Raw genomic sequence first — 72,089 nt, 5'->3', positions numbered from 1 at the left:
AGTTTCATGTCTCATTGAGTTTTCAGGCCTTGGGATCACACTACAAGGATTCATTTCTTAACCACCTCAATCACTTCCTGCTTATATGATCCTCCCCTGACCCTTTTTGAGATACAGTCTCACTCTGTAGCTCTGGTTGGCCTGGAACTCACAGAAAGCCTCCTGCTTCAGCCCCTTGCCTGCTGGGATTACATGAGCTACCAAACCCACTTTTGGTACAACTATAAGTCTCTGTGATTCATACTTCTTATTCATAAAACAGTGATGACAGTAAAATCCCTACCTCACAGAATTGTTGTGAAGACAAAAGTGAGATATCCAAAGACTCAACATACAGTCCACCACATAATAACCCTTAAGAAGACGTTAGCTGTATTGTTTTCTCAGTGTTTGCTTATATGGTTTCCCTGTATGCTATCATACCATATGCCATGGTTTGAGTCTGAAATGTTCTCCATAGGCTCATACTTTTAGTATTTAGGCCTTTGATGCTATTTTGAAGACTATGGGGTCTTTGGGGGAAGGCTCTGGCTGGCCCCATTGGCCTGAGGCATTGGTCCTTGACTTGGCCATACCTATGTGTCAACAATACACAGTAAGGGCTTTCTAAACACACCACACACACACACACACACACACACACACACACACACACACACACACACACACACAGACTCGTGCAAGCACACCAAGGCTTCCATGGGAACAAACTCATCAGTCACCACTGGTTTCCACTCCAAATCCATCCTACTGGACTGTCTTCAGGATACCTTCATGCAGTTAGCGTCTATACCATCTATGGCACCAAGGCTTTCTTCTGGAATTTTTTATTAAGGCTTGCCCAAGGCTGTTTCTGGATCCTTCTTTTCTTCACTCTTCTAAATTATGTCTGTGGTTGTTTATTTAGCTTCTTTTCTTCATTATAAGATCTGCTTGCAAGCTGACTGTCTTAGTCGGTGTTCTATTGCTGTGAAGAGACACCATGACTATGGCAACTCTTATAAAGGAAACCATTTAATTAACTAGGTTTATTTACAGATCAGAGGTTTAGTCAGAGTCAGGGAGCATGGCAACATGCAGGCCAACGTGGTGCTGGAGAAGTAGCTGAGAGTTCTGCATCCAGATCCATAGGTAGCTGGAAGAGAGAGTCATTGGGCCTTGCTTGGGCTTCTGAAACATCAAAGGCCATCCCAAGTGACACACTTTCCCTAACAAGGCCACATCTATCCCAACAAGGTCACACCTCCTAATCGCTGCTGAGTAATGCCACTCTCTAATGACTAAGCATTCAAACTGTGAGTTCATAGGGGCTGTTCTTATCCAAACCACCACCCAGACTATCAGCATGTCTCTCAATGCATGAAAACATTTCACAGCCATGTTTTCGTCTCTCTAAGAAGCCTGTTGTGGCTGCAAAAGTTCAACCCTTCATTGTGAATTTTCACAGAGGTTCTTTTCCTTCTCTAGTGCTTTTCCTTCTTATGCCTCTTCAGTTCCCTGTTTAGCAGGCAATAGGATAGTTGCAGTTCTGTTGCAGTCTGATGGGACCGCCATCGTATGTGTAGTCCATCACTAACTGAGATGGTGTCTGATTATATCTACACCTGTGCCCCTACTGCAATAGAATATCACTATCAACAACACTCCCTGGGGCCAGGTTCTTCTCATCAATGTCACTCCATAACTCTCTATTACTCCCATGTTTTGTCACTACAGATTGGTTTTACTTAATCTAAATTTCCTGTGAAGTGGAATGGCAGTGCTTGCGCTCCTGTGCTGGGGTTCATTCAGAAGTCATTTCTGTTGGTGCATGCCCAGTAGCCCATTCTTTTATATTGCTGAATAGCATTTCAGTTTTCTGTTTGTGATACTTCTTGTGGTGGTTTGAGTGAGAATGGCCCCCATAGGCTCATAGGGAACAACACATAGATGGTCTGGTCTTGTTGGAGTGGGTGTGGCCTTATTGTTAGAAGTGTGTCACTTGAGGTAGGCTTTGGGGTTTCAGAAGCTCAAGCCAGGTCCAGCTGGCTCACTCTCTCTTCTTGCTACCTGCCTATCCAGATGCAGAATGCTCAACTCCTTCTCCAGAACCATGTCAGCCATGCTTCCCACCATGAAGTAATGGACTGAACCCAATTAAATGTTTTCCTTTATAAGGATTGCTGTGGTCATGGTGTCTCTTCACAGCAGTAGAACTAAGACACCATCTCTTCAGCACCTCCCATTTCTTTATTAGCTAATAAGATATCTAGTGAGTTTGTATTGTTTTCTTTCTGAATTTTCCATTTTGTTCTATTATAGTACTAACATTTTCTGCTAATTGTGCTTTTTTTAAAATGAGCATATTTTCCTTTATCTTCATGACTGTGAGAATGCTGATAAAATCTTTAAAGTCTTTACTAACCCCATATGAGTCATCAAACTGTTGTCAGTTTCCATTTCCGAAGACTCGTCTCTTGACCATAGAACCCCATTTTTCAATGTGGACATTTTGCCTGAACATTTGGATTATGTGATAGTCAGATGTACTGAGACAAAATACCCAACATGAATACATCACATTAAAAAGAGAAATGGTTTACTTGGGCCCAGTCTCAGAGGTTCCAGTCCATCACAGCATAGAAGACATGGCAGCTGGGAAGCCAAGAGGAGACAGCATCTTCTCTTCCTATCGGAATTTCTGAGTCGCCAGACTACAGGTCTGACCCTGACCACATTCAGGGTGTGTTTTCCCTTCTGGAGACACCCTCACTGAAGCCCAGAGGTGTGCTTTACTACTCTCCCAGGCACTTCTCAATCCAATGAACAATCAAGAGTAACCATCCCATATTCTCTGTGGGCACTATGAAAGATGCACTATGGTGACGGTTGCCATGTTCCTCTAAAGAGTGCTATTTTTTTCCTTTTTGTTTCATTGTGTAACAATACTTCAGCTGAGCTCAGAGTCTAAACTATCTTGCAGTAGGTGACAAGTTTTTGTTAAGCCCTCAGACTCATCTGGGCAGCTTGCAGTCTGCCTCAAATAAAGATGGTAACCAGTTAGTTTGCTGGATACATGGGTTTGAAGCTCAGAAGAGCTATTTGAGCCCAGCAGTGGTGATGCATGCCTTTAATCCCAGCACTTGGGAGGCAGAGGCAGGCAGATTTCTGAGTTCGAGGCCAGCCTGGTCTACAGAGTGAGTTCCAGGACAGCCAGGGCTACACAGAGAAACCCTGTCTCAAAACAAAACAAAACAAAACAACAACAAAGAGTTATTTGAACTAGACATGCAAGGTTGTAAAGAGCTGGCATAAAGATGGCAGATGAAGCCATCGGCATAGGTAAGACCGCTTAAGGACACAGTAAGAAGAAAGGAGACTAAGAGACAATGCTTGTTTTCTATGGTTCTACAAATAAAGATTAGATGGTTCAAAGAACAGAAACTTATTTCCTCAGGATTTTGGAGGCTAGAAATCTAAGATCAAGATGTCAGTAAAGCTGTTTTCTTCTAAGGACTTTGCTTGGCTCGTAGAAGGTGGTCTTCTGCATCTGTACATGGTCTTCCTTCTGCATGCAGCTGTGTCTGCATTTTCTCATCTCATAAGAACATCAGTCATTTTAGACTAAGACTCCCACCCCCACCCCCAGCCCCAGTCTTCTCATTTAAACCTAGTTTACATTTTAAAGGTCCTAGCCTCAAACCCAGTCAGGTTCTGAGATTCTGGAGTTCAGGATTCTAATGTATTATAGGGCAGAGGCAGGGGTGTGGGGTGGGTGTGGCACAGCACAGCTCAGCTCACAACTGGTAAGTGAGATGCTTCAGTGAATAAAAGTGTTTGGCGTTAGGCTGACAACCTGAGTTGTCATGTCATGAAAACCCATGTTAGAGGAAAAGAAAGAAATGACCTCCAAAAGTTGTCCTCTAACTTCTACATGTAAGCTGTGGCCTCTGCATGAACATACACACACACACACACACACACACACACACACACTCAATCAATCAATCAATCAATCAATCAATAAAAGAACTCTATCATTTGTGATCTAGAATTAAAAGCCACTTAAAGAGACTTGAAAATGTGTCATAAAAGAATGAAAACAACCAGGAAATTATTCCTGGTCCCCAAAGGAAGAAGGTTCCCAAGGCATCATAGTCAACTGACCGAACGATACTTGGGGACAAATGTGGCAAGGCTGAAAGCTCTTCAGTGGACCTAGTGCAAGGAAAAGCATTGTGATCTTGATGAGAATTGCTATGGTGCCATGGTGGGAATAAAAGTCCGACTGAGCAGCAAGAGAGAAGGCATTCCTGACGTTAAACACTGTGGTTGGAAACCAAGAACACAGAATAGGAACAATGTCAAGCATTGTTGTGGCGTTCATTGTAGCTCATCTCGTTAAATCCTCACTTAAACTGCCTTTGGCTTCCCTCACTGGGTTGTATTCATTAACTGTATTTAATATTTGTTGAGAGGCTGTGCGTCAGATACTGTCTCAAGAGCTGGGGCTTTATCTGTGAAGAAAGCAAATAGCTGTGCTCTCTGGGAATTTAAATTACTGTGGAAACAAACAGACCACAAGCATTAATCCTAACAGTCAAATTTTGATTCTAAATAATAAGCTGCAAAATTATATTGGATATCGGAGGTGCTGTGTAAAAGGGAAAGAAAGCAAACGAGACTCTAAAAAAAAATGGGTAAAGAAGGAAATTGAAGCACAATGCATCCAGTTATGCAAAATTATAGAAATATACATTAGGATGACAAAAGTAACAGAAAGCTTTAGAATCCCAAATGTGTAGGAAGACGTAACATGTTCACAGAAGACTCAAAAGATGGAACACGTTCACGGAAGACTTGGAAGATGTACCAAGTTGATGGAAGACTCAAGATGTTTAATATTGTTGATTCCCTTAAAATTGAACAGTAGAGTCATTCTAACCAAATAAAAGTTGTGGCAATCCAGTTTTTGCAAAAGTTGGCGATTCAATTTTAAAATTTATATCCAAGTGGAAAATTTCTGGAAAAACTGACAAATTATGTAGAGAACAACAACAACAAAAAGGGTTGGAGGACTTTAATTATTGAATGCTAAGACTTAGTATACAACACATGAATAGGTTCGCTTATTACTTTCCCAGTGGGAAACTGAGATCTACTTACCTGATCCTCGTTTGCCAAAATACCCTTCATATACTAAAAGAATTATGAGAATAACCTGGTTAAGTCAAATACCTTACAAAAGATGCAAATTGACTAAACATACATTAATGTAAACGGTCAGTTGATGTTCTCCATAGCAGAGGGCAAATAAGAAAATTCTTGATCTCAGAAGAAAACAACCTGCCTGCTGGAAGTTGGTGCTCCTTTCTGCTCACCTGTATCTCAGCATTCTCTACAATTTATTACTTGGGAGTGGTGTTATATGAACAGGAAAGAAGGGAGGAAGAGAACGGGATTGTAAGCATCCAAAGATGGTAGCTTTGCATTTCAAACCCTTTGTAAAGTAACTAGTATTTAATGAAACAACGTACTTTCAAAAATATTATCTCAGGACAATGATGGGATACATATATACATACATATGTATACATATATAATTTTTTTCTGATTCAAGAGGAAAAAATTAGTCCTTATGCTTATAAAGGAAAATCTTATTTTTTCAGTGACAAAAAAAAAAAGCATCATTTTACTCAAAAGAACATGGGGGAAAAAGCCAGGGATATTCTCACTCCTCGTTGTCTATTGTGGCCTTGGATAAGGACCACTTTAATCTTTTAAATTTGCTTTCCTTCTTCCAGCTGCAATAGCAGAAACCCCCTGGTCAGAGCTCCCTGTAGTGTGTCTTAATAACACAGAGCTAAAGGGAATTTCAAATATCAAATGGAAATCCCCACACTGTCCAGTTAGAAATTCCCTTCAATTGTCCCACTTCTTGCTTTTTACAGTATTGACCACAGTTTGGTTTAAGTGTCCCTAAAGAGAGAATGCTAAAGGCACACACTTGTTTAGGGCAAGGAGTCTGGGAGAGGAAGGGGGCAAAGTCAGCAGAGATGGAGCAAGTCTCCAAGTCAGTGAGGAAGGGTTTGGTATATTCCATAGGCTTGCTTGTGGCTATGCCCACTCAAATGCTCCCTCTTTAATCAGACCTGTGGGAACAGCTGTGAGGAAAAAGCAATAAAAATATAGATGATTAGTTCTGGAGGCTTGGGGGGCAGGGGGAGAACAAATAACAAAGGATAGCAGTTCAGATTTTGGTGAGGTATTCCTGCCTCAAAATACCTTTCCTCATATTTTGACATTTTCATTCTACCTTGTATGAGTTAGTAAATTCTAATTAAAAATTATCTTAGACCAATCTGACTTTAAAAAAAAAGATGGAGATATCTCTAGGTAGGTTCAAGAAGTATTAAATATCTATCTGTAGTCACAGCTCACTCAGTCAGATCCTTTTCTTCTTGGATTGAAACCATCTCTAGCCAGCCTCGAAGCTGTGACGGGCAGACTAAATGAGGAGCCTGGAGTCAAGGTTGCCCCTGTGGAAAGTGGTGCCAGGGATAGTGGTACTTGGTCCGTAAAAAAGACTTCTAGTCTACACCATCAATTTTCAGCTCAGGAAGGGAGGGGCCCAACGAGCATATGAGAAGTCTAAGGGTTTAGAGCAGTGGTTCTCAGCCTTCCTAATGCTGCAACCCTTTAATGCAGTTCCTCATGTCGTAGTGACCCACAAGCATACTTTTTTTTTCATTGCCACTTCATAATTGTAATTTGCTCCCATTGTGAATCGTAATGTAAATCTTGGTGTTTTCCCATAATCTTTGGTGACCTCTGTAAAAGGAACCTTTGATTCCCCCCCAAAGGGGTTATGTGACACACAGGTGGAGAACCACTGGTCTATGGTGTCACTGTTGAATTGTTATCAGAGGCAATTCATGCAAAGATACTACACAGTCATTAAATGGTGTTTAGAAGGAAATAGAATGTTTTGTTTACTAGATCACCAGAGCAAACAAAGGCCAGGAAATATAGATAGACAAATATGGGAACATAACAAGCCCACATGTTTTAAGAAAACACATTCTCGAATCCTTGAGATGCAAAAATCTGTTGTACAGATCATTGTTTTCTGCCCTTAATGGGCCAAAGGCCAAACACTCTTAGATGCAGTGTGCGTTTTCTTTCTCAGACAAGGCTGTTAGCAACACTTTTCCCTTTTTGTTTCTGTAACAAAGTGAATGTGACTGATTTGGGAACCAAACCATTCTGTGTAGTTAGCCATTTCAGTCCTGCTTGACACACTGCTCAGAAGGAAATCATAAAAGCAACGATCAGAGTCAACCAAGTTAAACATGTGAGTTTTAAAAGGTTTAGAGGGACTGACAGATGCCGTTCCTTCAGCTAATCTTTCCCACGGTTGTTCAGTTTCCAACAGAGGAGCCTTAGCTTCTGCCATAGCCAAGATCTGGGGGTTGTAATGTTCGTATGTCCAATGATGCATTATGAAATGAATCCAATTCTAACAGATGATTTTTAACCCCAACCATTTGTGTTCTGACTTATATGAAACCCGGGGAACATAATATTGGGTTACATTAAAATAGCATCTTAGATGCTATGACCAACACAAAACCTGCACTAATTTCTCCCCAACCCTAACCAAATAACAGAGTCCTTCAGTAGCTGGGTTTCACTGAGAATCTCTTGATTGATATGAATTAACTTGCATTTTCCAGAATTCAGTAGAGTTCTTTTAACATTCTTAGACAAAAGAAACTGTTTTCAACTCCTGGTTCAAGACCACAGCCATAGTGGTTGATGTCACAATAAATACCAGCTAAGATCACAATTCCAACAGTTAGCCACCATATAAGCCTTTTGGTACATCTCTGTAGGTGACATCATTTCATGCATGAAGTTGGAGTCTCTTGCCAAGGATCTTCAAGATGGACCAGAACCTAGGCAACTTCTGCTCTTTTACTGATTATAAACACATTCCCTAGGAACCCACAGGCCACTCCAGCCAAGGGAAGCAGGTAGCCTAACTGGGTTGTCACTGCTTCCTACTCTCCTCCAAATCTAATCCCCTAGTTTCAACCCCTATCTCTGCTCTGTAGCAGACCACCTGCTGTGCTCCCACCTCCATCCTGATCTCCAGCAGGTCATTCAGATCTTTTCCTCCAAACTTCATCCTTATTCACCTTATTCATCGTATTGTCCCAACCCCCATCTTTCTCTGAGAACCTGACAGGGAAGCAAGTAAGCCAGCAAAGCAGGACAACAGTTTACCCAGAATGCTCAGTGGCCACACCCATCAAGATGGCAGAAGAATTCCCCACCAGGCAACACACAACCACTACACTCTCCTAAGAACCAGAGAGGGCAACAGAAAATAAGGAACAAAACACCCACCCAAAAAAGAGCAGATATCAGCACCTAGAATTACAGTCTTCCCAGACTCAAATACCTAGACACCAGTCTAAAAATACAATCAATAACAGCAAGGACAATATGTAATATGTCTCCACTAGAGCCCCAAAACCCTACCACAGCAGGCCCTGAGTATTTATTGCAGCACAGCTGAAGTACAAGACAAAGACCTCAATGTAGCCTTTATGAATATAATAAAAGTCCTTAAAGAGGATGTGTGACTTACAGTTTCCATTGATGAAACACCAAAAGCAATATGGGGAGGAAGAGATTTATTTTGCTCACAGTTCCATATAACAGTTCTTCATGAAAAGCAGTGAGGACATAACTCATCAGAGCAGGAAACTAAGGCAGAAGCTAAGACAGAAGACATGAAGGCATGCTGCTTCCTGTCTTGCTCCCCATGGCTTGCTTAGCCTGCTGTCTTATAGCAGCCAGGACTATAACCAACAATGATCTGGACCCTCCCACATTGAGCACTAATTAAGAAAATGCCTTACATCTAGATCTTATGAAGGCATTCTTTCAATTAAGGCTCCCTCCTTTCTGATGACTCTAGTTTGTGTCAAGTTGACATAAAACTAGGAAATACAGATGAAATAAATTCCTTAAAGAAATTTATGAAAACACAAACAGGAAATGAATAAAACAGTTCAAGACCTAAAAGTACAAAGAGAATTAATAAATAAAATACAAACTATTGTGAATCAGAAATAAAAAATTTCAGAACCAGAAAAGGAGCTACAGAGTCAAGGCACACCAGCAGAATATAGGAGATGAAAGAAAGAAGAAATGAATATCTCAGTCAAAGAAAATGTTAAATATTTTAAAATCCTGACACAAAACATCTAGGAAATCTGGGCCACAATAAGGGGACCAAATCTAAAAATAATAGGGATAGAAGAAGAAACAATAATCAATGGCACAGGAAATATTTCCAACAAAACCATTAAAGAAATTGTTCCTAAAGAGAAGCTTATAAAGGTACAACAAGCATACAGAATATTAAATAGACTGAACCAGAAAAGAAAGTCCTCTAGATACATAATAATCAAAACACAAAATGTACAGAACAAAGAAAGAATTTAATACTGCAAGGGAAAAAGACCAAGTCACATGTATTGGCAGACTATTAGAAAAACATATGACTTCTCAATAGAGACTCTAAAAGCTGGAAAGGGATGGACAGATATTCTACAGACTCTAAGAAACCACAGATGTCAGCCCAGACTAGTATACCCAGCAAAACTTTCAGTCACTATAGATGGAGAAAATGAGACATTCATATAAAACCAAATTTAAGCAATATCTATCTACAAATCCAGCTCAACAGAAGAATCACTAGAAGTTAAGTCCAAACGAAAAGCATTAAGCACACATAAGTAAACATTACAAATAATCTCAGACCAGCAAATTAAAAGAGGAAAAACACAGACATACACATACTCCACAAAATAATAGGAATCAACAAACACTGCTCATTGATATCTCTCAACATCAATGGTTTCAATTCCCCAGTAAAAAGACACAGACTAACTTAATGGTTGTAAACATAGGGTCAATCTTTCTGCTGTATCAAAAAAACCCCACATCTTAATGTCAAAGATGGACATCACCTCAGAGTAAAAGGATAGAAAAGATATTTGAAGCAACTGGTCTTAAGAAGTAAGCTAATGCTGCCATTTTAACATCTGACAAAGTAGACTTCACATCAAAAGTAATCAGAAGAGATAGAGAAGGACATTACATATACTCCTCAAAGGAAAAATCCATCAAGAGGACCATGCAATTCTTAACATCTATGCCCTAAATACAAGCTCCCAAGTATATAAAAGAAACACTATTACAGCTTAAATTGCACATTAACCTTCACACATTGATAGTGGGAGACTTCAATACACCACCCCACTCTGGTCAATAGATGGGTCATCCAGACAAATACTAAACAGAGAAATGTTAAAGCTAACAGATGGTATAAACCAAAAAGAATTAAACATTTCACCCAAACACAAAAGAATATACCTTCTTCTCAGAATCTTGTGGCACTTTCTCCAAAGTTGACCATATACTCAAACACAAACCAAGCCTTAACAGACACAAGAAAAATTAAATATCTCCCTGTATCCAATCTGATACTGTGATATAACAATTCACCTACAGATGTCAGCTGGAAGACTTTAATGCCTACAAAAGGCACTAGGTTTGCTTGCCAGGACTAACTCCCTGTATCAGTTCTTTTATCCTCACTGAAACTTCTGACGTTTGCTTACTTAGACATCTATTGCCTTGGGCAGGTATACTACTCTTCTAGAGAGGGAGACTGGGAACATCTGGAACCAAAGGGAGAGTGGAAAGCTCTAGGGATGCAGCATGTCTTCAGTACTGAGTTTTTTTTTTTTCTCCTACTAGCACTCATGCTTCCAGTTGGGGGGGGGGGCTCTATTCTCTTTAAGGATGTCATCATTCTAGGCTTTACTGTTAATTCCTCAGTGTGTTGCCGATAGATAGATAATCGGCTTTGTGAGGATATGCCAGGTGTGGTGGCGCACTTCTTTAATCCCAGCGCTCTGGAAGCTTAGGCAGGCAGATCTCTGTGAGTTCAAATCCAGCTTGATTTAGAATGATACCCTGAGCTTTCTGAGGATGGAGATGGTTTTGGGGCACCTATTAGGTACTCAGTAAATATGTGCCAATGGCATATTGAGGAGGACTCCCAGCTCATGAGCAGGTTCTAGCCCCAAACTTCTTGTGTGAGGAAGTGTCTGGAGATGATGGTTTTGGCCATCATAGTGACAGACAGTTTTGTTGCTGCTGCTGCTGCTGCTGCTGTTGATGCTGATTTTGTTTGTTTTTCCCGACACAGGATTTTTTCATCGAAACCCTGACTATCTTGGAACTTACTCTGTAGACCAGGTTGGCCTTGAACTCAGAGATCTGCCTGGCTCTGCCTCCCAAGTGCTAGGATTAAAGGCACATGCTTCTACCGTCTGGCATGGTAGACAGTTTTTAACTTGTTGGTCTAATTATACAAATTAAGTTCACTCATAATAGGGTCTGGCCCCAGTTTCAGCCTCTGGGGATCATCTAACAGCAAACTGGGTTCATGAGTGAGGGAGACAACTAAGCTGCAAGAGCTGTGGAAGTGGATAGTGTGCTGTCAGCATCCTTTTTGGTCCTTTCCACGTTGTGTTCTCTGTTAATACCTGAGAGCCTCCCCATACGCCCCCACTTCATCAGACGCAGCCTTGTCTGAGAAAGAAACACATGCTACCCCTGAGAATGTTCTGACCTTTGGCACACTAAGACGTCTGTACCTCAAGGGTGCAGGGATGTGTTATTTCTTAAGACATGTGGGCTTGTTAGGTTCCCATGTCTTTGCCTATCCATACTTCCTAGCCTTTGTTCTCCATGATGACTTGGTAAACAAAACATTCTGTCTCCTTCTAAACATGGTATAATCTGTGAAACAAAGATACAACAGAAAACATTACCACATGCTTGTTCCACAAACTATGTGTCCACCCTTCCAGCCAGCATTTGTTGACTGTTAGATATTATGTAATACACCATATGCACTTGTGTTTTCCAGAACATAGACCCCCAGAGCCATGTGGAATACTCAGCAGAGCTACGGAGAACACTTATGGAGATGGTTAGAGATGGCTTACAAAGAGGTCCGGTGGGCGGGCTGGAGACAATAAAGCGTTTTTACTTCTGTCATCTTCCTGTTCTCCAGAGGGATGCAGATGTTGATGGAGATCACAGATACGGTCAGTATCCTAGCTGTATCTTGCTTTATTACATCATTACAGTGCAGGGCATCCACCAGTTCCTAGTACCTGAGCATTCTGGTGAGGGACTTTTACTAGCCATCCTCACCCAGAGAGTTAGCCTCAACCAATGACTGCAGTCACTGGTATAGAATGTTAAAACTACCAGTTTCACGTTATAAAGCTAGAAGAGAGTGCCCATTTTCCCACTAGTTAGCATTGTTCTGCTGACAGGTATTAACAGACTACAGTTTTGCTGAGTGTCTTCTACTCAGAATTGTCCTGCAAATGAGGACTGAGTCCCTTCCTATGTTTCTGTTTGCAGCTGACTGCTAGCCTCAACTTGGTTTCCTTCTAACCTGTGTACTTGTGTCTGAGTGACATTTAAGATGCACATACTTCAAGACCCTTTTCCTAGTTGCCTGAAAGTGAGTATTCTTCTAGCAGCCTTCAGATGTAGCTCCCCTTGCACTATGCCTGCCTGGATGCTGCCATGTCCCTGCTTTGATAACGGACTGAACCTCTGAACATGTAAGCTAGCCCCAAATAATGTTGGGAGTTGCCTTATAGGAGTTGCCTTGGTCATGGTGTCTGTTCACAGCAGTAAAACCCTAAGACAGGGTCCATTCTGAAAGTGGGAAGCATGTGGGCTGTTTAGTCCCCCTTCTGATATTAAAGACTTCTTGGTTGTGGAACAGCAGTGCTCTCTTCAAATTCTTTTTGCTTGGAATATTATTTGAATCTTTCTACTTTTCCTTTTTTAGGAAGGTGTGTGCGTCTTTTAGGGAGGTAAGTTTCTTGCAGACAGAAAACAGTTCAACCCTTTGTGTTAGTTAGGGTTTCTATTGTTATGGAGAGACACCATGACCATAGCAATTCTTAAAAAGGAAAACATTTCATTGGGTCTGGCTTACAGTTTAGAGGTTTGGTCCACCATCATCATAATAGGAAGTATGACAGCATCCGGGCAGACATGGTGCTGGAGAAGGAGCTGAGAGTTTTACACCTGGATCTGTGGACATCAGAGTCTGTGAGACACCAGGCCTAACATGTAAAACCTCAAAGCCCTCCCCCAGTAACCCAGTTTCTCCAACAAGGCTACACCCACTCCAAGAAGGCCACACCTCCTAATAGGCCCATCCTGATAGACCTGATCCTATTTTCTTTCAAACCACCACAACCATGTTCCTTAATCTATTTGGCTAGTTTGCATTTTTAAATAGAAAATTAAAACCATTCACATTTAGGATAATTATTAGAAGATATTTCTAACTTTTTCCTCCTCTGTCCTAGAAATTTGCTGGTTTACTGCGTTAGTAATGTTTCAGTTTCCCATTTTAAAACCCATTTTTCTGCTAAAATTTGTTCTTTCTCAAGCTCTCACACTGACAGATGTATTTATTCCTCTTCTCTCTGTGGTGTTATCTAAAGGATCTTCTGCAACACTGGTTCGTTGGGCATGGATTGCTTTAACTTATGCTTATCACGGGAGTTCTGTTTTTCTTCCATTTTATTTTATTGTTGTTGAAGGAAGGGTTTTTATTCTATAGCCCTGGCTGACCTGGAACTCATCACACAGACTGGTCTCAAACTCAAAGAGACCCATCAGCCTCTCCCTCCTGAGTGCTGGGATTCAAGCCCTTGCTATCCACCTAGCTAGCTCCCTTTAAAGGCCTTTGCTGGATGTAGTTGTCCTTGTTGGAATTTGTTTGCTCTAGGGCTTGGAATACTTCAGGTCGGGCCTGGTTCCTCTGGTCTCTAGAGTTTATCTGGAGAAGTCTGCTGTTGCTCTAATAGGCTTCCTTTTACATGTAAATCGGAATTTCTTGCATCCCAATTTAGGTATTTGTTCTTTACCTACAGTAAGACTAGGAGAGGTTCTTTCTGGTCAAATAGGCTAGGTTACAAATGCCTCCAGTACTTGAATGTACACGTTTTCCTTTTATTTGGGAAATTTTCTGCCTTAATTTAATCAAAACTCTCTATTCCATTTGTTTGGACTCCTCTCCAACACCACAAATTCATAGGGCTGGCTCCTAGGTTTGTTTCTCAGAGGTCTTAGATGTTGTAGCTATGGTTGCTTAAATTTTATTTTTAGTTGCTTTCTGAATATAGTAATTTCTCAACTTTGTTTTCAATCTGTAATATTCTTTCTTTAACTTGGTCTATTGTCGGTGCCACCCATTGAGTTTTTATTTTATTTGTTGGGCTTTTTATTTACACGAGTTACATTTGTTTTCTTTCTTTCTGTCTTTCTTTTTCTTTTTTTCTTTTTTCAATTCACTTTCGGCTGAATTTCTCATTGGAGCTGTTAAATTTCTCCCCCAAGTGGCTGAGTTACTCAACTCACCAAAATCTTGAACCAACTCTTTTATTTTATTTATCTTATTATTTGAATTCTCTTTGAGGTCACTGACTATTTTTAAAACCAGTCTTCTAAGTTATTTGGCATCTCAACCATTTTAATATCTTTGGATTCGGTTATAAAAAAGGAACTTTGGGAGGAGTCAGGCTTCCTGTTTCATGCTTCTTGGGCTTCTGTGTTGCTATTTTCACGTTTATTCTGACAGCCAGCTCTTCTTTATTTTATGTGGGAGGCCGTCTTAGACAGCATTCTTCTCTGGTGGGAACTCTTTCAGTATTGCTCACAGAGTAGACACAAACAACTGTGTCACCACCACCAGATCACCCAGATTCAGAAATAAAATTAAAACTCAGCCAATTATCCCACCAGTGGGAGGAGAGCGCCTGAAGTAATTTAAAGTAAATTATGATGTGGGAAATTAACGGAGGTGAAAGTAATAGAAAAGCAGTGGAGTGAAGGTGAGGTGGGTCCGAGAGAGAAGCTGTGCTGTTAAGAGGAATAGAGGGGGACTGTGAGGAAGGAAACCGCAACACATTTTAAAAATCAAATTATGAAATAAAGAATATGAAAATAAATAAGTAATAATAAAAAGAATAAAAAGTAATAATACTAAACCTTACATTCGTTAAACTTTAGGGGCTAGAAGAATGGCTCAGTGGTTAAAAACAAGTGCTACTTCTACAGAGGATCCAGGTTTGATTCCCAGCCTCTCATAATAGTTCATAACCACCTATAATTCCAGGTCCAGGGGATCCGATGCCCCCTTCTGGCCTAGGATGGCTCCTGCCTGCATGTGGCACACATAAACTCATGAAGGCATATACATACACATTAAAAAAAAATAAATATTTTAAAAGTTCTTTTTAAGACATAAAAGCATCTTTCAGGTCTGCTAACATTCTAACCTACCATACCTGCTATGTAACCAGTCATGGCTGGAGTCTACTGTAGCTCCTCTGGGTTTCCACTGTACAGACTAGTCCTATATATTATAGCTGAGAACTGGTCTGGGTTATGTTGTTGGGGGCTACATTCACTGTAGAACTTTCTCTTCCTTGCAAACCAAGAGCTACTGCTGACCTTAAGGAGCTTTATAGCCTGCAGGTCAGGAGGTTGTCCATTCTCTACTCATTGAGGAGTCCTCCCCACCCCCATCTATGCACCCAGGAGTGGCAAGCATCCAAGCCAAAGGCTATCTCCTAAGTAGATCAGAACAGGAAAACGAACAGAGCACAGAGTACTGCAGTGGAAGGGAAGGACCACAGGCACTCGGCCTGCGGCTCTCATATTCTTAGACCATGCCAAGGCTGTTTGCAGGAGATATGAAGCTGTACAAGTGGAGTGATCCACTGGACCTGGGTTCCAAGCTCTCAAGTCCATCCAGAAGTAAGCCAGATTTGAAAAGGGGGTACCTCCAGAGGCCACAGACTCAGAACTTCTACTCTCTGTAGCAATCCACAGGTTTTTAATGCTGACAGAGGTGGGTCCACAAACCCATTTGCCCTCTCTCTCGCCTGAATCCTCCACTGCCTGCATTTCTTGGTGGGCCTGCCTCTGACCCTCCCCATCTCCACACTGCCTTTCAGCTGCTTACTACACAGACACTATGGCAGCATGCCACCAGGCTCCTTGACTCACTACCAACCTTTGCTTCTCAGACCTCAGAATATCTAAGTCTCAAGACGGTATTTGGTTAAAGAACTCTGAGATATCAAGAACTGGCCTGCCACCAGGGCATCATAGCCACCCCAAATCCTCCCATTGGATTTAAGACCTCCAAGAACTGTGAATTTCTTCTGGAGCCAGCCTGGCAGCCGGTTGTCACCAAGGCTCACCTGGTATTAAGCCTTCAGCTTCCTTTCCCTAACAGGAGACTCTGTTTGGAATTGAGGCCAGCTGGTCTTTTGTTCTTTCTCTTATCAAAATATAGTGTGCATTTGTCACCCGGGCTCATTTCATTCCTCAAATCACACAGAGGAAGTTTCTAATCTGCCATCTTACCCCGGAAGTTAGATTTGAGCCTTTAGACCATGTTGCAACTATTAAGACTGAACCCTTAAAGATAGACTAACTGTATTTTGCATAAAGGGATGGCATGAGGCTGGGGATGGTGGCACATGGCTGTCATTCCAACACTTAGGAGACAGAGGTAGAAAAACAGGAGTTCAAGGCCATCCTCAACTACATGGCAAGTTTAGAGGCCAGTCTAGGCTACATAAGACCCTGTCACACAAAACAGAAGAAATGTTCACAGGCCTTTGGGGGCCAGGGGTAGAATATTCCATAGGCTTATGTGTTGGATACTGGGTCCCTAGCTGAGACTATTCTAGGAGCTTAGGTAAAACCTAAGTGGAAGAAGTGGGTCACTGGGAGGGAAGGGGGTAGGTTCCTTTGAACATTATACTGGAGATCCCTGAGGCAGGAAGCCATCATCTCGTCACTTCCTGTTCACAGTGAGATGAATGGCTTCCATCCATCACACTTCTATACTGGAGATCTCTGAGGCAGGGACCCATCACCTCATCACTTCCTGTTCATAGTGAGATGAAGGGCCTCCGCCATCACACTTCTGCCACTGTTGTGTTTTGTGCAAGAGATCATGGCCTGAGCTCCAGAATTATGAACCCAAGCCAGCACTTCCTCCTAGAACCTGTCCTCTCGGGTTTTTGAACACAGCCATGCAGAGGAAACCTGATTTCTAAAATCACTTCAGTCTCTGAAGCTTTTGTCTTCATCTCTTAGAGTTAGCAAGATTTTAAAAACCACTTCTCTCTTGAAGAGAAAAGCTCTTTTTCTCGTTGTTCCCTAATGATTCAATCCTTTTGATTTTCCAAGGACACATAGGGTCAAGAACTTACCATGTACAAAAGGCCACGGTAAACACGCTCCAAGGACTCACCACCTGCAAAAGGCCACGGTAAACATGGGAAGAACATGTAGTCTTGGCCCTTCCATTTATTATAACCCAGCTATTATAACACAAATTTTTGTACTTAAAAATGTGAAGAGGAAAAACAGATGGATTACAAAAACACAAGAGAGCACAATGCCTGCCCTGGTTTGCGGGACCAAGAGAGCTTCCTTGAGCAATTTCAGAGCTGAGAAAACTGTTCAAAAAGGAATAGGGGTTGTCTTAGCTAGGGTTTCTATTGCTGCAATGAAACACCATGACCAATAAGCAAGGTGGGGAGAGAAGAGTTTATTCAGCTGACACTTCTGGATCACAGTCTAACACTGGGGTAGGTCAGGTCAGGAGCTCAAGCAGGGATGAAACCTGGAGGCAGGATCTGATGCAGAAGCCGTGGAGGGGTGCTACTTACTGGCTGGATTCTCATGGCCTGTTCAGCCTGCTTTCTTATAGAACTCAGGACACCAGCCCCAGGGATAGCACCACCATCCACCATGAGTTGAACCTCTCTCATTGATCACTAAAAGAGAAAAATGCCTTACAGCTGGATCTTATGGAGACGTTTTCCCAACTGAGGCTCCTTCCTCTCTGATGACTCTAACTTGTGTCAAGTTGACACACAAAACCAGCCAGTACAGGGATCAGGTAAACCATGACTTGGATAAAGAGGTAGGAGGACCATTCCAGGTAGAGGGGACAAGGACTATCGGAAGCAAGGACTATGAAAGAAGATTCTAGGTTTTGTGTTTTTCAGTGTGTGTGTGTGTGTAGGTATGTGTGTGTCTATGTGTGTTCTATACATGCATATGTGTATATAGTTATATTTGTGGTTTTTTTTTTTTACTTTTCTTTATAGATTAAACCATAGGAATTATTAGTCCTAAGTATTGGATTGTAGGGACTATAACGAATGCCCTGAAGCTTGACATTTGGTTGTATCGTATCCTTACCTGGCCTCCATGCACATATGATTTGTTTGTTTGTTTTGAATTATTTTGTTTGAGATTATAATATATCATTTCTCCACTTCTTTTTCCTCCCTGCAAACCCTTCTCCTAGCTCCCTTTCAATTTCAGGGCTTTTTTTTTTTTTTTTTTTTTTTTTTTTGTAATTTCATACACACAAATATATTCCTAAATACGCACATAAGTAAATACAACGTTCTCAGATTGTATATTATCTTCATGTGTATGTTTTCAGGGCTCTCCATTTGGTATTGGATAAACAATAGTTTGCTCTTCCCAGGGGCAGACTATTTTGGCTCACAGCATTCCTTAGTCGCTTGTAGGTTGTGTGTGTGTGTGTGTGTAGGGCTGAGACCTCGTGAATGCTTTCCCTCATCCATGTTAGCATACCTATTATTATCTTTGTTCAGCTCATATTTAGGCAGTCATGCTGGGGAAACTTTACGGGTGTAGCTTCTGACATTCGAGTAACCTAAAGGCCTCCTCCCTGGGGACTAGCTTTCATGGTACCAGAAGGTAGCACACAGAGGTACACACTCTGAAGGAGGGAAATAAACAGCAGTCCTACCCAGCCATGATGCCTGTGACCCACAACAAGAAGCATGGCACAGTAACTCTCAGGATGCAGTGGCAGTGTGCATAGAACAAACAGTTCTCTGATTGGACTTAACACCTGCTCAACAAGAAGGAAGCCATGCCTGGAACTGGAAACCTAGACTAATGAAGTCATGGATCTTGGAGGATAACCTACAACCATCACTTTATTAAACCAACACAATCCCTAACTACATTCTAAATATTTGTCCTTATACCACAGATAACTGTGGTCCTTACTCTGCATCAAGGAAACTTCTCTTTACAACAAGCAAAGACAATTACAGAAAAATCACAATTAACCAAAATACAGAGTTGTGGAGTTTCGCCTTACTAGGTAGACACACCCACAATACAATGTAAGACTCAGGGGATCAGTGTGGAATTTGGAGTGAAAAGATTGCAAGAACCAGAGGCTCAGGGAGTTTGCTGTAAGATGATGTTTCGTAGGATGTAGCAGTGATGTCTTACTACGTAGCTCTTGCTGGCCTGGAATTCACTAGTTTAGGCTGACCTCAAACTCAAAGTCAACATCATTGAGATGCACCTGCCTCTGCTTCCCAAGTGCTGGAATCAAAGCTGTGTCCCACCACGCTGGCCTATGTATGAGAGCTTAAATAGGTTTTAACTTGAATGGCTTCTAATTCTTCATCTGTAAAATCAGGATAAAGTACCTTTGGGGTGACCTTAAGGATCTCCTAAACTCTTATGAGCTATGTGGGACGTTTGCAGGATTCTTCTGGTTGCCGTGCCCCTTTTAGAGTGTTTTCCAATCCCAACACAACGGACTGACCTGTGGGTGGGGATCTCATTGAAACTGAGAAAATCAGCATCTTGGATGTGGGAGGTTACAAGCTGCTTCCGTGTGACCCAGTGAAAGACAAGAGTTAGAATATATATAATATATGTTACAGATATTGTGTAACGTGCTCAGCATTGTTTGATGCTAAGACACAGGAACAAAACAGATTTCTCATTGAACTTTCAACTTAAACTGGAAAGCAATAAACTTCTGTAGTTTTAAGCCACCAATGTGGAGTGTTTTGTTAATAAACCAAGACATCCCCACTACATGAAGGCCTGCTTGGCACAGTAGATTTATATGTGGTCTTAACTAGGGTTTCCATTGCTCTGAGGAGACACCACGACCAAGGCAACTGTTACAAAGGACAACATTTAATTGGAGCTAGCTTACAGGTTCAGAGGTTGAGTCCATTATCATCAAGGCAGGAAGCATGGGGGCATCCAGGCAGGCATGGCGCTGGAAAAGGAGCTGAGAGTTCTCCATTTTGTTCTGAAGGGAACCAGAAGACTGACTTCCAGGCAGCTAGGAGGAGGGTCTCAAACCCCACCCCCACAGCGACACACTTCCTCCAACAAGGCCACACCCACTCCAACAAGGCCACACCCACCTCAAGGCCACACCTCCTAATAGTGCCACTCTGGGTCAACCATATGCAAACCACTATCCATACCATCAGTGTTGCAATTTTATTTGTGTCAGAACAGTTATCTTTAGACTACCTTCCACTCCACTCCTACCCTCTCACAATTTGTTTTTATTTTGCTCTAAAGGAAACTGGAGGCCTGGATGGAAACTCTGATAAAGTAGGCCATAGTCAACACCTGTGGAATTGAGTGCAGAGCCCAGTTTCCAAAGGACTCAGACATTTGAAAGAGATGGCATGACACAATCACAACCAAATGCTTTGTCAGGGCCAGCAGCAAGGCACACTTCCAACATTTTCACCGCGTGTTTGTGCAGTGTGTGACAGCCATGCTGAGAACACAGGGATCATCTTTCTTTCTATGTGTACTATGTCTATGATGGATTGCCACCCATCAACAGGACCTGGAAGGACAGCCCAGACCATGAGAGGGAGGAGAGTGGGGGATACACAGGAATTAAAACAACCAAGCATACACTTCCCTCCCCCCCTTTTTGTCCTCTAGAGAGATGCACACAAGACAAGCCCCAGCATGGCTATCTGGCCTTGTCAGCAAGCTAATAGAAGACAGAGAAAACTTGGCACACTCCCCACACAGGATAAAAGGCACCCATGCTGAGACCTAAGCTAATCAGATAGAAAGAGTCTCAGTGAGCTGCAGGAGACATCTGATGATTGTTACTGGAGCTTTCCTCCAGAGTTTCCCTTTCTTAAGGCCATCTACTGCCTCACTCACTAATTCCTCCAGCCTCCTAGCAAGAGCATCCCATCTGCTGACCCAGCCAGGACAGGCCTCTCAGTGAGAGCAGCTGCTGATTGTACTTGAAAGCCTCCTCAATGGGTGAGTGTGCAGAGGGGAGGGAAGGGGAGCCACTTTCCTACAGAGAATAGCCTGGAGAGCATCTTAGAAAAACCACAGTCTCCTTGCAGTTATAGGGTACTTGACACACCCTGGTGTCCCAGCATTAAAGTGGGGCTTGAGGTACTGTTCAAGTGAGGTCAGCACCAAGGAGAACATCAAAATGTGTTCACCTTTAGGAGACGTGTTTTCATGATTGAGGTTGCACAGGCAGTGAGGAGTGATCAGGGTCAGGCTCCTCTGGACTCTGCCAGCCTTGCTTAGGTAATCTGGGATCCGCAGCCACCATTTTCCTGCTGCCTCAGCCCTAGTCATACCTCGGGGGTCCAACCCACCCCCCACTTTTCTTCTTCATTCATCCCATAGTCTAAGCTATTGACTTAAAAACTGGGTGTGGGAAAGCATCCATGACAAGAGCTTGTTTTACACAGAAGAGCATCTTTCCAGAAACCCACTCAAGGCCCAAGCCCTCTTCCCATCCCCAGAAACCAGATTCTCTGTCCCTCAAAGCCATAGCTTTGCCAGTCTTAGTGTGGACCTATCATCCTGGTTACTTGGGACACGCCCAGGTTGCTAAGTTTCAATCCCCAGTACCAGTGAAAAACAGCACAGCTTTGTATCTCAGAGGAAGCTGCTAACATTGAACACCCGAGTTAGATTTTTCTAAGATGTGAGCATTTGAAGGCTCAGACTTGACCTAGATATTCAGGGTGCCTCCCGTTTCTCCACGGTCCCCTTCTCCAAGTATTTCTCCCTAAGTTAACCTGACCCCATCTTGCCAAGGACTCTTAAGTGTGCTCCAGAGGCACACTGAACTATTAGGATGAGAATAGTCTATTCAACTCTCAGAAAAACTGGGGCCTTTGTAATAATCACACACGTGAAAAAAGAAAGTCCCATCCTACCCACACATCTGAAGTTTTTAATTTCTGGAAGCCCAGACAATGGCTTGGGGCCTGATGGGGTGGGCAGCTGTTGATTTGAAACTCAGATGTATGGATTCTCCATGTTATGGGGAGAGTGGGAGTAAAAGCTGGGTTTTCTACCTCAAGTCCCTCACATTACTCAGCTTCTCAAGAATATTTTGGTCAAGAATGTGAGAGTTAAATGCATACCTGTAATTCTAGCACTAGGGAGTCTGAAGCATGAAGATCGTAAGTTCAAGGCCAGCCTGGGCTGTGTAAGACTCTGTCTCAAAAACAAAAGAATGTAAGATTATATGTTTTCCTAAAAAATACTGCTATGCCAGGAATTCCTAAATTTCTACCTTCAGAATAAACCATTGTGTGACATTTTTTTTTTTTTTTTTTTTAAATTGTGGTTTCTATTGCTGTGATGATAGACTATGCCCAAAACCAAATTGTGGAGGAAAGGGTTTATTCCATCACTGGAGGAAATCAGGACTGGAACTCAAATAAGGTTTGACCTGGAGGCAGGAGCTGATGCAGATGCCAGGGAGGGGTGCTACTTACTGGTTACCTCCCCATGGCTTGCACAGCCTGCTTTCTTATGGAACCCAGGATCATCAGCCCAAGAATAGCACCACCTACAATGGGCGGGGCCCTCCCCATCAGCCACTAGTTGATAAAATACCTTACAGCCCTATCTTATGAAGGCATCTTCTCCATTGAGGCTCCCTCCTCTCAGATGTCTCTAGTGTAGCAAGTTAACATAAAACTAGCCAGCACAAATCTTCAGCCTTCTGGCCCAGGATCATCTGACAGACCTTAGTGATGCAGAATTATTAAGGGCTGATTACTCTGTCTAGGCAGATATAATCAGTCAACTATTCTGCAATCATGTCCTTTTCTGGACAGTAATTTGTCTGTAAATGGAAAGAGGCAATTCTTGCCTAGTGGCTGTCACCGCACAACTGGAGTAACTCCAAGGATGCTCAATTTCTTCTTAGAATCCACGACAAGAAGCTGTCAGGAGCAGACAGGTCTCTAATCAAAATGAACATTAATATAGAAATATTTGTAACGCCAATTCTATGGACTTCTGATGTTTTGAAAACCAACTATCCATGTAAGGTAACCTGGACTGTTGTATGTTAACTCCTCTCAGCTATTTCTAAGTAAAATATGGAAAACACCCTAACAATAAACTCAAAGCCATGAATTTGCTATAGTCCCTTAACTCACAGGCTAACCATCCCAAATTAGTTAAAAAAGTTAAAGAAGGACTGGGTCTAAGCCTTATATTCCTAAATGTGTTATACAGGCACAATGCCCATGAGAGTAACAATATTCATCTCACTTTTATATCAATAAGAAGCTCGTACCAATGAAAACCTTAAATTTGAAATCAAAGTAAATTTTGTACCATTTAAGAAATTATAACTTCATCTTGATATTAATTATACAGATTTCTACCAATAGGTTATGGCTATGCAATAAGTCCTAGCTAATCCCCCCCTGTTCCAACAAAACCACTACTTTTCCCTAGAAAGACAGACCAATATTAACCACCTAAGTCCCCAAGCCCAGGGAATAGGGGCGCTGACTCTTCTTTAACTTCTTCAAGCTGATTAAGGGCGTTGAGATATTAGAAGAGGGGTGGGGGGGAAGAGTAAATCGATAAGCCTCTGACGATGTGTCTTCACTGCATCCAGATGTAATTCCAGGACATCGGAGGTTTGGGCAGGTCTGCTCAGTATGCTTGATGAGTAGATACATCAAGGCTGTGTATTCTGCAATATACAATTCTCAGAACAAGTTTTAGTATCAAGAAAAAAAAATTTTTTTCCTGGAGGGTTGACATTTTTTTTAAAAGATGTTGGTTCTAGCAACTTTTCCTTTTTTTCCCCCCTTTTAAAATTGGTTGTAATATTTACATTGCAATGTTCGGTAGTATAGGGGCTTTCCAGGTGTTCAGCGGTCTCTATAAATTGGCTAAGTTTTAGAAGCTATGCTTAGTGCTTCCCATAATTTCAGTTAACTCAGTCATTCTGGATTTCTGATGGGGTTGAAGACCTATAGTCTCATAGCCAATCCTGGCTATTTACTTTGAGAGAAAAGATCTGAGTGGATGGTTTTCAGCTGACATTCATTCTAAAGCCAAGAAAAAAAAGCCAGGTTCAAAACTAAGTGCTTTAGTTAGGACAGATGACAGAGGTTCTGGTTAGTCAACAAAATGATGGACTGGGTATTAGGACTATCTTGTACCTCACTGGTACAATTAGGAATAACTATGCTATAATTGCATTTTGAGAGAAAAGTTTTATTTTAACAGGAAAGGTGAAGCTAGGTGATGAGAGAGAGAAAGAGAGAGAAAGGAGGGGCCATGGAGGCAGATGTTCACATGTCTCCACCAGTCAAATATAGTTTATATATCTAGGTTGGGTATTGGGTTACACTTCTGATTGAGCATTACAAAACTTATAAAGCCTTTGATTAACATTTAAAAAAATGTATAAAAGCAAAAAGGAAAAGGGTGCATGAGATAGGGGGTTTTCTAGGGAGGGGAAATGGGATGGCATCTGAAATGTAAATAAAATATAAAAAAATAAATAAAAAAGAAAAAGAAAAACTAGCCAGCACAGACATCAACAGTTTTCTTAGTTTGAAGTGCCATGCTACACAGAGCATTCACTTACATGACTCCTATCTCTTACTTATTATCTCTTACCACTCACAGAAATGTGTGACTCCTCTCTAGAGCAGAGGCTGCAAAGTGTTTCAGGCCTCTGTCTAAAACCCCTTTCCAGGGAAAGTCCAGCATGTTTCCATAGGACCCCACCACCACCACCACAGGAAGTGCTACACTGTGTCTAGAAACCCTAACTCAAGCCCAGTGTTCCAGTCTAGAATGCTGCAGCCAGTAAGAGAGAGCAAACCAGCAGGGCCATGACCCTACGCCACCATCACAATGGACTCCATGGAGCCTCCTTCCCAGGCAGCAGCTACTTTTACAAGGTGCTTGGCACTCTTTTGTTTTGTTTGAGGATGGGGCAGAAACAACATTTAATTCTTAACTGCTGGCTAGTTTTTCAGCTTGACACAAGAGTCATCTAAGAGGGAGCCTCAAGTGAGAAAATGTCTCCATAAATAGAGCTGCAGTAGACCATTTTAACTAGTGATTGATGGGGGAGGGCCCAGCCCGTTGTGGGTGGTGCTATCCCTAGGCTGGTGATCCAGGATGCTAAAAGAATGTAGGCTGAGCAAGCCTCCTTGGCCTCTGCATCGGCTCCTGCCTCCAAGTTCCTGCCATGCTTGAGTTCCTATGTACTTACTGCCTTTGTTGATAGACTGATGTGGGAACAAACATAAAATAAATCCTTTCCTTCTCAAGCTGCTTTCGAATATGGTATTTCATTATAGCAACAGCAATCCTGACTAAGACACTTGCTGAGAAAAAAGTTATGAGAGGTGTACTTTAGGTTCTAAGTTAATGTGTGTAACAACCAACTATAAAGCAAAATTGGGCTTCCACTGTAAGTGTAACACTCCTCATGCTCCCGTCCAATGCCCCACTTGATGTCTTCATTGCTTTTTACTGTAACCATCAACATTGTTATATTCCCAGATATCTCCCTCCACCACCCCTCCCATTCTTGAATTGATTTCCTGAGGTTGAGAGATGCAGAGCCACTGGGGAGCATGAATGACATCTGTATGTGGATGCTCCTTCCTCCAACCAGGTCCTAACTTCTCCTAGTCCACAGTCCACACACTGCTCCACATCTTGAACCGGTCACAGCCACTTCTCCACACTTGCTCCTCCTCCTGACGTCTAAGATTACCACTGGCTAAAATGGTCATGAAATTTATTCAGTACCTGTCTGGGCATTAGCCTTCTGGATATAATCTTTTTGCGGGTTATAAATTGTTAAACTGATTTTATTTTCTGGATGGGAGAAATGGTGGTCAGTAGGAAGTGTTGCAGAGTATCTTTCTGAGCGTATTAAGGGGGTCTGACCATGCGGTTTACAACCACCAACTTGCTTCTGTCTCCCCAGGATCTATTGTCTTTTTGTAAGAAGCACTTGAGTCTTCCCTTGGGACTCGTCTCTTCCTTTCTCATTGGTCCACACAAATTGGGTAACAATAACATTACCATCCAGATAGGAGAACAGGACCCAGAAAGTCCTAAGAATGCTCTATTCAGCAATGAGAGATGCAATTCTAAGGGAATTGAAACCAAACCAACCTTAGCTAGAGAGCAGAATTGAGACAGTGTTCAACCCAGGAGAAGGGAGACAAGAGTGGAAAAACCAGAGCAGAGATGTGAGTGAACTCTGAGGACATTTGAGTCCTGGACTCAGCTATCCCCGAAGCCTGGGGAGTGTCCTGCTGAACTTCTCAGGTAGAAGTTCCAAGTTTGTTCGATCTCTCATTTGCTTCTGCATCCTGTCTTACTTCAAAACCTGACAATTCAAACTAATGTTCATACTCCTGTCAAGGTACTTCTGGATTCAAGACCCTGAATCTCCTATTCTACCATCCAGCTTCTCAGGCCTAGCTATATGCCAGGGCTCATGACATACTCGTGTTTAAACTTCATTACCTTTTACAGTAGGTTTTGTTCATATCCTAACGAGCAAAGTGAGGCTCAAAAAGACTTGTAACTTGCTTAAATGTAGGCCTCTATTAGAGTCAGCCTGACTCTTGGGCTTGTCTGACTTTTTGTATTACATGATGTTCTACATGGCACCAGACTAATTACAGAAAAAAAAATATTGACATACACAATCTCAAAACTGGCACTGCTATTTTCTCTATTGGTGGGAATAGCTGCTCCTTAGAGCTCCATCTGGTTGAGCGAATACAGAGCTTTAGGCCTGGCAGTATCGAGTCAGCCAGGGCTTTCATCCACCCTCACTGGCTGGAACACAGAGAACCTCACTGGGACGCCTGTGGGCCTCCTTTTTAACTCTGTCGCTTTGTTGTGGGAGTAGTTTGACCTCAAGCTGTGTGCAGGTGCCATAGCTTGTATCTGGTCTGTTAGCTGAGCACATCCAGGGACTAGATGTAAAGATATGGCCTGTGACTTGTGTTGACATTAACCTGTGAGATGAAAAACTGTGTTGCATCGGCACCAAGAACTGAACAGCCAAAACTATTTATCCTCATCTCAGGATATTTAATACATGCTCTTAATACTGGTATGTAGTGAGGTAGATGCTTTGGAATTTCAAAAGAAACTAAGGGTTCTAAGGATGGAGAGCCAGATCAGGAGTACTGACAAAGCTGGGATTTGGCCATAGGTCTAACTCTGAACCCTGTTGTTTTAACAAGACTCTATTGAAATTCAGGAACCAAAGGCTTCCCTTAAAAAAAAGAGTGCACAGAATATTACAAGACATATCCAGTGCTTAATACTGTGAGTTAAACAAGGTAAGACAATTAACTGCGTGCTGAATACTAAGAAAAGAGTTGAGGGGATGGACGCCTGGAAACAGGAAGAAGGTGTTTGGGAGTCAGGGCCTCCCCCAGGAACTAGAACTGAGGAGGCTCGGATTAAAAAGCAAAGGGGTCAGTTTAATTTTCTAGGCCTTCTAAGAGTTATCAAACCACACATCAGAATATCTAAGACGACATAGTTTTCCCTTTTAAATTGTTTAGTGTAGAGAGGTTTAATTTCCTGGCAGCCAGTGCCCTTACAGAGCCTGTGAACACTCTCCCTCACTCGGCTTTCAAGGTTTCTAACAATGAAGCTTGCGAAAGCACTGGTCTTGCTTTCTAGGTATTTCAGTATTCTTGTTCTAGCAGGTTGCAGCCCCCCCCCCCCCCCCCCCCCCCGCCATTTCCTGCAAACATTTTCATAGCTTATGAATCTTAGACACAATGCCTTTAATTGCATACTGGGTAAGACAGCAGTGACCCACAGAGCTCAAGACAGAAGGAAGCATGTGTCTTAGAGGGAGTTCCAGGAACTAAACAGCCTGAAGTTGCTTGGTTGTCAGTCCCGTTCACATAGCAAGACAGGCCACCACTGAAAGCACTGCGTAGGCTAGTGTCTTTGAAGACTAGCAAGAGTTTAGAAATGTCAGGCACGTCTGGACACAGCAGTGGGAAACAGCCCTTACTCACAGACGGGGACCAGCAGCCATCCTGCTACTCTGTCCCAAGCATTGGTGATCCAGACACATAAGCCAGAGAACAGACAAATAAGATCACCATGTGCCATCACTACGCTGGACACCTTCATTTTTAACATGGCGTCTACCTTCATCAGAGTATATATCATTGCCCCAAATCATAGCCGAGAAAACCTAACAAGTCAACCAATCCTAACGGTTTCTTTAAAGGGCTGGGAATTGTGGGGAGAAAAAACAAAGCATATCCTGGGCTGTCTATGAAAGCCAATGTCAGAAATCACCTAGATGTTTTCAAACCAGTATGATCAGGATCTGTCCTTGAGGTTGGGTCAGAGTGTCCAGGTAGGTATGAGCCAGATGACAAGCAGTCCTACACCCAGCACCCTGACAAAATGACTTCTGTTTGAGTAAAGGCATGGTGTGTTGGATCTGTTAGATGTCACTGATAACTCATTCCTGTCAACTTCTCAGATGTGGCCAACAGCAGCACATAAAGGCCTGGGCTGCCTACTCACATTCCCACTGTTAGTCACTTCTGAAAGACAAGGCTAGGGCCGCTTGAATGTGGAATTCTAAGTCCTGCTTACTTGTCATTACTAATTGGATGGGTGAAAAACAAGGGGGACCAAGGCTGGGCATATAGACCATAGAGCTATATCCCCATTTCTCAGACTGTAACTACACGTTAAATCCACACTAAATCCGTAAGTCTCCAACACAGAGGCAGTTCCGAATCTTCTGACATCCTAAGGCCCAGTAAATCCATTTATTCACCCACCTCATTCCCTTCTCAGCCAGTTAAATCCATTCCTATTGCACACATTGACAAAACTTCCAACCAATTTCCACCTACCTTCCATACCTAAGAGTGGTCTGTAATCTGAAAAGAGAAGCATGTTGGTTAGTTTTGTGTCAACATGACACAGGCCAGGGTCATCTGGGAAGGGGAAACTTTAATTGAAAAAAGTCTACCAGACTAGCCTGTAGGAAAGTCTGTGGGGCATTTTCTAGACTAATAAATGCTGTGGAATAATTGCTGTAGAAGGGCCCAGTTCACTGAGTGATACCCCCTGGACAGGTGGTTGTGAGTCCTGTAAGAAAGCAGGCTGAGCAAGCCAGTAAGCCACACCCCTCCATGGTCTGTTCTTCAGATTCTGCCTCCTGGTCATTGCTTATATTCTGGCCTCGACTTTCTTCTTTCATGATGCACTGTGATTGGGACATGTAAGTCAAAACAACCATTTTCTCCCCGAGCTGCTTTTGGTCATGGTGTCTTATCACAGCAAGAGAAACCAAACCAGAACAGGCCAAGACAGCAAGCCAAATTCCCAAATCAGATCTTTTTAAACAGAACTCAAACATAGAACTTATGAAATGACCCCTGGTGAGTAGCAAAGCCAAGAACAGAACAGAGAGCAAGCTGGCAGATGACTCCTACCTAGTGGTATTGCTTCTTTTGGGAAACTGAAAAGGGCTCAAGAATAGGCTGTTTAAACAAACAGTATGTTTGTGGGGATGCATTCCTGTGATCGGAGTATTCAGGAAGCTGACACATCGCAAATTTGGACTATTTGCTAACATCTTGTCCAAATGGGAAGAAGATAACTCGTCCCTTCTTCTCAGTATAATCTTCACCACTGCTCACAAATGTTCCACCTCCAGAAGCAGCTGTAGCGAGGGCTGGAACCTACAGCACACTTGTGTATCTACAGTGTCCCCTCTGCTACTCGGAACAATCTGCTCAGGCTTCTACCTGCTCCCTGATGCTGACCAACAGCACCATTTCCAAAAGCTTGTTGATACCCCTCTATCAGAGAAAATCTGGCTGGTTTAAGACAATGTGGCCACTTAGGTCGGTTTAGGCAGGTCTGATTTAAAACAGCAGTGACCTCAACTATGAAAGGCAGAATTCTAAGATGACCAATCAAACACTAATTTAGATAGTGGTGTAGCAGAATTATTCTGAAAAAGAGGAAGGGGAGGAGAAGAAGGAGACTATCCACCATGGAGAACCACAGATGGGTTGAAAGCTGTCCTGGGAGCAACTTCTATCAAAAGGTTAGATATTGGGTAACAACTCTAATTGTGTGAGCATCTTGTTGATTGAGCAGTTCTAAATATATAAATCCTTTAGATAATCATTAAGCTTTAAGAGTCTCATTTACCGGGTACTCCAAGGATGGCAGATATTGTCTGGGGTTCAGCCGAGCTTTGTGGATGCAGCATGGTGGACTGGCAGAGCCATCCCCCACACTGGTATCTCGTGGGGGCCAGGGCCTGTGCATCTAGCTAGCTGGAGCCCCAGTCAGAGCCAAGAAGCAGAGGGAACATGGTGGCTGCTGGGACCAAGCTGGACTGGGTGCCGTTTTTTTAAAATATTGTCTCCGACCTAGTGCTTTGTCTGGCTAACCCTTAACCGGGTGAGAGTACTGTACCACAAATTACTTCTAGGTAATGTGTTCCCTAGTGGGCACCCCAAGAGAAAGTCAGATTCAGTTTAGATGTCAAGGATTTGATACAGCCTTGTTGGCTTGAGGACGGAGGAAATGAAAAGGAAGGCTGGCAGAGTCCACCAGTCAAAGTTGTTGACAGCAGCCAGCAAAAACATGGGCCTCAGTCCTACACACTGAAACCTGCACCTTCTTTTTCCTAGAGCCTCAGAGCTTGAGGGACTAAGAGCTTGATAGCAACCTTATGAGATGCCAGGTAGAGATGCTAACCACACCCGCCATGCTGCATACCTACTGACTCTGGGATGGTGACTGAGCATCGTCTTCAACCATCCGCTATGTAGACAGAACACTGACATGGAAAGCTCTGGGCCCAAGGCCTCACCCAGAATGCCCAGGTGTTTGTTCCTCAAGGTCAGATCTCTGGCTTCTGCATCCTCAGTCAGCAGCAAACAGCACTGCTCTTTCAGTGAAAAAGAAAAGGTTCTGAGGAAGACAGTGAGGCAATGGCCATCCTGACTTCCAAATCCCATCCAGTAGGGAGAACAACAGTGGTTCCTTATCCTGTACACCCATCACACACAGAATCTACCGAGTGGCAGGGGAATCTGCGTCGATCCTGGGTACCCCTGCACATTCCTGTTGGTCTCTGCCTAAGTCCTTTCTCAGAAGGGTGTTTGCAATAAGCAGTCTTCAGTGGAGACAGAGTATCTCTAGTGAACAAAGAACAGACCTGCTATGAAAAGGAAGAGTCCTCAGCACCTGTGTTCCTCTCCTATGATACAAATCTCCCTGTATGTGCACCAATCTGAGCCCCTCCCTGCCACAGCAGGACTTGGCAGTAGAGACATCGGTTTAAATATGTCTATACCACCTGCCATGCTACAAAGTTCTACATCTCTGAACTAGGACTTTGATGTTTTCTACTAGCATTCATGAAACAGGAATATTAGCTTATAAGTATATAAAAATCCTAGACTCTGGCTGTTATATCTTTAACTCAGATCTAATGTTTTTCATTATAAACATCAAATGAACAAAATACTCTGAATTTTCTTATAATAATTTACACTACAGTGCAATTAGAAGAATAAAAACAAAATTTTATGCCATACCTGGGATACAGAAAACATTTACGACATGTCTGCCCTCCCCATTCCAACCACCAGACCCACACAAACACAATTCTCCAGATTAAGTATAACATGTGCCCATGCAAGCAACTCAGTCACAAGACAAGAGATAAAACAAATGCCCCAGCCTCTGGCACTCTCCTAGCTTGTCATGACTAGAGGGCTTCTACACACACTGTCACATGAACCCCTACACAAAACCACAGTCCAAAGACGAAGAAGTGTTGCCAGGACACTGTCTAGCAGCATGGCCACTTACTGAGGGCCCCTCCTTCAGGTGAGTCAGGAAGCCCACGCCTAGGCCTCTGAGGCATGTCACTGGAGAAACAGCTGGAAGCCACATGGTAGAGACAGCTTTTATTTGCACATCAGTATTTTCCGTGGAAAAGAAATCCAGTCTGTAATGTTAAGAGGCTGTCCTGTCCTCGATGGGCATGTGTGGACTTGGTCCCTTTGGAACTCGGCAGCTTTCTGCTTCCCCCACACACAGCGGAGCCTGTTGCTGCACAGGATCACTTGAGGGTCTTGCTGAGGTTAGAGAAGCCAATACCAACGCAGGTCATTAGCACTTTGTCCCCACCCTTGAGTTCTTCACCACATGGCTTGGTTTCAACTTTAAACATAACCTGGAAAAAGCTCTTCAAATGCCGCAAAAATTCTATCCTAAAAGAAGATAATAAAAACATTCATTTTAAAAGAAACTCTGTCCTCTTAAAACCCCAAATTTTAATTCCTGACAGTAAGAACAATGTAATTAAAACTGTCTAATCAAAACTACTTTAATATTTATAGCTTCCAAAAAGAGGACTAGAGCAGAGATACACACACAACCCAGTAAGTGAGTTTGGCTGGAGACAGGCTAGAGTTTAGTGTAAGACACACAGCCTTCTCGTCCCACATACTTACTACAGTTGCAAATATGGAGAAAATTTTGAGTGGTGCATACAGCATTTCTCTCCATAGTCACAGCACCATGGGGTAAAAAAGATGAAGAAAAACTATTTCTTATCCTGCCTACTGCTTACTCAACATGCTTCCTGGAGCTCTATTAGACTCAGGCACTGTTACTGGTGTTAGGGACACTGTAGTCAAAGCAAAGATGAAACCAGAAACACTTCCCCATGCAGAGCTCCATCTGCCGCTACAGCCTACAGAAATGACTTCAGGATTCTTAAGAACAGTTGTAAAATTTTAAATAAAGCCACAGAGAAGGGGAAGGGCAGCAAAGCTGGAGATGTGGTTTGGTGGTAGAGCTCGCCCTGGCCTAGCAAAGGGGGAAGAAGTGTGCTTGTGTGCTTCCGTGTGCATATTTAACAGGAGACAAAGTGTTAACTAAGGTACCAGAGAAGAGCTCACAGTGAACACTGTGAAAGTCTCATGAGGCTGTTTCTTACCATTTCCTGTAACAGAAAGCATGGCATTCCCCCTTCCTGAGACAGCAATTTTTCAGGTGGACTGCAAAGTTTCAGGCCCTTCAAACTGCTGCCCTAGTACACTTGGTGTGACCCCAGTTTAACCAGAGGGCTCACCTGGAACATTCACTAAACATATAGGGTCCTAAGGGTTAGAGGAAGTATTCTCATGTAAATGCCTAGAATCACGGAGCACATGTAAACACAGTCTCCTCTTTCCTGTATTCTGTGCTGTCAGGGAATAGGGACCAGAAATCTACTATTAGCAAGCATCCTGGGTGGCTCTTACAGAGCAAGCTGAAGTGAAGAACCCTGTTCTGTTGTTCTGTTCATCCGCAATAAAGTATCACACAGACACCTGTGATACACTGCTTCCTGAGCCAGCCAGCCTCCCTACCCCAGCCACATAGTTCTAAGCTTAAAATACACACAGATCACCTGAGGAACTTATCATACTGATTCTAGACATGTACATCAATGGAACAGAACTGCGGGTCAAGAAAAAAACCCACATTAAAGTCAAGATAATAGCTTTATTGGGAATAAATTAGACATATGATATCATATAGCAATGACTGATTATTCACAGGCAAAGAATGGAAGTTTTGACTTCTTCCCATCACATACAAATCAACTCAAGCTCTTCAAAGGCCTCTGTAAACTATAGGGTGAACGCCATTTCATTTGGACAATGAACAGTTTAATAGTTGCTAAAACAAACACCAAAATCAGAGCAATAAGAGAACAAGGCATTTTTACAGTAATTTAGGAAAACAACTAAAAAGACAGGCAAAAGATCCAAGTAGAATCCCCTTAAAGACACACGAGTAACCAGCAAGCACATGGAAAGAGGCTCTGTCTCACTCGCCATCAGGGAAACAAAAGCAAGTCTGCTGGAAGAAACTACTTCATGCTCAACCGGTGCCACTAAGAAAGGCACAGTGACAAGTGTGGTGGGAGGCAGCAGGTGAGCTACCTCACACGCCATGACAGGAATGTAAAGCACCGCTGCCTAGAAAACAACCAGCCCCTTAAACTCCAGGGTGTGACACGTCACTCCTAGATGCATGCCCGAGGGAAGTGAAAGCACACACGCCCTACAAAAATACCTACAGACATACATATTCGAAGCGGTGCTGTTCATGAGAGTGAACAACCCATAAGAACCCATAATGAGAACAGCCCGATGTCCACCGACTGACTGAAAGAATAAGCGTGTTCTATTCATGGGATATTACCCCACGCTTTAAAGCACTGGTATACAGGATGAGCTCTGGAAACTGTACTAAGTGAGAGAAGTGGTCACTGAGGACCTATATCATTCCAGGACTTGTTTTCTAGAAAATGAGTTCTCTCTTTCTGAGGCAGAGAGCTGGGAGGGAGGGACAAATGGGCAGCGACCACAAATGGACACAAAGTTTCTTTCCGGGGTGATAAAAATGTCCTAAAATTAGACTGCGGTTATTCAACTCTGAGTATACTAAAAACTGTTAAACTGTACACTAAGTGGGCAAACTGTATGGCCACATAAATTATATTTCTACACATCTATGAGTTTTATAAAATGTACTGATCCTGGGTCCCAAGCCTAGTCAGTCATGTATGAAATGAAGGATGAAGCCCGCTGCAGAGAATCTGCCTCCCCTGGGCCTGCTCCACTCATAGGAGGGACATATACCAAGAGAACAGAGCACGGCAGTCAACTCACCCTCCGTCTGAGCTGTAGGCATGTCACAAGACAGGGACCAACTGCTGAGCTACCGTAGCACCAGAGCTCAGGGGAGATCCACTCTGCTGTCCTACCACGAAAGAAAACATGGCTTCATCTTTACAACGCAAGCCCATTCTATACTCTTCCATGGAGCCTCCCTCACAGTTAACCCATCCAATTCTTCTCTGTCTTACTGAGTTTCTTATGGTGTTCTCTGCTTAGTGGCTATGTCAGTTACTGCCACACTGTGCAGATGCTCTGGGTAAGTCACACAAGTATCTTAACAATGATGGCCTCCTGCACAGGTGAAACTCTCCCTGCTGCTGAGGCCCCAAGGAGAACTGAGGAGTTGGGGTTAACTGAGAAATGACTTCAGCAGTCTTGGTAATTAAGGGAAGTCAGTTCTCCCCCTGACAGCTTACTGGTCTTACTAACCATGGGAATGTTTTTTCCTCTTTTTTTTTCTTTTTCCTTCTCCTTTCTCCATCTATCCCACTACCTCCCACATCTTGTCTTAGGGAAACAAAGATACAAACCCCACAGATAAACAGGCCACACACACGTGTGAGCCAAGCTTCCAGCTGGCAGTAGCAGAGAAAAACACCAGGAGCTCCTTGACTTCTCTGCAGGCTGAGGGGAAGGCAGCTTGATCTCCCTCACAGCAGCAGAGCACGAACACAGGCCTGAGGCAAGCTTCCCTCTGGGCCTCATTCAGCTACTTCCCTCTGAATCATTCAACCAAGCTAAAAAAGCCACTCTGCCCAGCTGGCAGAGCTCCTGGGGGCTTCAGCTTGCTCCCTGTCTTGAAGGAGGATGGAAGAGAGACAGAACCCAGTGTTCAGGCCTATTTATGTACAGCTTTGAGGAATTTGTAGCTTTTGGAACAGTTATGAAAAGCAAAGGTTGTTTGACTTTCTCCAGCGTTCTGCCAGCTTCTCAGGCTGTCTGAAGAAGGCAGCAGAAGACGGGATTGAGGGATATTTTAGAATGCCCTTCTCCCACTCCACCTCCAGCCTCATCTTCCCTCCATCTTCTGTAGCTGGGATATTAAAAAAGCAAAAATGAAGTTGAAACATGACACGGGATGTTAAACCTAAACAAACAGCTTCCTTAAGAAATCGAAATTGGCTGGGCTGTGGTAGCACACACCTTTAATCCCAGCACTCAGGAAGCAGCCCCAGGTGAGTCTGAGTTCATGGCCAGCCTGGTCTACAGAGGGGGTTTCAGAACAGCCAAGGATGCACAGAGAAAGCCTATCTCTAAAGAGAAAAAAAAAGATAGATAGATAGATAGACAGACAGACAGACAGACAGACAGACAGACAGATAAAAAGGGTATCTGATCCAAAAGCAAGGAGCAGCTTTTCTTATAAGCCTCTTGGGGCAACTAGAATTTTATGCAACTTCTGAGTAAATGATCTTAATTTCTCACTTGACAAATGGATCTGCAATGATATATCTTTCTGTCTGTCTATCTATCTATCTATCTATCTATCTATCTATCTATCTATCTATCTATCTTTCCCTTCAGAACAAAGTGATTCACTGTTAAAACAAGACTTTGCTGTGAAAGCCCCTACTCTATCTGACAAGGAGTTTTCAGAGAATTCTGGAAGCAGAGATAATCGTCTCTATGTGCTTTCAAAGGTTGATTGTTCCTGCTGTCACTGTCAATAAGCAACAATCATCTGCCCACAGAATCCCCATGGCCAGGCCTGGACAGGCTCAGGCACAGCCCCTCCAATGCCCTGGGCAGCATGAGGAGAGGGGAGCAGTGATGGGTTAGCCTCTTTCTGGTGATACAGACAGCAAATCCTGCCTCCTGTTCCACCAACCCAGCAGATTTCTCTGTCACCTGGATGTGGGCCAGGGTTAGGGTTGCCAACACATTAGATCTAAGGAGTTGTCCCTAGAAGCTGAGGGGCAAGATCTGAGAGCAAGGAAAGACCATTTTGCATGGTCCCCTGCAGGCTACACGGCAGCTTTTGAGACCAGTGGTGTGTCTGATGCCGACACTTCAGCTAAAGGAGCAGACTACTGTTTTCCCAGGGGACGCAGTAATTTAGGTTTCTGGAAGAAAGGAAACCTAAAAGGATTATGTGGTGAAGAACAGTCACATCCCGAAAGGACACAGACATTAAAAGATTATACAAGGCCCCAGAATTGAAGTGAAAGACTCTCCAAAACCAACTTTAAGAAAAACTAAGAAAAAAAAGATAAAAACATATAGTCCATGTTCACATGCTGTTCTGCCAAGGCTCAAGCCCTGGACCACACACACTTGGAGACAGTCGCTTTTACTGTCTCCAGGGGGCCTCTGCTGCCCTGGAGCAGGAGCTGGACACAGCACTGACCAGATAAGAAGCCAACTGTCCCACGATGCTCGCACAACCACCAGTTGCTTCTAGAACTCTGATGGAAGGAATCCTGCACCCGAGGAGCTGTGCTTGCCGCCTACCTCCCCCCAAACGATCCAGTGACATTCTGTTTGAGCAATGTGGACTTCTGAAGTTGGCGCGCCATTAGGATTACTCAAGTCGAGGTTTCCTGTCCTGTGAAACACTGCACACACATTATCAGGAAATAATGTGTGGCTCTTCAGATCCTTCCTGCTTATCAGTGTCCCCTGCTGCTAGGAGAGTGTATTCCCTTTCATCTTCTGTTCCAAAGCCCTCCAACTGCCAACTCTAAAAGTAAAGGAATCCTTCAAGCGCCCGGCTCCCCAGCCCCGCCCCTCAACGTGATGGCACCACCATTCTTCAGCTATCACAGTACTGTACCTTTCAGATCTACAGCATCGGTACCATGATAACCGAAAAAGGACAGTTCAGTCTCAGAGCTACCTGCCCCTCCCATTTACCAAACAGCTAGCTTAAGTCTGTGAGCATGTAAGTGCATATACATGTATGCACACACATACATGCAAACACACGCGCACGCGCGCACACACACACAGGTACACACACAGACACACACACAGACACACGCACACACGAGCCTGTTTTCAAACCTGTTCATTTCTCCCTGACTAGAAATGCATCTTGAGATTTGAGCACTGTAACTCATGTCTTCCAGCTAGCTACTATTCTCGGAGTGTGCATGCTTTTATATCCTAGCAGTTAATTTCTGCGAATATCCAACTGCCCAAACACATCTCTGCAATTTCCTAACGGGTCTGGTAACATTCCTATGAGTTTTGCCTCTCTTTATCTCTTCTAGCCAACTAATATGGAATACTGTTAGAAAAACAGTCCATTTGCCACAATAGGAATGCCAGCAGGTGAGCAGGATGTAAAGTGAATAAATAAAATTAAAGAAAGAGACTGCCAGTGGGAACATGGGAGTGAAAAGATTTCAAGCTACATGTTTATCTCCAGAATAAAAACAAAGCATGAAGTACAGACACAAGAACTATCCACTGTATGTGACAGAGCTCAGCCAACATGGGGACAGCACGTGTACTGGGAAGAAGGGAAGGCCCAAACCCATGTTGTGAAGAAATAAACATCAGGCTAACAGTTGCCAGTGCTGGCTGGTTAAGATCAATACAAGCAGGGACACTGCCGTGGTCAGAGGATACACACGGCACACCCGTGTCATTTTGTACAACCAGAAAGCCAAACAGAATGCATGAGCGAGGACGAATGAAAGCAGCTTACGTGTAGGGGGAAAGTGGTCCCAGGAGGACTTTGGATACGTCCTGCTGTCCAAGGGTCATGAGTAGCAGAACTAGACTTTGGTTGGTTGAGTCCACACATCCGCCCTGTAAACACAAACACGGTAATGATTAATCATCGTATGATCCAGGAAGGGGAAGGAACAAGCAAGGAGAGAGGAGGACACAAGCCCTCAGAACACCAGAAGCTCCAGACCTCTGCTGATTTGGAAAGGCACAGAGCAGCCACACACACACACACACAGAGTGAGTAGTTTCAGGGGTCTCCCTGCACTCATCCCATCTTGCTCTGAAACAACTCCGGATGCTCCTAGGTGCTCCTTACTTCTTCCCACGTGACCTGACACTGCCACGTGCCAGTCAGACTGCTTGTTCTTATTATGAAGACATTACACCCCCCCCCCAAGTTTTCTTTCCTTTTTTTTTTTTTCTTTTAAGCATAGGCAAAACAGAATTTTCCTCAAAATTTTTCTCCTGAAACACAACTGTTTTGTTTGTTTGCCTTTTTCATTCTTTATTTCCAACAGTGTCTTTAAAAATACCTTTATTCCTGATTATTCTTTCTAGGGTAATTGTAACAACGTCTTCAGCAGACATACAACTTTACAGAGTACAAGCAGGATGTTATGACATTTTTACTCATCTTACATATCTGAAAACTTAAGTTTGTGACTGTGGTTCACTGGTGTCCAAGGCTAGACTCAGGTACAACAGGTAGCCAGCCAGAGAAGCTTACAGGGTGCCTCCTTCTTTTTTTTAAAGGCATGCAGGAAAGGAGTAAAGCAATCTCCAGCTGTACACATCCCTAAGCTGTCACTCCTGATTTAGTAGGCCTTTATGAAAATCTATTCCTTTAAAGTTCATAAACAACAAAACCCTTTTCATTTTATTCATCAAACTTTAGGACATAAGCTGCTTTTTTATACAACAGGAAACCTGACCAGCAAAACCAATTGTTTCACAGTTCTTGTTTATTTTCCTACAACTGCCTAAAACCAAGCTGTTCTCTTCTCCCTGCTCCCTGTACCAAGCCACTATTGCACTGCCCTCAGCTGACTTGTACTAGGTACTAGAGTGAAGTTTTAATGTAATAAATGTCAGGGTCCACGTACAGAACATCGTGGAGGGAGTGGGGGCTGCAAGTCATGGCACAGATGAGGCAGGCTCCGGGGAGCAGGCTCTTGAAATGGCCTGGGGGAATAAGCAGGCCTTGGAAAGAAGACAAGGGCAGCAGAGTAGAATAGCTCACAGCCAACAGGAAAGAGGCCAGGCTCTATTCCAGGAGGGTGAGGAGCCAGTGTAGGGCTCTGCAAATGGACAGAAAGACTGAGTCCACGTCTGGAGGGAGATGAGAGGGAGGTTGAAGAGGATGTGGAATCTCCCTGCTAAAGACAAGAAGAGCGGCTCCTATCCAAGGGTGAAGTGAGGTGAGGCAAAAGAGAACAGGGCAGTGGACAGAACAACAGGACAGAACCACTCTTGCATGGTAACCTATGAGAAGGAGCCACTGGTACACAATAACCCATGAGCAGAAGGAACTGAGTCAGAGACTCACAATTTATATACACGGCACCTTCAGAAGGGAGGGTTTTGTACTTACACGTCACACCACAGACCTATAGAGAATTACTCAAAACAGCATGAAGTGTTTTCAGGCTTTTACTAATTAAAAGACTAGACACTCAAAGGAAGTTTTCTTAATGACTAAAACAAAGCAAGTTTGGTTGAGGAACAATAATGGTTTTTAAAAGATCTCAACTTAAGGTAAGAACCTAATACGTGTAGCCCAGGCTGCATGTTTTCCTTCTGTTAACTGGCAGGAAACCCACATGCCAGCTTTGCCCATGGGCTCCCACTGAGCTCCTCTGGACCATGATGTCTGCCATTCTTGCATGGTCTTCTAGAAAGGGACATAAGTGTCCCCATAATTGGAGAGAGGACACATCAGTTTACAAGGTCAGGTGGAGACCTACACAAGGCAACAAGAATCTCAGACAGACAGCTACCATTGTACCTTTTACCTGACAACAAAGAGATGGAAGATGTTATAAAAGTCCATGAATGAAGTAACTTGTGAATCAATGGCTCATCCTTTTACCCACAGACATCTAACCACCACCTACCTACCTTTCAAAACCAATGCTAGATCTGTCAACAAAAATAAACTGACTTGGTACCAAAACCCTGCACCAGACCTGGGCTACACAAGATTCTTGACAGGCTGTGTCCTAAAAGAGGACTCACTTCCTGTCTCCACTGCTCCCAGCAGCAAGCATAATGGCTATCTTCAGGTGGGGCTCCTATCTTTAATTAGGTAGACACTAGACACAGCCACTTAATTAGACACAGTGTTAATTCTGAAACAGTTCAATCTCCCTGGTCCCACTGTGAGAATGATGACATTCATCACATGAGCACGGAGCAGGCTTCAAGGCCAGGCGTGGATCAGGAGAGCAGACTCCAGCGGGAAGCAGTCTTTGCCTGTGAGCTCATTCTGGGAACTGTAACCACAACAGGCACTCTCTTAGGAACACACTTTCCTCTCGACAGCATCTTCTCTTCCCTCACAATCTCCTCCTTCCTGTCAGTCACCTCGGCTGTGGGAAAGTGAAGTGCCTGTTGCACGTGTCATCAACAGCTTGTGGCCATGATGAAGGCAGGTGACCTGAGCTGCATCCTACCCACAGAACTACAGACACAACATGGTACCTGGCTGAAGTCTATCTCCAACAATACCTAGTTCTCACACTTCCAGAGCCCCCACCATGCTGTGACAGTCTGGCCTTCCCTAAATGGTCTTCAACACTCTAGAATATACTGCAAACCCCTATTCACACACAAATCCAGACTTCTACCTTGATAAATCTGAAGGTGAGTCCCTATCTCCACATAGCTAAGACACTGTAGTCCCGGGACTAAAGAGATGGCTTGGAGTTAAGAGCACGTGCTACTCGTGCAGAGCACTGAGATTCATCACTGCACTCACACACTGGCTCATAGCCACGTACCGCAGGGGATCTGACACCCTCTTCTGGCTTCCGCAGGCACCAAGTACGCATGTGGTACACATATACACATGCAAGCAAACACACACAGAAAATAAAAACAGATGGGGAGAGGCTGGGGGCAGGGGGTGGGGAGAAAGGGGGGATGGAGGCACCATGAGAGAGGGGCAGGTTGGGGGACGTTCCTTTTGGTCAGGTCAGTGTGCCAGCTACCATCTTACCTTACCTTACCTGCTTGTTTTATTTTGATCCCTCACTCCCTTCTCTCCTCTGCCGCCATTAAAAGCTATGTTCTGTGTTCCAGTAGAGCAGACCTTGTCATGGACTAGTTAAACTAGTTAATTCTAAACTACTTGATACACGAACATAGGTTAGCTCTTCAGCTTAAGTGCTCAGAACGGAGTAAAGGGAAGACATCCGACCGCCATCTTCTCCTGACTGTTCCCTCCTCTGCACCTGCAGAGCCAGGAGACATACCCTGTAGATTTCTTCAAGCAGCAGCTTTGCACAGTTCCTGCCAAGGTCCTCAGGAAGCACAGCTGCTCCCTGGCCCTGGGGATTAGAGGCCAGTTCAGCACTCAGGAAGGTACCATTGGTAGTCTCTGCAACCAGCGACAGCCCAAAGCCTGGAGACCTAGTGATGCAAGGGCAGACACCCAGTAAGCAAAGGCACACACAGGAGCACACAAAGAACCAAAGCAAGAGGAAGTTTGCATTTCCAATTAGGCCTCAACTCCTCGCTTTCTCCCTCCCTGCTCTTTGCAAAGATTCTCACTGTGTTTCTAGCAATCACAGAATATGGTATCAACAGGCTTCCAGGTATCAAGCATGCAAATAACATCAGCGCTACTTCAGTCTTGTCTTCATTTACAAATGAGAACTCACTGCGCTTCCAGTGAGCAGCCTGAACCATATCTGCTCAGCTGAAAAGTGGCAAAGTACATTTGAAATGCAGGCCTTACGCATTCCAGAGTCTACTGAAGTTCTTCAGTTCTCATTTGACCCTGAACTACAGCCACTTACTACAACCTTGGAGACCGTCTGACTACAACTCTGAGAAATACCACGTTTCCCTTAATGAAAAGTATGAAATCAGAAAGGGCAAAAGGAATTCCACGTTTGTACTTTTGTCTGGAGACAGCACCGAACTCAGAATTCACTTCAATGTAAACAATCAATGGGCTGGCACTGTGGTCTCTGCGCATCTGAACCACCCAACAGCTAGAACCTAACAGTCTTGTCCACAACCACAGATGACTTAGGCATCCAACAGGCAAGCACCTGAAGGAAGCTTCCACATCCAGGAACCAGATGTATGCTGCATAGACACCTGAGATTCCATCCTCACAAAAGACAGCAACAACAATTTAACCAGAAACAAACAACAGTTCATAAACAAGGGAAAAAGCACCTTTCCTCAAATGTGCCAGCTCTGATGCCTCAAATGTGCCCTGTCCAGTACAAGCAAATCCATCACTAGAAAAGCTTTCCCAATGCACATTCCATACACAACTGCAACAGACCTACTGCCTCTAACACTTCAACACCGCTCACAAGATGTCTTCCGTATCTAGAACACTGGCCAAAGTAGTTCCAGAAAAACTCTATGTGTAGTCACATTCATTTTTATTTTTAGGGACTGTTTCACTAGGTAGCTCCAGCTGGCCTCAGGCTTAATCCTTGTCTTAGCTTACAAAGAAGGCTGAGATTAGACATGCACCGTCAAATCTGGATAATGATGTTTTACATGCACTATATGGACTCAGCATGTGGAAGGATTCTATTGCCCAGTCTTAAACTTCCTAAAAGCAATTACAATACCTGCCAAAGCAAGGTTCCAGAGCACTGGACTCATGTGTAACAATCTAACGTCATTCACCATTAGACACTTAGAAAATTTAACACACAAGATGCCTCTGAATCATAAGAAATTACGTGTCTAGCATGGTGCCAGCATGCACATATCACTAAGGGTCTGTCGTGGGAGTTTGCAAAGCATTGCCTCCATAGCTCTCCAACCTATAAAGGACTATTTTATTATTATTTCTTCTTTAAAGTAATGGCTGCCAAAATGGGCCACACAGGACCAATGTGTATGCTAATCTAAGTGCTAATACAGGTCAAGAACTGTTGACTCCGGGGTTCCAGGGCATGGATACTACATTTCAACAATCTCTACTCATGAGGAACCATCACTGGGTCAGACAGGGGCACAACCCAAGCATGACTTCATAACAATTCATAACCTGTAACTTGGGATTTTAAAACTAAACACAAATGTGAGTAATACATCAGTTTTATACATAATTTTTAACATAGAGCTTGGAGCTCATCATGTCAATAATATACTGATCTGTATTTAAGCCTGCTACTCAGGATCTGACTCTATACCAGGGCAGCTGGGTGAACAGCACTATAAAACCATGTTCTACAGCTGGTAGCAGGCACCCCGGCCTCTAGGCAGCCTGGCCTTCAGGCCTGCACTGTTCTCTTCTGCCCATTCTGGAAAAGCAAGAGATCTGACAACAGACTATCCTGGAACAGTCAGACAGCCTCTGCTGCTACCTACCCTTTCCCAGCTCTTGGCAATCCCCTCCAGAAAAGAGCGGACACACTACTAATTCCAGACCTACAGCTGAGGAAGAAGGCAGGAAGAAAAGGTCAACATTACAAGTTCCGGTTTCCATAGCATGTACTGACTGCTAGATACAGATAGCATACAGACACCTTTTACATTTAATATTTACAATTATACTAGGGCACATCATTACCCTCAGTGAGTAAATACAGAATGTTCTAGTATTTGAATAAAAGGCATGGAAATGTCAATGACCTTTCCATCCCCAGAGGGAAAGGCCAGCTCTGTATACACATCCTTTCTAGCCCTGACCTCTGACACCATCACTCTTCACTGGAGGGTGTGAAGGCCAAACTTCTCACTTACACTCAACCACCCAGTCCTAGTCTGTAGTCTTTGCTCAAGTCAGGAGAGACTCTGAAACAGCTGTGAGGACCAGCTGTGCTGCCCCTTAGAGAAAAGGTGATTCCTAACCCACGTAGGTAACTGCAGAATCCAGTGTTTTTATTTGGGGGAAGATAAAATCTGGAAACCAGTGAAATGAGAAAGGGGTGGTGTGGTATTCTCACTGAGCTCAGCTGCTTCAGTCTGCTCTAGAATGCACTCACTTCCCAGAGTTGACGCCTTTCATGTGATCTGTGTAAATATAGATGTCAGGTATGAACTTGTTGAGGATGCTCCTTGCAGAATCCACAATCCGGTTTGCCATCTGAGGTGATACGCGCACTGAGTACCTGCAGCCCAGGGTTAAGGAACTTATGATGCTTGAATGCCAGTTTGTGCCATGCTGGCACTGACAATTCCCGTTTCCCAACTGTCATTATTTAACTTATTAATTCTATAACTACATTTTTTTCATTATTATATAAAAAGTTTCAAACAGTCATGGTGAAAAAAAAAAATCTAGATTCCTAGAATGGAAGGTATAAATAAAGCCACGTCCTACAGCTCAGCCGTGGCTCCCAACCAGCCTTCTCTGTAACTGGCTACTCTACACAGTGTGAAGATGCCTGCGCTCATCACAGCCACAATTGGGGGCCCCCAGTGACAACCGTGACCACTTTGCTACTCTTTGTGGAGTTTGACTGCTGTAAGGAGCCTCTCTTTGACCTAAGGCCATGCCAGATACCACAACAGATGACCCTGGGCCAATCCCAATGCCCTCTGGGGATGATAACAACGGGTCAGAAGCAGAAAAAGTTCATGAAAGATCTAGGTGACTACTGTTTTAAAGACCACAGGTTTCCCAAACATGTTACTTAAGAATTAATTACTGCATTTGTGAGGACAGAGGCTCTACTTGATACTCTCTGGTAGAACTGCTTCTCTACAACAAGGGATGGTGGAGGAGGAGGAAGAAATTAGCAAAAGGTGACTGAGGATGTGGAACCCATAGCTTCAAAACTCTGTGACAGAGACTGACTTCACTTTCAAGCTGCAGTGTACCATCAAGAGCTGGAGAGATACACACAGGACTAGCTGATGAAAAAAGAGCATATGGTAAATCCATGTGGACTCCAATGTAGTGTGAGCTGCCCATTCCCACAGAACTGTTCAGTATTTCTATCAACAACTCATGATTTTCATTAGAACTAAGAAACAAAAGGCTGTGCGTGTCAGCCAGCTCTCTCCTTGACTGGACCTGAACACAGCAAACCTGTTGTGAATGAAGTGAGTCCATCTCCCATCTGGAACTGCTGCCTACCTCCACCCAGCCAGCCTTCAACCTGGACTGCCTCCCTGCATCCTCGGTCCACTGATGCCTCCCACCTGAAGCCCTCCAGGCAGCACCTGTCTTGAACTTACCATGTCTCCCTTCAGACACATGTTGTCCTAGCTCCATAAGGCCAAGGGATTACTGCTGCATCCCTCACAGCCCCAAAGCACTTTTGTACTGAAAATCATTCGACAAATATTTGATTTGACTCAGAGGACAAATCCAAAATGTCGAAAGAGCAAAAGGGATTTTTTTTCAATACACAAAGAACTGGGTTTCATCACCACCCCTTCTGTCCAGAACGTACTTTGAACACCATTGAGACAAACAGCCCCAGGTCTTACAGCCTTTGGACTGAGTGGGTACCATCTTTCTAGAGCCTGACCCACCCACTGTCCCTTGGACAGTTCAGGAGGTGCTACCACCCTGAGACAACCTGACCACACTCAGGATTCCAAACTTCTTTCCCATACACCCCACCTTATTTTATGTTCACAGCAACCCTGTGATGGGTCCCTAAGTCCTGGCTCTTCAGCTTTGCAGGGTGAGCCTTTGGGGTGCAGAACTGAGCCACTTGCCCAAAGCTAACAGACCTGACTACAAAAAACAACAACAACAACAAAAAACTTGTGGAGAGAGAGAGAGAGAGAGAGAGAGAGAGAGAGAGAGAGAGAGAGAGAGAACACAGACCTAAAGCCTCAAACTCTCAAATTAGCCTCTTTACTGATAGGGACAAGAAGCCAGACTGTACTACAAAGTACTACAAATCCCAACCCACCTGCACTTAATTCTTCCACACTGAATCATGAGCTCTGGATCAGCATCATGAAACTAAGACTGCTCCCGCTCTCTCATCAAGTGGATGGCAGTCAACGAATGAGAACTACACTCTAGTCACAGCAGCTGGCTCGGACCCCCACCAGCTCCCTCCCAGGACTTGCCTGCTTGGCCATGGATCTGCAAGCAGGAAAAGCAGTCCTGGGGTGGGGGTGGGGTGTCAGTGAAAACCACAGTTCTCTCAATTCCAAAACAAGGATGAGCTCAGTCCAGCCAGAACCAGCCCTACAGGTAAAAACCACAGAATTAACTACCGCTTCTCCAAAGTCAGCTTTTGGAACTGGCAAAGGCTGAGACGAAAGCCCACATTCCTTTGAGGGGCTTACTAAATAGCAGTCCCGCTGACTGGTGCTGGAATGTTTAGTCTTTAGACAGGAATGTGAGCAAGGGTGCAGTGAGTGTTTCCATAGGCAGACCCGGGCCTGTTTAGGTGTGTTGTCCCTGCTTCAGTTAAGAGGGGAGGATGTGACACCTCACAAGTACCTTCTAACTCAGACTCCACAGGGGGAAGGTTCAAAGAACATTCGCAGTGAAAGCCAGGGAGGACAACGTTCTCCCTTCACAGGCTACATGCCCGTCCCCACCCAGATCCCCTACCACTTGTACTGTACAAACACCAACGGTATTCCCTGCATTCACCTCCTCAGTTCCTCCCATCACTCACACCTCCATCCACATCTGACCTTCAATCTAAGGTTTCCAATCTCTTGACCTCCTGCCTTCCCCAGAATGATGAGTCCCAAGGCCTTCCCTTCCTAAGTGAGGCACATTCCTGCCGGGAACTGCTTCAGCCTGACTCTCCAGCTCACCGCATCTCTCCACCTTTACCCTGCACAGCGCATCCATGCTGCCAGGCGCTTCCATCCCTGGAGGAAACAGGCCTTCTTCTCACCTGCTTCTCCTGCCAGGTTTGCCTTCATGGAAAAATTCCAACTTCTTCTGAAACCTCAGTCTCATGACTCCATGACTTTTATCACCTTCAGTCAGGACCCCACACTGGGAAGGCACACAGCTGCCATCTCTGCCTGACTTCCTCCTGCCCCACCCCTTTCTGTAGCCTCCATTCATTCCAACCTTTTCTATTTCCCCCACAAAGTTCTACTTTGAACCAACCTTACTGTGTGCCTGTAAATGTGAACACACACTGAATAACAGGAGATGCCATCTACCAATGGCCTACTGACACCTTCTAGTGCCTCGCTCTGCACATCCCCTACTCGGCTATTACAGATCAATGGGCCTGGAGACTAGAGTCACCCAACACACCAGAGAGCAGCGGTGCACAGCAGATCCCATAAGTCCCATCGCTGGGATCTAAATTATCTTGTCACTTTGCTTCAGACTCCTACCCTCCCAAATTCACTTTTACCAACCTATGGAAACGCTCAAATCATGACCAACCTTTCTTGTTTGTGTTTCTGTTAACAGTGCTCATGTGTGTTCATAGTGTGGAGACCGAAAGGATAACCCAAGGAACACCAACTACCCCACTTTTTCTCTTTTCTTTCCCTCTCCCTCTTTTCAACCCATTAAAGCCCATGCCATTCTCATCCACAAAGCTCTACTGGCAACTAGCCAGCCTCTCATTAAATCTGAGCTCCTCAATTAGGATGGGCAGGCAGGGTAACAAGCCCCAGGTATCCTCCTATCTGTTTCCCCTGTATAAGAATTACACATATTCCACTAAAACACTTAGTTTTTTAAAGTGGGTTCTGGGGAACCAAACTCAGGCTTTCATGTTCACAAGGCAAGTACTTTATAGACTAAACCATCTGTCTAGCCACAGCCTGTTTTCAAACGTGTATTCTGGACTGGAGAGATGATGGCTCAGCTCTTCTAGAGTATTCTGGACTGGAGAGATGATGGCTCAGCTCTTCTAGAGGACCTTGGTTCAATTCCTAGCACGAATACGACAGCTCACAACTGTCTGTAACTCCAGTTCCAGAGGATCTGACACCTTCACACAGATATACATGCAGGCAAAACACCAATGCACATGAAATTTTAAAAAATAAAAAAAAAAAAAAAAAAAAAAACAAGAAAAGAAACAGTGTACTCCACACTCTTTCCCTGTTGAGACATCACTTCATCTTTATTCTCCTTCTGCCTGTGGAGATTCTGAAAAGAACAACTCTAACACACTACTTCCCTGTCCTTCACCCCACAATCTAGAACTGGTCACATGTTCTGTCTCCATTAATTGTAAAAGAGCTCCTTCCAGGCCTTCAGCTCTTCCCTGTCCTTAGTGCCTCAGCAGGCACTGGCCTGGGCATCCAGGAAGTGCGGGCTTCTTTATATCCTTCCACAGTTAGTCTTTGCTTTCTGGTTCTGATGGCTGCCCAGGGTGCCTGGCTCCTCTCTCTGCATCCTTCCTGGCTGCTGACTTCACTGTGCTCATTTCTAGCCCTCATCTTGCCCCTTGAGCTACAGATCCTCAATTCTAAAGTCCTCTCTAGACTTAGTTCCATGGAGCCATCACACCCACTGTGTTAACACTGAGCTCATCTCTCCCCATTCCACCCTACGCTGGCATTTTTCTGTAGCTACTGTTAGCAAACATCCCTATGAACAAGCCTCAGTGAAATGCACTAAAACCACTCCAGTGACTCTCAACCCTCCCAGCAGCTCCTACCCGACCTCTCACTACCCCACTCCCTGCCTCTCTACAGGGCACAATAAGTCTGTCCCTAAGTGGCTGCCATTAAGTGAGTTTCATCCACAACCACACTTTCCAAAATATCACAAAAGTTCTTATATGACCACCCAAGTTGTCCTAATATGCAAAGTTGTTCTTCAGATGAAAATCACTGACTTTTAAATAAAGGCCAGTTGCTCAATATGGCCTTCAGTTTTCCACTGGCTCCTGCTCAATTCATACCCCACCATGTTCATCAATTGTCACTGACTACTTGAGTCTTAACCACCCACATCGCTAGCTGCTCCTCAGAACTGTGGTGCGCAGCTACCTTTGCCAGCACCCACTTTTCTCACTGAAGCACCTCCTTTCTTGCCCTGCTTCACGAACTTCTATCTTTAAGGCTCATTCAAATGTCCCTGCTTTTCTACAGGCTAAGAAAAAAAAATGTCAGAGATTAAAAGCTGGGCACCAAATTATTGACAAGGTTTAAATTCCATTTGCACCAATTAGCTATGTGACATTACTAACAGAGCTTTTATACCTCAGTTTCCCTATCTGCAAAATAGGATGTGAGGTAACTTGAAACATTCTGAAGGTTAACTGAGATGCATAAAGTGATCTTCCCCTGAAGGGCACAGAAGAAGCACTTCACAGTAGATCATACTGTTACAATTCTAGCCTCCAAAAAATCCTCCAGAAAACTGGTCGCCCCAGCCCTGTCCCAGCTCTCCTCCATCATTCACATGTTATACTGGAGCTATGCTCTACAGAACAGACACTGGAGTATTAAGTGAAGACAAATGAGTCAACCTTGTCACTGTGCGGCAGATAATAAAGCATACCTCAACTAGTACAATTTCACCATTGGCACTTTTATGAGATTGTTGCCTACAGAGTAAACAGTGGAAAGACGTAGTGCTGTCATCTGCATGAGGCAAGAAGAGAACAAGGACTCTAATGCAAAGGATACGCCATTCCTCTGATGCGCTTGATTTTTCCTGGGTCTGTGAGCTGGACAGGCTTCAGGACCTTCCTCACAGGGCACGAGAAAAGCACCTTGCCACCTCCTCCAGGAGGCATTCCCCGTCGTAAGATCTGCACAAAGTGGTGTGGAGGAGATGGGAGAAAGCAGACACGGAAAATGTGGGTTCCCCTGATACCCCAACCTAGGAAGGCTAAATCATTCCCACTAGGCTTTGAAGACACTGTGGAGTCTCCAGAGCTCCTGGACACAAATTACACCAGGATGATTCAGACAAGAGAGGCAGAGGGCCAGACGTCACGTGGCTCTATTCCTTGGCTAACCAACAGCTGTGGTGGGGTGCGAAGGACTCAGTATGTGTTTTAACAGACCTACCAGAGGAAGAACACGATGTTGGCTACTGTTAAAGGCCTCTCTCAGTTCAAGGTTTGAAGCACTGGCTAAGAAGCCTCATAATATATCACATTTCTTCCAATGAACTAAATAAAAATGTCTTAGATACATGCAGCCGGCAGTTCACACATTCTCACCTTTAGCTCAAATGATTCTCCATCAATCCCAAACTGTTTCAGTAGAGGGAGTGCTGTTGCTTTAAGAACATCAACCTGTAAGTTATTTCAAGGAATTTTTAATTAAACTTTGAACATGTAGCTAGAGTCCAAGTGGCAAACAAAACTCAAGAAACTGCTGGACTCACACAGAAAACACATGGGGACCTCTGCTCATTCTCACGAGTATCGCACCAATAATTTTACTCTATTTATCAATAAATATTATGTTATTTTATTAAGCAATATACATAACAAGTGTACTCTTTAACACTTAAGAGTTGGTATCTCTCCAGGTCAGAGCAAGTCAAATGAACCCCTCAATGTTTACCTATAAATCCTGATGTAGGTGCTGATTCTATGTGGGGGGTTGGGAGGAGCCTCAGAGGGAACAATGGCCTCAAAATACATGAAGCATTGAAACCCCCCAATGGTAATCTCAGTAGCACTGACAGTTCATCTCTTCTGTATCTAGCGCTCCCAGAAGACCCCAGGGAGGCAGCCTGGTGACAGGAAGCAAGGGTAGTGGCATCATGAGCAGAAGAGATCAGAAGCCCTTGTCCTGGTCCCAAGGTCAGCTTTTGATGAGCTGCACGGTTGGGGGTGGGGTAGGGGGAGAATCACAGAATCTGAACTTCCTTCCCTAAGACAGGCTTCAAGCCTCACTGTCTCCATGATGCCACATGTCCAGCAGGCTGATTAAATTAAGTGATCCTACAATAAGGCTCCAAGGGCAGAAGATGGGCGGTCAGAAGTAGAAATGCTACAGGAGGCCTAGGAACTAACTCATTTGGAATGGATAGAATGGACAGCGGCAGGTGTGTCAGGGGCAGGATCTGGCAACACTATTAAGGATTAGCTAATTTAACTAAATATTAAAGGTAAATACATCCAAAAGGAGAATTTCTGAGAAATGTGTCATTGGGTGATTTTTGTCCTCGTGGGAAACTATACAGTGTCCTTATACAAACCCAGATGATAATCTACTCCAGGATTTCCCTAAAGCCCAGAGAGTGGTTTTCCTTCCAGTAGTAACTCTCCCTAACTGCTCTATCTTGACAGCCTTCTCATGGTGGAAGTCTGTCACCGTAATGCTGGTAGAAGACAGCTCCTTTTAGAGGTGACTTAGTAATGCAAACGCAGTCTTCATTAATAGATTATAGACAGTATCTGGAAATCGGCTTAGTCATTTTTGAGATTAGCTTGATATAAGGTTAGATTTGCCTCAATTTCTCTGTCCTGCCAGGCCATGCCGTTCACCATGCTACAATGTGCACCATTTCTTGAATTTCCCAGCTTCCAGAAGAGAAAAAAAGTTTTAATTTATCAACTACCTAGTCTCAGGTACTTTGCTATAGCAATGCTCACTGGACTAAGACACACACTCCCCAGCTGCACATCTCATAGGGCCCCCAAGAGAATGAAAGCTCTTTAAGGGAAGAACTAACTCATGAAGTTCATGAAACCCATTCCCTATGCAGACAGCAAAGACCCTATAAGCTGAGGCAGTTACTCTCTACCCAAAATCAGCCACCTTAGTTTTAACCTAGGCTAGTCAGGTTAAAGCAAGGTCATTTTAGCTGTAGGTGGCAAAAGTAAAGCAGTCCCTGTGAAGGCAAATCTACATAAAAGCACTATTTCTGGGGAACTGACCAACTATCTGTTACTGACACATAAAGTGTTTTTAAAACTTGTTTAGGCTAGTGTTTGTGACCATGGAGCACGGAACATGGTGTTAAAACCCCAAACCTCTGTTTACCATTATGAGACACTTTATCTACCTACAATCTAAACGTGCAGATGCCTCCTCTCCTATTTAAAGTAAAGCAACCATTTTCTAGAATCTCGAGACAATGTGGGGGTGGGGGCAAGAAGCTCTAATCTAAAATTTTAAACAGGTTGCACAGCATTCTCTCACTTATAGCTAAAAGCTGCAAATCCTGAGCATTCTGCAAAGAGTCCACGTGGCTAAGTTTACCAGAACTGAGGAATAAGTTCTTGACTACCCAAGAACACATTAACCATCTGGGACCACTGGTAAGCATGAGTGCTCACCACTAACTGCTCCTTCTCAGTCAGAAAACTTGCAACACCTTGCAGCTACCCTGGGAAACTTTGTGTCTACAGAGAAGACAGGGAGCCCCTTCAGTGAGGACTTCATGGCCACAAAGCCTCTTCTAGTCAATAAAGTATCCTAAAATGAGAACTCCTTCCCTCCCCACAGGATGTTAACATGGACACGACAACCATGGTGAACAAAATGAAAACTCATGTTGGGTATTAAACCATTTTCCTCCTATCTACAGAAAGGTGCCCTGCTTAGTGAGAAGCTTGTTGTCTCTCATAGCCACCAACACTCAGAGATTCCTTTCCTGCCCTCATGCCCACTGTGTTTGAAACCTCTTAGGTGAAAAGTCCTTGAATTAATGGCCGAGGCCAGGATAGGGCAAGACTATATATACTGTGGCAATATCCAGAGATATCATTTCCTAAAATTTCATCTGCTGCCCTCTAGGCTTGGTGCTCATGTGACCGTACAGTAACTCCACCCACACTGCAGCCAGCAGAGGAGATTTCATGTCAAGTATGGTGAGGCAGCAAGCGTCTATGTTGAAGGTTTGTAGACACAACTGAGAAAGGCGCTTTGGTGGACATTAACCACCATCTCCAAGTTGATGATTACAGGACTTGATTCATCTGTGTCTTGGAGTGAATTAACTAACCTCTAAGCTTCAAGGTAAACAGAAAAAGAAATACACATGAAAACACAACTGTGCTTATAAGAAACTTCTTTCTAAGAACTTGGGCCGTGACAACAGACAAAAAAAAAAAAAAAAAAAAAAAATCACACCATGGTTTGACCTAAGTACTCACCGAAGGGTCAACTTGGTCATTGGTCACTCCTCGCAGAACGATTTTTAATGGGTGTTTCATAAACGGAGCCAGGCAAAGCAGAGCCTCCAGGTAATAGCCAATGCTACGGAGGACACTACAGTCATGCTCCACGGATCCACCATACAGGAGGCCGGGCTGGTAGTATAAGGTTGTTCCTTAAACCAAGAGGAAAACAAACAAAACAACAACAAATGATGGAGCAGAAACAAAATGACATATGGAGACAACAAGGAATGTAGTGAGCTCCACAGGGGCCTGGCCATGGTGTCCAGGGAGCACAAACGCCATTCCTCAGAGTCCACACTTCATCTCAAAAGCTGACTCACTGCCACCACGCCTCTGGAAAATAATAAACTGTGGGTACAATTTAATACCAGTAATGTATAAACTCCTCTCTATGCTGGCTAAGCTGCCAGTCACAGTAGAGCACAGAGACACCAGACAGATACAAGGCTCCCAGCACACCATGGTCTCAGCATACCAGCAGCCTGCATCCTGTACACTCCCCTCAAATGGGGCCTCTCACACACCCCACTTACCAAACACAATACCACACGAAGCAGGTTCTTGTGATATGTCATCGGTGGTAGCTATTTTAATTTGATATTAGTTAGTGAAATATCTCAACTGATTTTATGTTAGTGGACACTCATCATTATCTTCATTTAGTTTTTCACATATTTGTATAATCCAAACAAAAAATTCTCACTGCATTTATATATGGTAAGGAAACCAAGTAAAATTTCCTAGATGGTTTCAAAGTAAATGGATAAATGAGTGTTTCTACTGTTCAGTCTTTTATGTTGTCTCTGGAATACTTACCAGAAATGAAACCATTAGAGGAAGAAAATACACTCAGACATACAAATGAAAAATGTCTCTTGGAAATTTTATAAAATAAATAGGTTTTACCATATTAAATACCAAATCCAAACAACTCCAGCCGGGATCATACTCTGATCAAAGTTACTAACATTCCTCAGAAAGAAAAAAATGGATTATTATTCTAAACAGTATTAAGTCACAACAACAAACTTTAGGTCAAGAAGCTGAAAAGGGGTATATCATTCTGCTTATATCTACAAATTAACCAGACAAGAAAGTGACTTGATCATTATCCTGAGGAGGACAAGGAATGGCATATACAAGGGGCATGTGATGGTTAAACATCACTGTCAACTTATCGTATTTCCAATTACCTATGAGAATGGTGATGACACCTCTGCCTGTGCCTATGAAGGAGTCCACAGAGGATTAGCTTCAGGAGATCCACTCTGAGGGAGCAGCCTCACCGGGAAGGCCAAGAGCCTGGCCTGAATGAAAGGCTGAAGAAGAGCGTACTAACATTCTTTCTCTTACCCCAAGCCTGTCAACCCGTGAACTGCTGAGCTGCGCCACACCCTCTCTGCCACCTGAAACCCTAACCCAACACTAAGGCAACTGGAAAGGGACATAGGAATGTCTCATCCCTCGACCTGCTCTGCATTAGGTGAGGCTGAATGTAGAGGGAGACCAGCATATCGACCTGGTCCAGTGCCACCTATAAATCCAAATTTGCCTTCCTTCATAAGAGAGTCAACTCATAGGAAAGGCTAAAGAATCCTTTCTGAAATATAGGTGTACAGTTCACGGAATCAACCAAATGAGGTCTGTCCTACTTACTATTCAATGTAGGGAGTACCCATGTACACAATAAAGTACCAAACTGTGACCTGCAGAATAGAGCTCAGCACAGGACAGCAAAAAGCAACCAGCAAGAGAACATCAAAAGTACAGTCCCACTGAGCTGTGACATGGCTCAAGGAAGAGTCTAGAAGAGGAAGGGGCCAATATATTTCTTGAATATATTTGTATAAACTTGAAACAAATTTTTAAAAGAATAGATTTCAGTACCTGTAACAATGTAGTACATCTGGAAGTTTGATGTAAGAATTCAACGCCACTGAACAGGTAAACAGACTTCAGAAAGTTCATGTATATGCTAAGTATGTCAGAGTGGGGTGCTCACTAAGTATGTCAGAGTGGGGTGCTTACTTCTGTCTGAAACAGCCACTTATCTACTGCTCTAAATCAAGTGGATTTCCCTTATTTGTTTTCTTCTAGCACTGAGAATTAAGCCTCGGGCCTTGAGCAAGCTAGGCATACACTGTGTGTGTGTTATGATATGCTTGTGTTTGTTTATATATGATCATACCATAAACACACTGGGTCCTTCCATGTGAAACTAATATATTAATGATCCAGCATAATGAACTTTTATTACAATCTCCACTTAGCACTGCTTTGGGTTAATTTCAAAAAGTCCTCTCTGAACATTCGTGAAGATGGCTTATATAAACACAAAATAGCAAAGTGGTTTTTGTTTGTTTTTTAAACACAACATAGTATTTATACCACTCAAATGAGAGGCAGACTATCTAAGTAGTACATGTAGATGCTTTTAGGGACAGAGAGGAGCAGCTTACCTGTTTGATTGATTTCAATTCGAGAACCATTAGTTATTTTGTCCAATAGCCTTATGAAGCTTGCTTCAAAATCTGTGAGGAGAAAACACAAAATCTTCCATAAGGCACTGTTTCTAAAGAGGTACCGAGAACTTTACTTGTGGTGCCACATCCGGGGTTCCCTCTGGAACTGGCTGACAGTTCAAGCATGGGCTAAGGGCTCTGAGTAGTGGAAAAGCATTGATAAGAACAGTTCACCTCTCACATCCAACAACAAAAGCAAACATACACAGTACTCTAGCGATCTGAGAGGACACTAACTCCACCCGCATAGAACCTGTCAAAAAGCTTGTCATGGCAGCTCACAGCTTTAACGCCTGCACTGGAGAGGCTAAACAGGGAAATCTCTGACTTTAAGGCCTGTCTTATTTTCACAACGAGCCCCAATTAACCAAGGCAGTACAGTGAGACCCTGTCATAAAACGAACAAGCAAATCTAACCAACTGTGGTTTGAATATGCTTGGCCCAGGGAGTAGAACTATTAGAAGGTGTGGCCTTGTTGGAGTAGGCGTGTCACTGTGAGTTTGTGCTTTAATACCCTAGCCCTAGCTGCCTGGAAGTTAGTATTCTGCTAGCAGCCTTCAGATAAAGATGTAGAACTCTCAGATCCTCCTGTACCATGTCTGCCTGGATGCTGCCATGTTCCCACCTTGATGATAATAGACCGAACCTCTGAACCTGTAAGCCAGACCCAATTAAATGTTGTCCCTATAAGAGTTGCCTTGGTCATGGTGTCTGTTCACAGCAAAAAAAACCCTAAGATACCAACCTATAAAGGGGGCATGGTAGCTTGAATGCCACTCTTAGCATTTGAACACCTGTGGCCCAGTTTGGTGAGGTTTAGAGTGTGTGGCTTTGTTGGAAGAAATATGTCACTGGGGAAGGGCTTTACAGGCTTAAAGACTTGCACCATTTCTAGTTCACTCTCTCTGTGTCCAGTTTGTTTCAAAGTGTGAGCTCTCAGCTTTCTGCTCCAGCAGCCATGTCTGTTGCATGCTGCCATGCCTCCCCACGGACAGACTCTTCACTCTGAAACTATTAAGCCCAGAATATTCTAGTTGCTTTAGTCATGGTGTTTTAAGAAGAAATTAGAGAAGTAATTAGAATGCCCAACAAGGGAGAAACAGCACAAAGTATAGTGTGTTTTTTAAAATCGAAGTTGTCCTCTCTCCAGAGTGTCTACGAGGATATTAAGTAGATCCCACCTTCAGTTTTACAGATGACAAGTCTCCTTTCCCCCTCTCCTTGTCTGATCTATTACTATCTGACTAGCTTAGTTTGGTGGTTTTGCTATTGTTCTGTTTTGTTTTTCAAAGAATAAAAAAAAAAAAAAAGCAGAACAATAGGTCTGGGGAGGTGGCTGAGGAGGTGCAGTACTTGCCGTAATTCTGTCTGCATACATGCTGACAACTCACCTGTAATCCCAGAGTGTGGAAAGTGGAGACCGGGTGGAGACCATCACCAGAGCAAGCCAGCTACAACAAAGACTGTTTCTAACTATGATCTAGGAAAATTCTTAATGTCAACCCTTGGCCTTCACATGCACACAAATGTACATATACACACATGCAAACAATATTTTTAATAGTTTCTTTAATTTTATTTTATGTGCATTAGTGTAAGGGTGTCAGATCCCTTGACACTAGAGTTAGAGACAGCTGTGGGCCACCATGTGGGTGCTCAGAACTAAATCCTAGTTCTCTGAAAGAACAGCAAGTGCCTGTTGCTGCTGACTAGTCGGTCTAGCCTCTCAAATTTGCTTTAATAGATATTACCTAAAATGTAATAACTTGTCAAAAGTTAGGCACGGTGGGTTCATGCCTGTAATCCCAGAATCTGGGAGGCTGAGGCAGGGGGACTGTTTCATTAAATCTTAGACCAAAACGGTGAATATAACTTACGGTCATTACCACAGGCTTCCTTCCAGCCACACATTGGCATTTAATCTTTATAATCACAAAGCAATGAATGGCACCATTCCCACTGCACAGAACAAAAGCTAAAATCGAAGTCTGCCAACTCGCCTAACCTGTTCAAATGACAGGAATTGTGGAGCCAGGATTTGAGCCTGCCTGTCCTCCAAGGTCCATGTCCTTAACTGCACCATGACAGTTTGCCTCTCCTCTATTTACCGCCTCAAAACCAAGCCCTTATGGTAGGAAATCCCAACTTATCTACAGAATGAAGAGTTCTGCAAACAGTTGGATGGCCCCCAATCAACATGCCTTTTTAATAAGAACAGAGTAGACTACAGCAGACCCCAATCAATCAGGGATTTAATTTTCCAGTCTTGGTGGGTTTTGTTTGTTTTTGTAGCCGTAGCTGTCCTGGAACTTGTTCTGTAGACCAGGCTGACCTTGAACTCAAACTCAAGAAATACTTATGCCTCTGCCTCCCAAATGCTATGATTAAGGGAGTGTCACCACACTGGCTTAACTTTGCAGTTTTAATTATACCAGTCAGGTCTGCGAAACCTCAGAAGACAGGGCACCTGCCACTAAGACTGATGAGCTGAGTTTGACCCCTGGGCCCCACAGGATGAAGGGAAGACTGACAAGTAGTCTTCTGACCTTTGCATGCAAATACACAAAATAAATAAGTAAAACATTTTTAAAAATTACTACCAGTCTGTTGCGGACCGCACTAGCCCCACGTTGGGCGCCAAAATAATGTTGTGGCCCAAGCTCGAGTCCCTGTTCGGGCGCCAAAATAATGTTGGGGTCCACACTAGCCCCACGTTGGGGCGGGCAAAATAAATGTTGCAGCCCAGGCAAAATGTTGAGGCCTGGGCCGACCCACGTTTGGGCGGCCACTGTATCCTGGCCCAAGCTGCTGCTCCGGTCTGCGGGTCGAGGTTCAGCAAGAGCGAGGGTGAGGGCAGACTCAAAGAATGGAGACCAGACAGGGTGTGATTCAATCCCATTTATTCTTCAGTCTCTCTTCCTCTAAGTGTCTCCTGTCTGATTCTCCCTCTATAGTCTGATTTCTGGTTCTATCTTCTATAGTCCGTCTTCTGGTCTGTTCTGTCTCTGCCTTTTATATGTCTCACTTCTAAGCCATGCCTCTAAGTTACACCTTTAATCATGCCCTTAGGTCTTGTCTCTAACTCTGATCTCTATACTTCTAAGTCATACTCTTAAGTCACACACCTTTAATCTCACACACCTTTAATCTCACACACCTTTAATCAAGGTATCTAAACCAAGATTATTGGAGTGTTCTCAGCTGTTGTAGGCTATTGTAATCCAAGTCTCATGTCAGGGTATATGGCTCAAGATGGCTGCAAAGCTGATAGCCGCTTTCTGCTAAAAGTCGGCCCCCAACACCAGTCAATGACAGTCTGAAATTTTTAAATGGAAAGTTCTAGAAATAAACAATTTTCTTCTGTTCTGCCAGAATATGAATCTTACCTTTATCCAAAATATTAAAGTCATATATTCTTCCTGCCCACTGGTAACTTAAGTCATCCCAGCTATCATCAGATGCACAGCATTTTGTTCAAGGCTTCTTTATCTTACCCAAGGATGACTCTAAAGCACAACTGTAATGAAGCTAGCAATGTGGTTATGCTGAAAAGCATATGCATACTATATGCAGTATATATTTTTGTATATGGGAAAAATGTTTACCAATTCTAGCACTAGGGAGACTGGGGCAGGAGGATCAAGAGTTCAAGTTCAGTGTAGAATACACAGCAAACACCAGGCCACCCTGAACTACATAGTGAGATCCTGTAGAGAATAAAACAAAGCATTTGCACAATTGGAGTTCAATTATATGTGCAGTTCAGGAATCAGCCGGGATGGGCGAGAGGTGTGATGAGGGATGGGAGATGTGGTGGAGTGTATGGGTGTGGTGGGACAAGTGCCTCAAGGAGAAAAGCTATTAGTACACATCAGAGTGGCTAAACTATACATAGCACAGCTATTCACGAATCTGTAGCTCCAGTTTTACACACACACACACACACACACACACACACACACACACACACACGGTTCGTCTATAGGAAACATCACAAAAAATTGAAAGTAACTGGAGGACAGAATTAGCTACTTCTATAGAACATTCTATTTCTAAAACCAGGCACAATTTGTATTATAATGCCACTTTCTAATTAGGTTTATAGTAGATGCAGAGTGCTCTGAAAAGAAGCAAACTTTTGGTTTGTTCAAGCTTTCTAGTTACTTAAAGGAGCAAAGAAGTATTTACGAATAAAGCCTAAAACTAAAGTCCCATAGGTCTTATAGATTAAAAAAAAGGAAGAAAGAGAAGGAAGAGCTCAAGGGAGAGGGAAGGAAGGAGAGAGGGAGGGAGGGAGGGAATTTAAACTCATTTTGTTTTGCAATCCTCGGGTGCTCTTAATCTTGACCTCAGTTAGAAGCGATTGCTTGGCAGGAACACGAGTAGGAAGAGAATGGCACCTTAAAAAACCTCCAGGCAGGATCATCCTGGGTCATGGCAGGCTGGCTCAGAAAGCCAGCCTCAGAGCAGTTCCAGAGTGAAGCAACCGAAGGCACAGCTCCATCACCTGGCGTAAAAGATCATCAAGTGTCCTAACAACAGAGCAATTCCTGCCCTCAGCCAAGATACACAAAATTCTTGCCCACTCACCTACCACACCTGGAACTCCTTGGGGATGAAAATTTCAGAGGGCTGAAAAACGTAGGGGTAAGATTTCAAAACCAAGCACAGTGTTGCTACACTGTCTGGGAATACACAGTATAACTCAGGGCAAGATGTGGCTGCCACCAGAGACACAGCAGACCACTGAAAAGTTGGAAGTACAAACACGGACATGGTCTACTTCTTGTCCTGGATGATGAGGTCACACAGGTTCATGGTACAATCTTTTAAGCACTGTTTTATGTCTTAAAGTATTGCACTTCAATCCTTTGAGGTTTGTATTGCAAGTACCCCAGAGTCAACCTGAAGGCTCCCATTTATGCTTTAACACAAGGGTCATCAGCCTTCCCATCTGAGGCAGGAGGACCGGACTTTAAAGCCAATCTGGGCTAGATAGACATCCCTTGTCTCAAAAAGTAAAATAAATAAAAAATAAAAAGGAGCTAGTTTGCAGACCCTGTTTGCTTTTTTAAGACAGGGTCTCACTGTATATGTATGCATGCACATATGCATGTATGTATGCATGTATTTTAAATATTTGTTTATTTAAATATTTAAATAAATATTTAAATAAATATTAAATATCATATATATTTAATATTTATTTATAAATAATTATAATATATTTATATATGTAATATATTATATATCATAACATTGTATATATGCCATGGAATTCACTATGTAGACCAGGCTGGCCTCAAACTCAGAGATTCACCTGCAAAGAGTAAATTTCAATGAACTATACTTAACAGCTCCAATTTAAAGTTATTCTAACTCAAACGTCTACAAATAGCACTTGGACTAGCATGTCCACAGCAGTGTGCTCAACCAGAATGAGTCACCTCCAAGGTACAATAAGAGATGACTATGTAAAAGAAAACTCTGTGTGTGTGTGTGTGTGTGTGTGTGTGTGTGTGTGTGTGTGTGTGTGTAAGGGAGGCGGAGGGAGAGAAAATGAGAGGGGGAGGGAGGGGTTATGATAAAAACAGAGCCTGGAAAAAGACAAAAGTTTTTTTAGTAACACTGGCTGTTTCAGAGAGTTGAACCTAGAAAACAGACTCAATATTCCTCCTTCTTTCTAAACTGAACCAAAATGAAGTCAGAGGTTTGTCCCTTAACAAACCATGTGCATATGTTTTTGTTTTGTTTTGTTTTGTTTTGTTTTGTTGTGACAGGGTTTCTCTGTGTAGCCCTGGCTGTCCTGGAACTCACTGTGTAGATCAGGCTGGCCTCGAACTCAGAAATCCTCCTGCCTCTGCCTCCCAAGTGCTGGGATTAAAGGCGTGCGCCACCACCCACCACCGCCCAGCTGTGCATGTTTCTAAGTGCATAAAACCTCACATGAAATGCAACTACTTTTTCACACAATCATTCTTAATTCACGTCATTCACAAAATATCAAATTTTGTGATACCATTCAGTCATTAAGAATGTTTTAAAGCCTGAACTGCAGGATATGACTGTAATCTCAGAACTCAAGAGTCTGAGGCAAGAAGAAATGACTTCTAAGCCAGCATGGGCAGCTACAGAGTAAAGCTGTGCCTCAAAAGCTGGAAAATAAAACAACACTTGAATGGAATATTTATAGTATATTAAGAGAAGGGTTAAAAGAACATATCCAATGTGGTTTCGAGTTCTTTAGAAAATAACCGGAAACAGTATTAAGTAAGTCAGTGCTGCCCTTTTCCTCAGTAAGTCCTAAAGACAGACATTGCAAACACTCTCCCAGGTCTCAGTTAAGAGATGTCCAGTCACTACGAAAAAAAATACATCCTTTATATGAGATTATGTAACACTTTATAATTTCTTGACCTGAATAATTCTTAAGGAGACAGGACATTCTTCAGGAGAAAGGAAAAGCTACAGACTGTAGCAAAATATCTTAAACAGAAACACAAATCATGAAAGTGTATGGATGGTCCACTAAATCAAAAGTTACCACCCTAAAGTCTTAGAAAAAGTGAGGTGAGGATGAACTGAGTGCTTATGGAAAAGTTTGGAAGACTGACTCTGGAAAAATGGCAATGTTATGGCCTAGGAATTAAGTGTGCAGTCTACACCAATTAGTTTAAATTCTGAACCATAATAAGTTTCCCCAAGGAAGTATTACTTTTATAACATAAATATGAAACTACAATTTTGCTTATACATGAAAATTTTCTGTGTAATTTGGTTTTCTCATATGAAACTGTGACAGAAATGAAATCAACAACCCTGATGCTGAGGATCCAAACCCACGTTGTCACGCTTGCAAGCGCTTGCTTCAACTCCGCTAGCTCCACCCTCCTCCAGGGGTAAGAGCTTTTGTAACACACTAGCCTCTATTACTACATTTATAATTAAGAAAGCACATAAAACACAAAAGACACAAAAGGACCCAACCCAAAGAGTAAGAAAATGTATCAATACCGAAGAGCAGTGGTGAAGTCCTTGGAAACTTTTTCAACATTCAGAGAAAAATACAATTATTGGTAAATTGCATATTCCAAAGTACAAAAAAGAATACAAGAGGGCTCCTGCAAGTCAATAGTGAACATTAATTTTCAAAATCACCTCAAGTACAAACTAATTTAGCAAAACAGATCAAAACCCCCAAATAACACCTAAGAAAACAAATACACATATCATCATCATCATGGATTTTTTCAACTACCCACTCCAATAAGGATGCTCCTTAGTCAGACTGGGTGAATGTCTCTCTTTTCTAATAAAAACAGAAAACAAACAAAAGAAACCTTAAAGATGAAACACAAGAATATCTATGTCACAGGCTAGCGATAGCTCAGCAGTTAAGAGCACTGAATGTTCTAGAGGACACAGGTTCACCGCAAGATCTGACACCCTCACAGACATACATGCAGGCAAAATAACATGCACATAAAATAAAGATAAATTATTTTAAAAAGAATAACTATGCTACTACTAACTACAGCACTAAACACATAAATAAAGGGGGAAATCACATAGTCTACTAGTGAAAGAGCATCTGATAAAATTCAGATCTATATGTTCTGTTTTGAAAGATATGGTGCATTTACTAAATTTAACAAAGGGTTTGTTTTTAAAAATAGAAGCCTTAGTTCAAGAATGGAGAAATCTTCCTTAGTCAAGGGGAAATCCTGCTAAAACACCCAGGAGGTGTTGAGTTCCAAATACAATAGATTTCTTTTCTATATACAGAATGTACCTGTGTTTAATTTGAAAAGTCAGAAAGAGACCAACAATAACTCTTCATAAAACAGAATGACTTCAAGAAAATACATGAAGTTATGGGAACGCGCTGTCTCTCAAAATGCCTTCTGTACTCCCTGTACCACCTTTGCCTTTCTCACAGAGCAGTGCTCCCCTGGTATGAGGTAAGGTAAGCACTGCACTGTGATTCTAAGTACTGTGATACCTTTGTTACTGGACTTGGGGGCGGAGTCACAGCTTGTGCCCCAAGTCAAATCCAGTCACTCATCCTTAATAAGCTGCTTAAAAGAGCCAAATTAAACGTGGAAAGCAGAAAAGAGAGATCTAGTCAAATGTTTAGATTGGGAAGAAATCTAAAGGATTCAGCAAACCCAAGGCTTCAGGATTCTAAGTGAGATGGCCGTTTAAAGCGAGGGCCAAGGATCTGCACATCTAAGCATTCCTGGTCAAGGTGTGTCCCAACTAGCACTGACCTATCATTGGCGAGGCTCTAACCAACAGAAAGTCTCTAGCCAACAAAAAAACAGAATAGAAGGGAGGAAGGGAGGGCGGGCAAAGAACAGGACAGGACCTCAAATAATCTGGGCTCTACCTGTAAGCTACATCCAAAAATCACCAGAATAAATACAGTCATATTTTAAAATGGGCAATGACATGAAGACATTTCACAGAAAACATTAGATATATGGTGGTATATGCAAATTAATACAATGAAAAATGACTATATAGTAAGCATGGCCCAGAATGACTAAAATGAAAATCATTTCAAATGCTGTCAGGGATGGAGAAAAACTGAAGCACTGGTACACTGCTGGTGAGACCATAAAGTGGTTCATACCCACACGGAAAGAGTTGGCACCATTCAAAAGAATGAAAGAGGCAACTACCGTACAACCCAGCATTTACAATCAAATAAAGGAAGACTGTGGTCCTCTTAAAAACCAGCCCAGTGAGCTGGAGAGCTAGCTCAGTGGTTAAGAGTACTGGCTGCTCTTCCAGAGGACCTGGGTTCCATTCCCGGCAGCCACATAAAGATCCAAAACCATTTGTAACTCCAGTTCCAGAAGGTCTGATGTGTCTTCTGACCTCTGAGGGACCAGGCGCCCACATGATACAGACATACATGCAGACAAAACACCCATACACGTTAGAACAAGAGTCGACCAACTGTGCAGAATAGTTCAAAATTAGAAACGAGCCAGATGTTCTTCAAAAGTAAATTTAAAAAGAGATCAAGAAAGTGGTATTTTCATTTCATTTTCATATGAATGGTGCCAGTCCACTGCTGACTCTGAATCACATTCCTTGTAAGTGCTGCAGGGCCAGGGAGGCAGAGATCTGACTGGGTGGTCACAGAGTCTATATTCCCAGGTATTGCCACAGCAGCTAGGACTCAGACCACCTAGCACTCACATTACATTAGACCTAGTGAACTCCTTAAGCCCTTGTGAAATCCAGAGGTAAAGATATTCAGGACAAGCCAGGCGTGGTGATGCATGCCTTTAATCCCAGCGCCTCAGAGGTAGAGCCAGGTGGAGCTCTGGACCTCTATCAGGGGTTCGAGGCCAGCCTGACCTACAGAATGAGTTCCAGGACAGCCAGGACTACACGGAGACACCCCGCAGGAAGTGGGGTAGGGACAGAGATACCTGGGACGGGTGCTTTATAATGCTAGCATAGAATAACCAACGTCTGTAACAGAAGAATGAGCCCTTCAGGCTGGAGCCCTCATGAAATAAACACTTAACCCCATCAACTCCATCACTCAGCTACCCTGGCTATTTTACTTTCAGTAAAATGGCAGAAACAACCATAGAATATTATTTCCTCTGACATGAAGAATATAATAAGGCAGTATAATTGGCGGTTGTGTTCAAGAGTGAAACATAAATTGCATGTGATTGTATTTTTGTTGCTTATATTTTGTTTAGTGTTTTGACATAAGTTAAGACTACTTTGCCTAGCTGACATAGAATTCGCTAAGTAACCAAGGCTGGCCTTTGAGCTAACTTCCTGCCTCCACTTTGGATGCTGGGGTTATAGCAGGTGTATGCCACTGTACCAGATGTCTCTACAGAATTAACTGGAACCATCCCAGGATCATCTTTCTTTGGAGTCCAATTCCTTCCCATTATTTAAACCTCTCTGCACAGAAGATGGAAGTTTTATTTAACAGATTCATTTCTTTGCCTGAAGTCCCAGGACTTGGGCATGGCCTGAGTCTTCATCCACTTGTGAAACCAAGGAGGGTCTTCCTTTGCAGCCCAGACTGGCTTCAAACCCAGCCTTCTCCATGGTAGTGTAACGTATACTACTATGTCTAGCTCCTTGAGCTGTTCTAATAATACCTGCTGCTGTTCTTTTTTTTTTTAAACTATTTATTTATTTATTTAATTTATTATATGTAAGTACACTGTCGCTGTCTTCAGACACCCCATAAGAGGGCATCAAATCTCATTACAGATGGTTGTGAGCCACCATGTGGTTGCTGGGATTTGAACTCATGACCTCCAGAAGAGCAGTCAGTGCTCTTAACCACTGAGCCATCTCACCAGCCCACTGCTGCTCTTAAGAATCTGAAGTATAAAGAAAAGCTTTGCCCATCCTTTGCAGGGGCAGTAAAGAAGAGCTGGCCCCGATGGTGTGGGCATGGGAGAGCTGGTGGGATGACCAACTAACTGAGCTATCACCCAGGCCCAGATCCAGGACTTTGAGTTGGCTCACCCCAACATCTACCCCATCTATGAACTGCTGGAGCACACGAAAGGGCTGACCCTGCAGATCTAAACCTACAGGACCTCCGTGACTAAGGGCAACAACAGCAAGATCTCTCAGGAGTCTTGGTGAGGGTCCAGTATTTATGGTGTAGCAGATGCCAGAGGCCTTGAACTAGATCAACAACACATTGTAATGAGCATTTCAAGTAAAGCTGTTTGAGCAAAAGGGTGTACTGTGTGACAGACACACTGCAGCTTCCAATGCCACTACAAGGAACAAATATGTGATGGAGAGGCAGGAAACACAGCAGAGCGATACGATTTGTGCACAGCAGAACTGGAGATGGGACAGCTGTATGTTAAAGAAGGCTGTGCTGCAACAATAGAGAAGCTCAGTGGGGTCAATAAGATGTTTCTGTCTGTTTGTCTTTTTAATTCTCTTCTGCTGGGGGAGGGGGTTTCACAAGGGTAGGGAGCGGATATGGAAGGACTGGGAAATGAGGGTGATTGGGGAAAATGATGTGAAATTCCCAAAGAATCAATAAAAATTATGTTTAAAAAGCTTTAGTTATTAAAGTCTACTAGAACAGAGTTGTTCAGCACCAGTACAGACACCTGAATAGAGTTATTGCTAATATATAAAATAAAGTTCTTGACAGTGGGGTCCATCCTGTGTATTACAGGGTATTAACAGTTTTGTGGGCTCTTCTTACTTGACAACTCCCTCAGTGGCATCTAAAAAAAATGCCTCTAAATACTGTCAGCACACCAGAGGACAAAACTGCCAATAATATGCAAATATGTAGAAATCAGCACTTAAAAGGAAAACATCAAAGGACAACGTCATTTAAATATTTACAAGTTTCCAATGACAGCAGGGAAAGACTTGGGCCACCAGACAGCACAACTTACCCAGCACTCAGTAGAGTCTTAATGAACCAGCTTGTGTGTGTTCTTCCTGCTCGCGGTCTAAGGATTTAGTTAGTCCTCACAGAAATCCCAGGTAGTGCTCCATGACCCCTCTTTACCAACAGAAATCCCTGAGGCTCAGAATTGAGTTTTGTCTTTACATTTCTTTTCTGTGTAAGGGTGGGTGTGTATACACAACCAAATGCGTGTATGGGTCCTTACAACTGCCAGGTTATTCTCTGCTCTGGGTCCACTGAGTCCCTCACCACACTAGACTCTTGATACCTCACCATGTTATTCCTCTTCTTCCTGTTTAGAGGACAAGTTCCCAGAGTGCAAATGCAACCAATGTCTATCTGGACTTCCCTCCCCAAAGCCTTGCACAATATGAGGCTCAATAAACTTCTGAAGGTCCTGAGGCAGGCCCCTCCCTTTGGGAGTTTTAAGGAAGCACCATTGGGAGTATGGGACTGGTTCTTGCATTCCAGCTGGAGACTGTACTGGGTATTCTCTATGAGTTTTTTCCAAATTCCATAACCTGAGTCAGGAAGAGACAGACAGAGATGGAAGATGCTACCAAGATGTCTTAGCATTTTGCTGCTGTGAACAGATACCATGACCAAGGCAAGTCTTATATAGGACAACATTCAATTAGGGCTGGCTTACAGGTTGAGGTTCAGCCCATTATCATCAAGGAGGGAGCATGGCAGCATCTAGGCAGGCACAGGGTAGGAATCGCTGAGAGTTCTACATCTTCATCTGATAGCTGCTAGTGGAAGATTGGCTTCCAGGCAGCTAGGGCTAGGGTATTAAAGCCCACTCCCACAGTGACACACCTACTCCAACAAGATCATATCTCCAAATAATGCCACTCCCTGGGCCAAGCAAATACAACCCATCACACAAAGATTGAATTATGAACCCAAATCATGTGTCCACGGCCACATACATGTGTTTATGTATATGTGTATATTTTGCATATTTGAGCTATGTCTGTATCCATAGGCATGTTAAGTCTACAAATTAACTGAGATGTGGAACTAGGTCCCTCTGTAAGTAACCAAATTGTAAACCCTTACGCCAGCATAAAACCTCAAGCAGCAGTCTGTTACATTAGTACCTTGAGAAGGTAAGTTAGTTAGGTTTTACTGTTAACTTGACACTAAACCAGAGTCAGCTGAAAAGAGGAAATTTCAATTCAGAAAATACACACATCAGATTGGCCTATAGTACAGCAAGCCTGCAGTACATTTCCTTGCCCACTGTAATGATGGTCCCCCTGGGCAGGTAGTCCTGCGGTATATAAGAAAACAAACCGGGCAAGCCCATAAGCGGCGTTCTTTCGTGGTCTCTGGTTTGAACTCCTACCCTGACTTCCCTTTCTGATCAACTACAATTGTAAATTGAAATAAATCCTTTCCTCCCCAGATGGCTTTTGGTCAGAGTGTTCTGTCACACCAAAAGAACTCTAAGACATGGGGTAAAGCAAATTATGTTTTACAGTGGTGCACCCCATAAATACCAGCTAGTACTGCCTCCCCAGGTACCAGAATCCCCTAGTCTTTCAGAAAAATGCCAAGGGCAAAGTCCTGCTTTTGAAAGAAACAGGAGGGCAGTGGTGGCACACGCCTTTAATCCCAGCACTTGGGAGGCAGAGGCAGGTGGATTTCTGAGTTTGAGGCCAGCCTGGTCTACAGAGTGAGTTCTGGGACAGCCAGGGCTACACAGAGAAACCCTGTCTCGGAAAAAAAAAAAAAAAAAAAAAAAAAAAAAACAAATAATAATAGTAAAAGAAAGAAGGAAAGAAAGAAACAGGAACTCACATGTGAGCTCCTGGAAACACTGAAATTCTGTACTGGAAGGCACCTATCAAGCCAACTCTGAATTCTATCTTATAAGCAACATATTTGTGAAAGAAAGCCCAGGTCTCCAGGCTAAAACACCTTTGATCAGAATTAATTAATTAATTAATTTAGGGGGAAAAAACCCAAACACACACAACCTTGCCCTCAGTGGTCATAGCAGAAGCAAGGTCTCCAAGCTAATCTGGGACTGAAACACAACAAAGCAGCCCAAGCAATAACTTCTCCCAAGGACTAGATTTAAAACTGGGGGTGCAGAGGGGGTGGAGGTAAGAGATTTGAGGGAAAAGAATACAACCAATTTAGTAGTCTCTCCTCAAATTCTGAGGTTTTTGATTGTTTGCTTTCAGTTTTTGTTTCCGTTAAACAATTTTTTTTTTTTTTTTTTTTTGAAACAGGGTCTGACTATGTAGCTCTGGCTAGGCGGGAACTCATATGTGTAGACCAGGCTAACCTCTAACTCAGAGACACACACTTGCCTCTGCTTCCCAGTTTTTTTTGTTTTAAGACAAAAACCCACTGTGAGGTCCAAGCTGGTCTTGAACTTAGGATGCTCCTGCCTCAGCCCACTGAGTGCTGGGATTACAAGGTTGTGTCACCAAGCCCAGTGTTCTCTCCAGCAGTTCAGGGAAGACAGAGACTTTACTCATCACCTTACTAAGCCTTCTAGGTTTTTCTTTCCTAACTTTCTATTTCCATCACCATGCACAAAACTTTAAGAGTGGCAGCAATGAAATTATAAAAAAAACAAACATTCAGACAGATGATGAAATGGTTCTAGCAGTCTAGTACAAAAACCTCTACAAAAATAAATGTACTGACCCAGGAGGTCTCCTGAACCAACTACAGCCCAGCTCCACCTTCAGGCTACAGACAGGTTTTCCCTTTTCGGTTTTAATTGATTCAATTGTCTCAATCTGGAGTGATCTAGGAGACACTTTTGAACGCGTACCCTAAATTCTAGGGGAACAGCGGCAAAGCCATTTAATGAGACATGGGTTCAACCTTATAAATCAATCCATAAGAGCTTTAAAGCCTGCAGTTTATTGTTTGGCCTTCCTTTTCCTTAAGTCAAGACAACTAGGTCTACGACAGAAAAACTATCTTGGCTGAGCGTTCTGTAGCAGGCCTGTAATCCCAGCACTCGGGAGGTAAAGAAGGAACAAGAGTTGAAGGGCATCCTCGGTTACATGCCTAGTTTGAGGCCAGCTTGGGCAACATGAGACCCCGGTTCAAAAACCAAAACAAAACCCCATTTCAAAGCCTCTCTCTATTGCGCACATCGGTGACTAATAGAAATAGCGCATCATTTAAAAATAAAATTTTATAATACACTCCCGATGAGATGGGGGGGGGGGGGGGCTGTCGATAAATAATGGCGTCAAGAACTGGTGTCCAAGTGGGGCAGCGGTTTCAGAGACCTGCTTTGGATCAGATTGGGAAACTACTTTTCTCTCCAATGTCTGTCCGTCCATTCACTCAATCACTACTTGTTAGTCCAATAAACTGTTTTTCTCCTGGGAGGTTTATGGCGAAAGCAAGAGACACAAGAGAGGGAAGCGAGTGGGCGATGCCTACGATTCATAGCAACAAGCTAGCCAGGAAAACGTGTAGCTGTTTACTATCCGCGCCCAGGAACCGGAGGGCATCCTTCCACGCGTGGCGCAGCTCGCAGACGGATCTGTCTCCCGCGTCGCCCGACCACCATCCCTCCCACGCGCCCAGTGGCCACTCCGGGCTGCGACCCCAGACAACCCCCCTCCTCGCGCACCCTCCCAAGTCACCTCGGAGGCCCGGGTTGTCGTCCCTGGCCCGAATCCTGCGGATCTTGACCGGGCGGCCGCTCAGGGTGGACAGGACGAGCCTCTGGCGCAAGAAGTTACACCCCGCGTAGCTGAGGGAGTGCGCCTGGGTCGCCATGTGTGTGCGGTCCGCAGAGGCCGGGGAGCGGGGAGCGCGACCCGGGCCACAGCAGCCCCCGGCGCGTCCACGTGGTTTAGAACAGGAAGACAGAGCGACTAGACACCGGGTCAGAGGGGAGCGGGGCGGAGCCAGCGGCCGCCCGCCCGCCTCTTCGCCTGGCTGGGGCGGCCCGAAAGCCGGGGCACGCTACCATTGGCTCACGGGGGAGCAGGGCGTTGCCCTTTCTGCGTCGCCATTGGTCTGCGCTGTAGCTGGGCGGTGCTCCTGCCGCGCCGCTATTGGCCGGTAGTGAAACAGGGCGGTGCCTGGGCCCCAGCAACAGCGCGCGGCAGGAGAGAAGGCGTAGCGCTGCGGGGAAACCCTGGCGCCCAGACGCCTTGGGGGTCTGTCTGTGCACGACTTTCACGGCCT

At 43.6% G+C, this 72,089-nt stretch overlaps 1 protein-coding gene across 4 annotated transcripts; it reads right to left on the bottom strand.

The window, feature by feature from the left end:
- Positions 1-31,892: 31,892 nt before the first annotated feature.
- On the bottom strand, positions 31,893-71,795 carry Rcl1 (RNA terminal phosphate cyclase like 1). 4 transcript variants are annotated; one of them, XM_034490306.2, is made up of 10 exons: positions 71,540-71,795; positions 56,407-56,478; positions 53,921-54,096; positions 51,029-51,103; positions 50,487-50,611; positions 44,933-45,058; positions 42,224-42,380; positions 38,725-38,828; positions 35,064-35,154; positions 31,893-32,606 (listed from the first exon to the last, which is right to left on the bottom strand). In XM_034490306.2, exons 1-10 carry the CDS (start codon positions 71,673-71,675, stop codon positions 32,559-32,561), a joined length of 1,110 nt encoding a protein of 369 aa, XP_034346197.1. In that variant the 5' UTR covers positions 71,676-71,795; the 3' UTR covers positions 31,893-32,558. The 4 variants fall into 4 exon arrangements, with proteins under 4 accessions (XP_034346197.1, XP_034346189.1, XP_076775093.1 ...); XM_034490298.2 differs by lacking the exon at positions 35,064-35,154 and having other exon boundaries at positions 71,540-71,789; XM_076918978.1 differs by lacking the exons at positions 35,064-35,154; positions 50,487-50,611; positions 51,029-51,103; ... (1 more) ...; positions 56,407-56,478; positions 71,540-71,795 and adding exons at positions 45,748-45,803; positions 46,131-46,221.
- Positions 71,796-72,089: the final 294 nt, after the last annotated feature.

Source organism: Arvicanthis niloticus, chromosome 1 (assembly GCF_011762505.2).
Source record: "Arvicanthis niloticus isolate mArvNil1 chromosome 1, mArvNil1.pat.X, whole genome shotgun sequence".
Taxonomy (NCBI): Eukaryota; Metazoa; Chordata; class Mammalia; order Rodentia; family Muridae; genus Arvicanthis; species Arvicanthis niloticus.
This window is presented reverse-complemented; position numbering and strand designations above follow the sequence as displayed.

What these genes read in the sequence shown, in the direction of transcription:
- Rcl1 (XM_034490298.2), bottom strand. Translation starts at nt 71,675, where the DNA reads ATGGCGACCCAGGCGCACTCCCTCAGCTACGCGGGGTGTAACTTCTTG. An exon ending in CGACAACCCGGGCCTCCGAG is followed by an intron (nt 56,479 to 71,539) that starts GTGACTTGGGAG and finishes TTCTCCTCACAG; the next exon opens with ATTTTGAAGCAAGCTTCATA. An exon ending in TGCTTGAAGAAATCTACAGG is followed by an intron (nt 38,829 to 42,223) that starts GTATGTCTCCTG and finishes TTGTGTTTACAG; the next exon opens with GGCGGATGTGTGGACTCAAC.